Source organism: Tenrec ecaudatus, chromosome 1, assembly GCF_050624435.1.
Source record: "Tenrec ecaudatus isolate mTenEca1 chromosome 1, mTenEca1.hap1, whole genome shotgun sequence".
Lineage (NCBI taxonomy): Eukaryota > Metazoa > Chordata > Mammalia > Afrosoricida > Tenrecidae > Tenrec > Tenrec ecaudatus.
This window is the reverse complement of record NC_134530.1, coordinates 73,374,497-73,446,585: the sequence shown is the minus strand read 5'-3', so window position 1 is coordinate 73,446,585 and position 72,089 is coordinate 73,374,497. Positions and strand designations below refer to the sequence as shown.

The 72,089-nt window shown below is 45.5% G+C and overlaps 1 protein-coding gene and 1 pseudogene across 1 annotated transcript; both read right to left on the bottom strand.

The window, feature by feature from the left end:
- Window positions 1–41,282: 41,282 nt before the first annotated feature.
- Window positions 41,283–41,788, bottom strand: LOC142435426 (thioredoxin, mitochondrial pseudogene; annotated as a pseudogene).
- Window positions 41,789–47,838: 6,050 nt separating this feature from the next.
- On the bottom strand, window positions 47,839–67,137 carry SLC5A9 (solute carrier family 5 member 9). Its single transcript, XM_075539736.1, has 14 exons — window positions 66,976–67,137; window positions 65,061–65,132; window positions 64,082–64,186; window positions 63,577–63,741; window positions 62,787–62,892; window positions 61,780–61,860; window positions 61,254–61,459; window positions 60,919–61,054; window positions 60,317–60,424; window positions 58,204–58,354; window positions 56,368–56,536; window positions 55,085–55,300; window positions 51,507–51,657; window positions 47,839–48,047 (listed from the first exon to the last, which is right to left on the bottom strand). The coding sequence occupies exons 1-14, from the start codon at window positions 67,135–67,137 to the stop codon at window positions 47,839–47,841; spliced, it is 2,037 nt and encodes a 678-aa protein (XP_075395851.1).
- Between the last annotated feature and the right edge of the window lie 4,952 nt (window positions 67,138–72,089).

Below are 72,089 nucleotides of genomic sequence, written 5' to 3'. Positions count from 1 at the left end.
ACCTTGATTTTAATATTTATAAAATAGAAAACAAGAATTGCAGCCTTCAATAAGAATTACAATTCAGTGCAATAAAAAATCCTCACAACTGGAGCAGTATGAAGCATAATAAACAGAGAAATGATGGAAGTGCTCAAGTTCGTGTTGCTTGGATCCACAAGAAATCCTGGAAGCAGATTAAATAACAGATTGCATTGTGTCAATCTGCTGCACAAGGCCTCTGTAAAGTGCTGAACAGCAAGGCTGCTACTTTGAAGACTGAAGTGCTCCAGATCTGCCATGGTATTTTCAATCACCTCCTTACGTGTGAGAGTTGGACATTGAATAAGATGCCTGAAGAAGAATCAATGCATTTGAATTAGAATGCTAGCAAAGAATATTGAAAGCATGACTGACAGACAAATCTGTTGGCAGAATTACAGCCAGAACTTTCCTTAGAAGCAAGTATGGTGAGACTTCAACTCCTACTGTGGACATGTCAGGAGACAGTGGTCCCTGGAGAAGGACAGCATGTTTGGTAAAGTAGAGGAGCAGAGAAAGAGCAGGGCCCTCGTCAAGAGTAGTGGACACAGTAGCCGCAACAATGGGCTTCAGCCCAGGAACAATTATGAAGGTGGCTCATGACTGGTGGTGTTCTGTACCATTGTGAAGAATATCAGATGAGTTACTGTAAAAATTATGTGGGTGAAAAGATACCAAGTAACCAACTTTGTGTCTGTCCAATAGTAGGTGTCTGAAACAATATAATAACTTTCCTGTTTTCAGTTTTGCCATTTTATGCATAACTCCAGCCACAACATCGCCATTTACTTTTTTCTGTTAAAATTCTGTTAACCCTGCATACTTTGTATATTTGGATAGAGGAGCTCTGTGTAAATTTTACAAGTGAAATTAAACAACACATTATTTCAGTTACTGAGATTGATGACTACTTAAACTTAAAGTACTCATTAGTTGAGATATAATTTTTTTAAATAAAAGTAAATTCCGTTTTGGGACTTGCATTCTCTAAAAGCTTCCATTTTAGGAAGTTAATTTCTTTTTTAAATTTTGATCTTAGAACCGTTACACTTTGTAAATCAGCTACATTCTTTTAATATGGTGGGTGTTCGAGAGAAAATAGATTAAATCACCCTAATTCAACAGAAGTACCCATTGATAATTTCAACCAAGTGGACCTTTTTATAACTTTTAAGAATGTTTAATGACTATGACTTACCTTTTTTAGAAAATTATGATGTTTCTCAATATCCACAGAATTATTTATGGCCCAGGAAAATAGTCCAGTAGTTACATACTGAACTCTGAAGTCACAGTGCGAGAGTCAAATCATAACTGAACTGCTTCATAACTGCTGCCTTGGGCATTTTGCTTCATCTCTTCGTGCCTCAGTTTTCTCATCTGGAAATGAGTATTTCCAATCTCAAGAGTGATTTTAGTGGAGTAAGTTAGCAAATGAATATAAAGTGTTTAAAGCAATGCCAAATATATAGGTCCTCTCAAAATTCACTGCCATCGAATAGATTCCAACTCACAATGACCCTGTAAGACGGGCCAGACCTGCCCCTGTGGGCTCCCAAGACGGTACCTCTTCATAGGAATAAAAAGTCTCATCTTTCTCCTGAGGAGCAGCTGGTATTTTCAAACTGCTGACCTCAGGGTTAATAGCCCAACTCATAATCAACTCTACCACCAGGACTCTCTTTTTTTCTCACTGTGCAACCCACTTAAGGCAATGGTTCGGGGTGACAGTTTGCTTTTGCATGGGACACTGTGAGAGGCCCAGGGGACCACCAGAACTCTTAATAAGTGCATGGATAAGAACTCTATAAATTGTTGTTATTATTATTATATAAAACTATATAAAACTAATAAGACTAATATGACTTTTTTCTGAAACAGTCACTTTATATCATTCCTGTTTTAATGGAAACACATACATATGATATATTGTTAAATAAATTTTGGTAAACAGGACTATCATTCTGTTCAGCAAAAACTTATTAAAAATATTTGGCATTTTCCTAGAGGCTAGGGGTAATGTGCTGTGTGATTCTTCTTTGGGGCCCGGGAGTACGTCACATATGCTATATTCTACAACCACTGCATGCAGAAAGTGTTGGCATAAAAATGACATAATTTGGAGGGCTTTTTGTTGATAATTTTGAACAAAAGCAGTTAAACTTATTTCAGTTTCTTTGGAACCCCAGGAGAGGATTCCAAAGATGCCAACTTTTGAATTAGGAACTAGTTTCAAGTGTTTATGTTGGCAAAACAGGAGAAAAAATGTTTCACATAAGTAAATATTAGTAAACATTGGTTAAAGCCTTGGGCAGAAATGATACTGAATTTGATAAGAAATTATACTGTTTGTTGCAAAGTTCAAGCAGGTATTTCCTTATTTCCCTCCACAATGATTTTAAGAATGAAGTAGGGCTAAGGTGGCAATCTTCAGTTTCTCAAATGAAAAAGCTCTCAAGGCCTTCCCTTGCAGGTGATGCAATGGGAGTATAAGAGGCTGAACTGTGGACTTACACCCAGATATTAGTATTTTCTGATAAATGACCTATAGAATATATCCCTATTTTATTTTCCTTAAGCCTTGGAACGTAATATTTGATTTTAAGAGGTTATACTTCTCAGTGATTGCTGCACTTCTATAGTTGAGGATTATTATTTTCCACTATTCAAAATGGTATTTGTGAATAGCTCTGACTTCTACTTTTCTGACTGACTACTCTGTCCTATTGGCCAACTAACTACTTAGTGAAACATCTCCGATGCATTAAACCCACCCACTGCCAAACCCATGATTGACTTTCCTAAACGAAATCTTTCTGGGGCAGACAGTCTCCTCTTTCTGAGGAGTTGATAGTGGGGTTGAATTGCCAGACTTACTGTTGGCAGCCCAACCCCTAATTCTCAGAGTAACTGGGCTCCTTGCTAGGGGGAGAAAAAATGAAATCTTTCAACTTGTAATTTATTGGCAGCTCTACTAGGAAGATTCAGTATTGATGGGTTGTAAGTGATTGAACCAACCCAGTGACCTCATTACCACAAAATGTTGCAAATTATCATACTTTAGAAAGAACTTATGCTTAGGTATAGGAATCAGAACTAGAATATCCAATAGATATGTAGAATATGTAAACGGAGCTCAGGTGGCATAGTGGTTATGCATTGGGCTGCTACCTGCAAAGTCAGCAGTTTGAAACCATGAACTCCTCTGAGTGAGAAAGATGAGGCTTTGAACGTCCATAAAGAGTTACAGTCTCTGAATCCCACAGGGGAAGCTCTGCCCAGTCCTGTAGAGTCACTGGGAGCTGGAGCCATTTAATGGCTGCGAGTGAGCAGAATAATTTGATTATATAGCATGCAGGCTTAAAACTCGCTTTTCTTTGCATGCCTCTCTATAGAATTTAAATTTAATCCTTTTACCAAAACAGCATCCGAGTGCTTAAAACAATGTCATTTCATGTTCACTATGTCATTAAGAAGCTATATTCTGACATCTCAAAGTTAAGGCCAAGTGTAAGGGTTTTGTAGAAATACTTGACAAGACCACAGTAAGAGATTCCACAATAGAATTGATCTTTGTGTAAGAGTTATGAGTGAAATTAGTTCAAAATCTGGAAAATGCTAAAGTCTCTTCTCTGAAAACCACGAATACAGAGGAGGGATATCAGCTCTGTATGAAGGATGAGTTGGGTTAAACTAGGTAGCATAGGCAGGAGGATAGAGGTTTAAGAAGGGAAACAAGAAGCAGTAGTATAAAGATAGGGAAATAAGGGCTAGTGCGGCGTGTGTGGGGGCTGCAACTTTATCCTTTTCCTCAAGCATGGGGCTCATGGAGGGGAGCTCACCAGTGAGCACTGACAAAGTTAATCTGACTTCTAAATGAAATGAGACCTTCAGGAAGCCTAAGAAGAAAAGCTACTCCTGCGTTCACTTTGATTCACTTTAAAGACTTAAAATCTCAGCTGAACTTTAAAATTCCGTGCACTGTTTTGAGAACCAGGCATTTAAACATGAGTATTCCTTGGCTTTAAGATACTTTGAAACACTAAACTACATACAAGATATTTTCCAGCTTAAATTCATGCTGTTTAAATGCACTGGAAAGAGCTTTAACTAACTGTTGGATTTTTTTATGGGAAAAGTGACACAAAAGCATAGCCATGGACCTTGTGTACACAGTGTCATGGTTGCATTTTCACCCACTAGTTGCCTGTATTTTTCGTGTAGGGAAGTTATCACTCTGATTGCCCCTTTCCAGTGAAAGTTAGGGAATTTTGTTTTCTTAGCTAAAATACTTGACACATCTTAGCTAAATACCTAAATCTTAGCTAAAACACTTCACACATCTTATACACTGTAAAAATGAAGCTACATAGGTACAGATGGGATATGTGACTGCAGAGCAGATGCTTTCTTGTAGGGGAGTCATCCATGGTGATGTGAGTTCTGTAAAGCTGTGGGAGTTGAGTCTTCTGGGCCTTCATTTGATGATGGGGCACAATTCAAGGTAAAGAGAAACAGCTGGAAGAAAAACCTAATGATTGGGCCTTGGCATATGGGAAGTATGAATTTAGGAAAACTAGAAGTGACCAAAAATGAAGTGGAATACATGAAGATCGATATCCTGGGCATTAGTGAGCTGAAATGAATTCATTAATGATTTTGAATCAGAAAGTCATGATTTACTATGTCAGAACAACACAATCAATAGGAATGGTGTGGCATTCTTTGTCAGGATCTTATTAAATCCACCATGAAGTACAATGCTATCTGTGATCAGATTATATCTATCTACTTTTAAGGAAACCTATCAATAAAATTATTATTCAACTTTATGCAACAACCACAAAGCTAATGATAAAGAAATTGAAGAATTCCACAAACAACTTCAGTTGGAAATTGATCAAACATGGAATCAAGATGCATTTGTAGTTATTGGTGATTGGAATACAAAAGTTGGAAACAGGAAGGAAATGTAGTTGGAAAATATAGACATTTTGATAGAAATGAAGCTGGAGATTGTGTGATAGAGTTTTGTAAAACCAATGACTTGTTCATAGCAAATACATTTTTCACAACACAAATGGTAAATATACACATGGTCTTCCCCAGATGGAATACCCAGAAATCAAAGTGACTACATCTGTACAACAGAGAAGCTCAATATCAGCAACTAAAACCAGACCAGGGGTTAACTGTGGAACAGACCATCAATTGCTCATATGTAAGTTCAGGATAAAGTTGAAGAAAATGAAAACAAATCCACAGGAATCAAAATACCACCTGAGTCTATCCCACCTGAATTTTAAGACCATCTCAACAGCAGATTTGAGCATTGGACACTAACGAGAGCAGACCTGATGAGCCTTGGGAGGACATCAGAATCATCACTCATTAAGAAAGCAAAAGGTCATAAGAGTAGCTAAAGCAAATGGAAGAAACGAAGTCAAGGACTTGGATAGAAAGTTTCAAAGGGCAGCTCAAGAAGACAAAGACAAATACTAAAATGAAATGTGTAAGGACTTAATTAGAAAACCAAAAGAGAAAAATACACTCAGCATAGCTGGAACTGAAAGAACTGAAGAAAAATTCAAGCCTCTAATTGCAAGTTTGAAAGATTGCACAGGCAAAATACTAATTGACACAAGAAGCATCATAAGATGGAAAGATACACGGTTATGTTATGAGAAAGAACTAGTCAATAGTCCATCCAGGTGGTAGGATATGAGCAAAATCAAATGATGCCAAGGGAAGACGTTCAAGCAATAATGAGTGCAGTAGCCAAAAATGAGATTCCAGGAATTGAGGGAATGCCCACTGAAAGGTTTCAGAGAGCTGCAGTAGCTCAGGAAGCACTCACTCCTCTATGCCAGGAAGTTTGGAAGACAGCTACCTGGCCAACTGACTGGAAGAGATCTATATTTGTGTCCATTACAAAGAAAAGTGACTCAATAGAATGTTCAAAATATACAATTATGACTGATTGGGAAGATGGCCGACAGGGACACCGGCATACTCTGAGAGCTCCTCCAAACAAAGCGGGATTGGCGACCAGGTAGCTGAATAGTAAGAGTCTGGTGAGTGAAATATCCCCCTGGGACAGCACCCCAGTCCCACCCCACGTATTTGTCCTGAGCAGGGGTCTAGGTGAAAGAGGACCGGACTAGTGGGACATCTCTGGCCACTAAGCTGCCGTGAGCTCACTGGCGACCGGCCTAGGCTCCATCCCCAAACCGGACACCAGCCCAGAGCCGCTTGCCTGCCCTGCCTAGACAGGCACAGCAGGTCACGCTCCCCTACTCCAGAGGCACACTCCCCACTCGCGGATCCCCACTGGGAGAGAAACTTTCCTCTCCCGCGGTTCCCCTCTCCCCGCAGGGCAGCCATCTGCCCTCGGGCCCACGTCCCTCCCTCCATTCATCCAAGCTCAGGGGAGCGGACCCGCGGGTTGTCTGGCGACCCCCACGGGGGACCATCCACCCGCACCGCTGCCGCAGACCTCTCCACCTGCCCTCCGTGCGCCGGCCGCCCGCCCCCGCCAGCCCCCGGCAGCCTAGCGCCAGCTCCACTCCTGGCGGGGACCCTGCGCTGAGCACTTCCCGCCAACAGGAGCCATAGCCCAACCCGCGCCTGTCCCGGACCCTGAGCTTCCGCGGAGCGCCGCGCCCCGCGCTGCTGAGTCTGCCCACCAAGGGTCCCTCCCTGCGCAAGGCACAAGAGTAGGTGCCCTCCCCAGGGTGCTGCGGGGACCCCGGCGGCGGCGACTCTGAGCCTGAGCGGAGGAAGGGCGCCATTGCCCCCTGCGGTTTCGCGCCAAGCCACTACGGTCCGCGGGGTTCTGAGCTCAGAGCAGGGCGGAGAGCGAACACCATTGTTCCCTGCAGTGTCGCGCAGCTGTCTGCGCAACTGTCCGAGGGGCCTCCCCGCGCCCGCTCACAGCCCAGGCAGATCAAACATTCCACCTGCAGTGGAGCCTGGGTCTCGGCTTTGCAGTCCCTGAGGAGTCGTCAGTGAGCTCCAGCCAGCTCTCACCACCTGGGGCCCTGTTGGGTCCCCAGTGCCAGCCCTAAGCCTGCCGCAGCCCGCCCCAGCCACCCCAGGAGACGGCACAGTGGCCTGAGCCTCCACACAATAAGGTTACTCCTGTCTCCCAGAAGCATGGGGCCTATTAAAGGATCAAGGAAAAATCAACAGACCACATCACTCCCAACAAAAAAATCAGAGAAACAAGGCACTTTAACAGACCTAACGTCACTCATAGAAGAAACAGATATAGATCAGCCACAAAAGGAAATCTTCAGAACTCTGCTTGCAGTAATACAGGAGCTAAGAGAAGCAAACCAAAATAAGGATGCAACGATAGAAGGGATGAAATGCACAATAGAGGGGATGAAGTCCACAATAGAGGGGATGAATACTATCCACCAAAAGGAACTGCAGAAACTAACAGAGGAGGTAGCAGAGGCCACACAAAAGGTCACAGAAGCTATATCTAGGCTTGAGGAGGCTGAGAACCGTATCAGTGAACTCGAGGATGCTCAAACCAAACGAAGCAAGCGAGAAAAACAATCAGATAGGAAAATTAAAGAAACAGAAGACAGCCTGAGATCAATGACAGATGCTATGAAGAGGAATAATATTCGAATAATCGGTCTACCGGAACACAACATAACACACAAATCGACCGCCAAGATAGCAAAGGAATTCCTGGAAGAAAATTTCCCCAACCTAACAAAGGAGAATCCGACTCTCATACAGGAAGCAGAGAGGACGCCGGCTAAGCTAAACACCAAGAAGAACACGCCAAGACATATAATTGTAAAATTATCCAACTTAGAGGAAAAAGAGAAAATTCTACGAGCATCAAGAGAAAGGAAGACAGTCACATACAAAGGAGCTCAGGTAAGAATATCATCAGACTTATCAGCAGAAACCATGAAGAGGAGGAGAGAATGGAGTAACATCTTCCAAAAACTGAAAGATAAAAATGCCTCCCCCAGAATCCTATACCCTGCCAAGTTATCCATTAAGATAGAGGGTAAGATAAGGGTCTTCCAGGACAAGGAAGAACTCAAAAAATATACTGCAAGTCACCCGACCCTGCAGAACATACTGGCTGACTCACTATGGCCAGAAGACCAAGCTCCAACTAGAACCACCAGGAGACCACCATATAGCCCATCTCCATCTAGAAGCCAACATGCCAGCAACACGTACCAGGACAACACGGTCTCAGATGGAAAAGAGGACAGGATAGAAACCCTCCACTCAAACGCAGTACACTGATATGAAGGAAGATAGGCAAAGACCCAAAACACAAAACAGAATATGGCAACCATGAAGCCAGAGATTGTAATAATCACTCTGAATACAAATGGGCTCAATTCATATGTTAAAAGAAAGAGGCTGGAGGATTGGATTAGAAAACATAACCCATCAATCTGCTGCCTGCAAGAGACACACCTTAAGCAAGCAGACAAGCATATGCTGAGAATAAAGGGCTGGCAGAAAGTTTACCAAGCAAATGGTAACTCCAAGAAGGCAGGAGTGGCTATCTTAATCTCCGACAAAATGGATCTGAAGATCCAAAACATAAAAAGAGACAAAGAGGGACATTACATAATGCTCAAAGGCTCAGTAAACCAGGAAGCACTAAGCATACTGAATATTTACGTACCTAATAATGGTGCGGCAAATTTCGTCAAACAAACTATTAAAAAAATGACAGAAGAAATCACGGAAACAACAATAATAGTGGGGGACTTCAACAATCCACTATCAGAGAAAGACAGGTCACAGGGAAAGAAGCTCAGCAAAGAGGCCAGAGAGCTAAACAATGTAATTAGGCAACAGGGCCTGATAGACATCTATAGAGCCTTTCATCCAAAAGCAAAAGGTTTCACATTCTTCTCCAATCCACACGGATCTTTCTCAAGAATAGATCACATGCTGGGGCACAAAGCCAGCCTGAGTAAATTCAAACACATAGATATTATCCAGACGTCTTTCTCAGACCACCATGCCATAAAGCTGGAGATTAATAGGAGGGCACCCAGAAAAGCAAGGGCCACCAATTGGAGAATAAACAACGATCTCCTGCGACATGAATGGGTTAAGGTCCAGATCAGAGAGGATATCAGGAAATTTCTAGAAACTAATGAGAATGAGCATACAACATATCAAAACTTATGGGACATTGCAAAGGCAGTTATCAGAGGTAGCTTGATATCACTGAATGCATACATGAAAAAAGAAGAAAGGCGTATGACAGATATGTTAACACAAAACCTCCAACAACTAGAACAGAGTCAACAGAACTGCCCCTCCAATAGCAAGAGAAAAGAAATAATAAAAATCAGGGCGGAGTTAAACCAGTGGGAAGACAAAAGAACAATGCAAAGGATTAACGCAACTAGAAGCTGGTTTTATGAACGAATTAATAAAATTGACACTCCCCTGGCAAAGCTTACCAAAGATAGAAAGGAGCAATCATCAATAGCCAGGATGAGGGATGAATCGGGGGCAATAACAACAGACCCCAATGAGATAAAAAGGATAATCACAAAGTACTATGAAGGTTTGGATTCTAATGAATTCACAAACCTGGAAGACACGGATAAATATTTAGAAAAACAATCTATCCCTAGATTATCTGAGACAGAGATCAAGAACCTCAACAAACCCATAGCGAAGGAAGAAATAGAGAGTGTCATCAAAAACCTACCAAGGAAAAAGGCCCCAGGGCCAGATGGCTACACAGCAGAATTTTACCAAAAATTCAGGGAAGAGGTGACACCGATCCTCCACAAAGTATTCCATAACATAGAAAAGAACGGCAAGTTCCCAAACTCATTTTACGAAGCCAGCATTACTTTGATACCCAAACAGGGAAAAGACCCCACAGGTGTAGCGAATTATAGACCAATATCTCTAATGAACATAGATGCAAAAATCCTTAACAAAATATTGGCCAATAGAATACAAAGGAACATCAAACATATCATTCACCACGACCAAGTAGGATTCATCCCAGCGATGCAGGGATGGTTTAACACCCGAAAATCCATCAATATCATACACCACATCGAGAAGAAAAAGGATAAAAACCATATGATAATATCCATAGATGCAGAAAAAGCATTTGACAACATCCAGCACCCATTCCTAATCAAAACACTCATGAAGATAGGATTGGAAGGTAAGTTCCTCAAGCTCATACAAGCTATCTATGAAAGACCAACAGCCAACAACATAGTCAAAGGAGAAAAGACAAGAACAATACCACTGAAAAAGGGTACAAGGCAAGGATGCCCCCTGTCCCCTCTTCTATTCAATATCGTTTTGGAGGTTCTGGCTAACAACATAAGACAGCGGAAGGACATCAAAGGGATCCAGTAGGGAGAGGAGGAGGTGAAACTATCGTTATTTGCAGATGACATGATCCTATACATTGAAGACCCCCAAAACTCCACAGTTGGAATACTTACAGCAATAGAGGAATACGGAAGAGTAGCAGGATACAAGATCAATAAACAGAAGTCGGTAGGGTTTCTATACACATCGGACAGGGCCATGGAAGAGGCGATTAAGAGGGAAGTACCCTTCACAGTAGCCAAGAACAAACTGAAATACCTAGGAATATACTTTACAAAAAATACTAAAGACCTTTATAAGCATAATTATAAAACCCTATTACAGAAAACCAAAAGTGACCTTCACAAATGGATGAAGCTCCCCTGCTCATGGTTAGGTAGGCTGAACATAGTAAAGATGACAGTTCTTCCTAAAGCACTCTACAAGTTCAATGCTATACCAATCCAATTACCATCAACCTTCTTCAAAGAATTGGAAAAACTGACCACCAACTTCATATGGAGAGGGAAGAAACCCAGAATTAGCAGAGAACTCCTCAAGAAGAAGGACACAATTGGAGGACTCGCCCTACCTGATTTTAATGCCTACTACACAGCTACAGTGGTCAAAACAGCATGGTACTGGCACAATGATAGACACTCAGACCAGTGGAAAAGAATAGAAAGCCCAGGAGTAAAATCATCAGCATATAGACAACTGATCTTCGACAAGGGTCCCAAAAACGTCAAGTGGGAAGCAGATGCCCTCTTTAATAAGTGGTGCTGGAAACAATGGATATCCACATGTAGAAAGTTGAAACAAGACGTCTACCTCACCCCATGCACAAGAATGCACTCAAGGTGGATCACAGATCTAGAAGTCAAACCCCAAACCATCAGGACCATTAAGGAGGGAATCGGGACTAATCTCAGAGCACTGGCCCAGGGAGCACATAGGCTCACTGCAACAGGGAAGGGGACACACACAGGTGATCTGGAAATTGACAAATGGGATCTAATAAGAATAAAACACCTGTGCACCTCGAAAGACTTTGCCAAGAGGGTGACAAGGCAACCCACAGACTGGGAGAAGGTTTTTAGTAATGACACGTCAGACAAAGGGCTCATTACTAAAATCTACAACACCATCATGACCTGCAAAAAGAGGAAAACAGTTAACCCCCTAAGGAAGTGGGCAAAAGAAATGAGAAGAACTTTCACTAGAGAGGAGATCAATATGGCCAATAAATATATGAGAAAGTGCTCGAAGTCCCTTGCCATAAGAGAAATGCAAATCAAAACAACCATGAGATACCACCTAACACCCCTGAGGCTAGCCCAGATCAATAAATCAGAGAGCAACAAGTGTTGGAGGGGCTGTGGTGAAGTAGGAACCCTCCTCCACTGCTGGTGGTCGTGCAGATTTGTACAGACACTGTGGAAAGCAATCTGGCGATACCTAAAGAAAATGGAAATTGATCTACCTTACGACCCAGCCATCCCTCTACTGGGCATATACCCGGTTGAAGCAGCAAATAAAACACGACCAGTCATATGCGCTCCAATGTTTATTGCGGCACAATTCACAATAGCAAAGACTTGGAAACAGCCTAAGTTTCCATCGATAGACGAGTGGATTAGCAAACTTTGGCACATACACACAATAGAGTATTATGCAGCACTGAAAAGCACCGATGAGCACATGAAACACGTTATTTCATGGGAAGAGCTGGAAGGAATTATGTTAAGCGAGGTAAGCCAGACCCAAAGGGACAGGTACAACATGAGTCCCCTGAGGTAAGTACAATCAGCATGACAGAAATGGGGCATTAATCCACCCAAGGGGAGGGTATGGTTTATATCTCCACAGGGAAAGTGGGACCAGACTTCAACCCAGTGTCGCAAGGTGTGAATGCAATATCCCGGCGTGGAGGAGGGAACCGGTGGAGAGGTCTGGGAGGCAGGCCCCAGCACCATAAATTAAGTGGATTCCTGCCCCTCCCCCGAAAAGAATTTGTTCCAAAGGACGACATTGATTCTGCAGCTATGGGAGATGGACATATTTGATCAGAGCACACGGGAGCAGATGAAGGGGCAGGAGGAGAGAGTGGAGCACAGCCTGGCCCACCAGGCCGTGATGATGATGTTCCTGAGTAGAACAGCCAGTCCACAGAGAGAACAACATGGCTGGCCCTACTATGAGACATGATGCCCCTCAGTGACTAAGGGCAATAGAGGGGACAGCACCGGAGCCACAGTGTGGGAATTGCACCTGACCTGATCCCACCACACCGAGGCAAAGCACTGGGGGAGTGCAGCGGAACAGCAAGGGAATGGAGTGGCAAGGTCCCCAGGGAATGCTGAAAGTGGACTTTGGGGCCAGGGCGTGGTGCCCCAACAGACTGGACTGGAAAACGCTCCTAAGGGCCAGCAAACGATCCCTGAACTAACTACAAGCTTTTCTCTTGTGAACTGTTTTGTTCTGTTCTTTTTCAGTGGTTTGTTTTGGTTGTTTTGTTGTCTGGTTGTATACTGTTGCTTTGTGTTCCTCTGTCTAGTTTTCGTGCATGTTAGTGACTCCACAGGTCTGTCTGAATAGGACAGGCTGGATGAACTATCTGGATGAAAAACAACGGAACCGACAGTTCCGGGGGGACTTGGGGTAGGGGGGTGGGGGTGGGGTTAAGGAAGTGGTGTTAACAAACCCAGGGACAAGGGAAAAACATGGGACCACAAATGGTAGAGAAGGGGGAGTGGCAGGCCTGGTGGGAAATGATCAAGGGTAAGGTTGCTTAGAGAAGAGGTATACTCTAGCCCAGGTGGCAATGAAGCATGGTAGTAGGGCAGGAGGAAGGTCAAGGGAGATGGAGGAAAGAGCTAGGAGTCAAAGGGCATTCATGGAGGTCTAGACAAAGACATGTACATGCAAATATATATAGGAGGATGGGGAAATAGATCTATGTGTCTATATTTATAGGTCAATTATTAAGGTGGCGGAAGGACCTTGGGCCTCTACTCAAACACTCCTTCAATGCATGAATACCTTCTTTTATTAAAATGGAACTCTATGATGCTCACTCTCCCGACACAACGGCTGGAGCCAAAGTGGGTGAACAAGTAAATGTGGTGAAGAAAGCTGATGGTGCCCGGCTATCAAAAGAGATAGTGACTGGGGTCTTAAAGGCTTGAAGATAAACAAGCGGCCATCTAGCTCAGAAGCAACAAAGTCCACATGGAAGAACACACCAGCCTGTGTGATCGAGTGGTCCCAAAGGGATCAGTTACCAGGCATCAAAGAACAAAAAATCATATCATTGACTGCACACCTCCATGATAGGATCGCTGAAGACAAATGGGTGCATAAGCAAATGTGGCGAAGAAAGCTGATGGTGCCCGGCTATCAAAAGAGATAGTGTCTGGGGTCTTAAAGGCTTGAAGGTGAACAAGTGGCCATCTAGCTCAGAAGCAAATAAGCCCACATGGAAGAAGCACACTGGCCAGTGCGATCACGAGGTGCCCAAGGCACCAGATATAAGGCATCATGCAAAAAAAAAAAAGATATAAGTGTGTGTATGTATGTGTATATATGTGTATATGTATATATGTATGTGTATATATGTATATATATATCATATTAAATAAAGGGGGAAGTGCAGAGTGGAGACCCAAGGCCCAAGTGTCGGCCAATGGAGATCCCCTCATAGAGGGGTTTAGGAGAGGAGATGCGTTAATTAGTGTGTGAGGTAGTATCGATGAAGAACACAGCTTTCTCCCAGATCCTGGATGCTTCCTCCCCCCAACTACCATGATCCGAATTCTACCTTGCAGGGCTGGATAGGACAGAGGCTGTACACTGGTACATATGAGGGTTGGAGGTACAGGGAATCCAGGGTGGATGATACCTTCAGGACCAAGGGTGTGAGGGACGATGCTGGGAGAGTGGAGGGTGAGTGGGTTGGAAAGGGGGAACTGATTACAAGGATCCACATGTGACCTCTTCCCTGGGAGAGGGACAGCAGAGAAGGGGGGAAGGGAGACTCCGGATCGGGCAAGATATGACAAAATAACGAGGTATAAATTACCAAGGGCATATGAGGGAGGGGGGAATGGGGAGGGAGGGGGGAAAAAAAAGAGGACCTGATGCAAGGGGCTTAAGTGGAGAGCAAATTCCTTGAGAATGATTGGGGCAGGGAATGTATGGATGTGCTTTATACAATTGATGTATGTCTATGTATGGATTGTGGTAAGAGTTGTTTGAGTCCCTAATAAAATGTAAAAGAAGAAAGGAGAAAAAAGTGATTAGGGCAAAGACTGTACAGATGTGCTTTATACAATTGATGTATGTATATGTATGAACTGTGAAAAGAATTGTATCAACCCCAATAAATTGTTAAAATAAAAAAAGAGTTGTATGAGCCCCTAATAAAATGTTTTTAATTAAAAAAAATATATATATATACAATTATATCATTGATATGGCACAAGTAAAATTTTACTTACAATCATCTAGCAATGGTTACAGCAACACATTGATGGGAAACGGTCAGAAGCTGAGGCAGGATTCAAGAGAGGACACAGGACAAGGTATATCATTGCTATATGTCAGATGAATCTTGGCTCAAAGCAGAAAATACCAGAAAGCTGTTTATTTGTATTTCATTGACTTTGCAAAGACATTTGATTGTGTGGGCCATAATAAACTGTGGAAAACCTTGAGAATGGGAATTCTGGAACACTCCATTGTATTCATTCAGAACTTGTACATGATTCAGAGACAGTTGTGCAAGCAGAATAAGGGAATACAGCATGGTTTAAAATCAAGAAAGATGTGTGTCATGGTTACATGCTATTACCATACTTATTCAGTCTGTATGCTGAGAAAATCAGAAAAGCTGGGTTATAACAGAGATCTGAGGGGCCAACCCCAATGCTAACTATGTGACCAGTTCCTCCCGCCACCCCCGAAGAATTCACTTCAGAGGACACTGAAGCTACAGCTCAGGGAGAGGGACATGTCTGACCAGAGCACACGAGCAAATGAAGGGGTGAAGAGACAGTGGAGCACATCCTGGCTCACCAAGCCCTGAGGACAATATTCCCGCTCAGAGCAGCCAATCCACAGAGAGGACCATATGACTGGCCCCACTATGAGACATCATGTGTCTGACCCAAAGCACTACAGGGAACAACTCTGGAGACACAATGCGGGAATTGTGTCCAATCTGACCCCGCCACATTGAGGTGAAACACTAAAGGCAGGCAACAGAACAGCAAGGGGAACAGAGCAATGAAGTCCCAGGGGAATACCATAAATAGACCTTGGGTCCAGAAGGTAGCACCCCATTAGACTTGACCAGAAAACACTCCTAAAAGTCAACAAACAGACCTTGAATTATTTATAGTCTGTTCTTTTTGTGTGTGTCAGTTTTGTTGTTGTTATTGTTGTGTTTGTTGCTTTGTTTTGCTCTGTCTTCTTTTTAGGCATATTATTATCGATGCAGGTCTATCTAGATAACATAGACAGAATAAACAATCTGGAGAAGAAAAAACAAGCCCAACTGTTCTGGGAGGTCATGGGAGAGGGGAAGGCAGGGAAAAGGAAGTAGGTATTAACAAACCCAGGAACAAAGGAACAAAAAAATAGATGGTGAGGAGGGTGTAGGGGGTCTGGTAGGGCTTGATTGAGGACAATGTAACCTAGAGGAATTACTGAAACAAAAATGAAAGCTAAGCATGATAGTGACAAAAGAGGAAAGTAAAAGGAAATAGAGGAAAGAACTAAGGCAAAGGGCATTTATAGAGGTCTAAATACAGGCATGTACATATGTAAAGTTTATATATGATGATGGGGAAACATCTATGTACATATATTTATAGCTTTAGTATTAAGATAGCAGATAGATATTGGGCCTCTACTCAAGTACTCCCTCAACACAAGAACACTTTGTTCTATTAACCTGACATTCCATGATGCTCACCATCCAACACAATTGCTGAAGACAAAGTGGGTGCATAAGCAAATGTGAAGAAAGCTGATGGTGCCCAGCTATCAAAAGATGTAGCATTTGGGGTCTTAAAGGCTTGAAGGTAAACAAGTGGCCATCTAGTTGAGGAGCAACAAAACCCATATGGAAGAAGCACACCAGCCTGTGTGATCATGAGGAGTCGATGGGATCAGGCATCAAAGACCCAGAACAAAAAAAAAATCATATCATTGTGAATGAGTGGGAGTGCGGAGTGCAGACCCAAAGCCCATCTGTCGGCAACTGACATCCCCTTACAGAAGGGTCGTGGGGGCAAGATGAGCCAGTTAGGGTGCAAAGTAGCACCGATGAAACATACAACTTTCCTCTGTTTTTTTAATGTTTCTCCCCCCCCCCCCCAATATCATGACCTCAATTCTAACTTAAAAATCTGGCTGGACCGGAAGATGTACACAAGTACAGATACGAGTTGGAAACGGAATCCATGACAGATAAAAGCTTCCAATATTGAGAGTAGCCATACCAGGAGGGGAAGGTGGGAGAGATAGGGGGAACCTATACCTATCACAATGATCTATATATAACCCCTCCTAGGTGGATGGACAACAGAAAAGTGGGTGAAAGGAGACATCGGTCAGTGTAAGACATGAAAAAAAATAAAATTATCAAAAGTTCATGAGGGAGGGAGGCTGGGGAAGGGAGGGGGAAAATGAGATGCTGAAAGTAGAAGAGGTTTTGAAAATAATGATGGCAACAAGTGTACAAATGTGCTTGACATTTGAATAGATATATGGATTTCAATAAGAGTTGTAAGAGCCCCCAATAAAATGATTTTAAAAACAAAAAGTAAAGCTGGCTTATATGAAGAAGAATGTGGCATCAAGATTGGAAAATGGCTTATTAACAACCTGTAGTAAACAGATGACACAACCTTGTTTTCTGAAAGTGAGAAGGAATTGAAACACTTTATCAATGAAGAGTAAGGATGGTACCCTTCAGTACATGCTACACCTCAATAGAAGGAAGACCAAAATCCTCAGAACTGGACCAATAGGTAACATCAGAACCAATAGGTAACATTAAAATCCTCAGAACTGGACCAATAGGATAAACTGGACCAATATGTATCATCATGATAAATGAAATTGGGAAGGATTTTTGCCTTTCTTAAATCCATAATCAATGTTCATGGAAGTAGTCAAGAGATCAAAATACGTGTTGTATTAGGTAAATCTGTTACACAAGACCTCAGGGTATTTAAGAGCAAGGATGTTTTGGAACTAAGGTGCACCTGACCCAAGCCATCATAGTCTCTATTGCAACATATGAATATGAAAGTTGGACATGGAATAAAGAAGACTGTAGAACTGATATATTTGAATTGTGGTGCTGGAGAAGAATATTGAAAATGCCATGGACTGCTAAAAAGAGAAACCTATTTATATTGGAAGAGGCACGGATGGTAAGACTTTATCTTATCATACTTTGGACATGCTGTCAGGATAGACCTGTCCCTGGAGAAGGATACTGTGTGTGGTGGAGGGGAGGCAGGCGGCAAAAAAGAGAAAGGCCCTCAATTAGATGGATTGACACAGTGGCTACATCATGGACTCAGGCAAAGGAATAATTGTGAGGATGGTGCACGACCATGCAATGTTTCATTTGCATAAGATCACTATGGGTTGGAGCCAACTTGATGGCATCTAACAATAACAACATAGCTCAATTATGAAAGTTTGATAATAAAAATTTCTAATTTTGCAATTTGATAATGCTTGTTAAAGATTTCATCTTTAATTGTACTTTTTCAAGTGCTAATTTATGAATTTTAAAAATTTATGTGAGGGAAGGAGGCAAGATGGCAACCAAGTAACACACACCAGAGGGACTCTGCAGAAATCAACATAGGAGAAGGACTGAGAGGGATACTCCCCTCTTCCAAGACACAGGAATAGCATCATAAAGATACATATATGCAGGTGCACTGGGTCTAGAAGAGCTGTAGGCTTTTGGTGTATCACTGCAGCACCCAGTTTTGGGCATTGTGTGAGCCCCACCGGTCCCGGCAAGCTAGGGGCTTTATTTTAAACCCTCAACTGCTGTGGCCAGCTAAGGGCTATCTTTTAACCCTGCCACAGCCACGGATGATTAGGGACTATTTTTTTCCCCTTTCCCACCAAAGTTGCAACTTGCTCAGGGCTTTTTTTTCCCTGCCTGCCACAGTGGCAGATGACTCAAGACTGCTGCTGCTTTTTTTCCCTCTTTTTTTCCCTTAACCCTGCCACTGTCATGGCCAGTTCTGGGCCAACTTGGGCTTTGTTTTAATCCTACCACAGCTGCCCTCCAAAGCACTTCCACAAGCACCCCTGGCCCCCTCTGCAGTGCTTCCACCATTGTGGGTAACCACACCCACCCTCTGCAGGTCTCCCCACTGCCAGGGTGCACCCACTGCCATGGGTGCCCCCACAACAACCCTGCCCATGCTCTGTATCACTCCAAACCACTGCAGGCACTTCTGGACAGCACCACCCTTGCTGCCAAAACTTCCCTGTCCACATTGCCAACCAAATAGGTAATCCCAGCTGTCTAGGAAGAGTGTAAATCCCTAGTGAAATAGAGAAGCAGCCCGATCCCCCAGCACTGTTGGCTACAGGCAGTCTTCAGAAGCATTCCTACTAGCCTCACAGAAAGATAACTCAAAAGAACCTGAGTCTGGGAAAATGGTGCCTATCTCCACCAAAACAATACACAGAGTAACCTGCAGCAACCTGTGCAAGAAAGCCAGACAAACAAAATGCAGTATTAGAGGAAGCCCTCAACCTAATCCCACTCATAGAAAAAGCAGACATTGATTTGCCTCTGAATGAAATATTTAGGATGCCCACTAGTGTCATACAGGAAATGAGGGAATAAATACAGAAAAAGGATGAACGATAGAGAAGATAAAACCACACATCAAAGGAAAATACAAAAGTTAAGGGATTACTTAACAGTAGCAAACAAATAAAGACCTCAACAACAGACTAGAAAAAGTGGCAAACCATACCAGTAGTATCGATGATAACCAGGCAGATTTCAGCAAATGAGAAAAACAAGATAAAGACGTTGAAGAAAACTTGTAAACCATGCCTGATGCTATGAAGAGGAACAATATTTGAATAATTGGAGTACCAAAGGAAGACACAACAAAGAAGTCAACTGCAAAAATTGTGAGGGAATTCCTGGAAGAAAACTTCCCCAACTTAATGAATGAAAATCAGGCAACCATTCAGGAAGCCAAGAGGATACCAGCTAGACTGAACTTCAGAAAGAACTCACCAAGGAATATAAGAGTTAAGTTATCCAAATTTGAGGAAAAGGAGAAAAATCCTAAGAGCAACTAGGGAAATAAAGACAGTCACCAAAGAGGTACTCAGATAAGAATATGTTCAGACCTATCAGCAGATACCAGGCAGAAGAGCGAGTGGAGTAACATATTCCAAAAGTTGAAAGAGTATGATGCCAAGCCAAGAATCCTCTACCCCACCAAACTATCAAGATAGATGGGGAAGTAAGAGTCTTCTCAGACAAAGAAAAACTCAAAGAATTTGTTAAAAGAAACCCAGTGCTACAAGAAATTCTTGTCAACTCACTGTGGTCAGAGCAGCAACATTCACCAAGTACAAATAGGAGATCATCACATAGAGAAACTCCACTTAGAAGTCAACAAACCAAATAAATCTCAAGATAACATTGACTCGATGGTGAAAAGAAGGCAAGAATGAACCCCCTTCCACTTCCTACAAACAGAACCCCCTGATAAGGGGGGAGGTAGGAAAACATCCAACACAAAATGTGTGAAATGGCATCAAAGAATCCGCAGATAGAAGTAATAATGCTAAAAGTCAATGATCTACATTCACCCATTTAAAAACAAAGACTAGCAGTCTGGCTTAGAAAGCTAATCTGTTGTCTGCACAAGACACACATCAAACGTGCACACAAAAATACACTGATGATTAAAGGCTGGAGAAAAATATACCAAGCAAGGCAAATTTTAAAACATATGGATTGCAATCCTAATTTCTGACAAAATTGATCTCAAGGTGCAAGTCATAACTAGAGATAAGGATGGGCATTATATAATGCTTAATGGATCAGTAGACCAAGAGCCAGTGAGCATATGAAATATATACACACCCAATGAGTGAGTCACAAAATTTGTCACCCAAATTGTTAAAGAGATGAAAAATGAAATCACAGGCTTAACAATCATAATACATGACTTTAACACACTGCTCTCAGAGAAAGAAAGATCACTGAGTCAGAAGCTCAATAAGGAGGCTACAGAACTAGATGCTACAATTAGGCAACTTGAGCTAATAGACATTTTTAGAGCTCTCCACTCAAAGCAAAAAAATCATATCCTTTTCAAGTGCACATGATTCATTTAAAAATAGACCACATGTTGGGAAACAAGTAAAGTCTGAGTAAATGCAAAAACACAGAGTTCACTCAGAATTCCCTCTTGAACAACTATGCGATAAATCTGGAAATAAACAAAAGGACAATAAAAATAAGGCAAAATTGGAGATGAGTATCTCTTTAAAAGTAGGAAATTTTTAGAAACCAATGAGAAGGAGAATACAATGTACCAAAACCTTTGGGACATAGCAAAAGCAGTTATCAGAGGATGTTTGATAGCAATAAATGCACGCATGAAAATGAAGAAATACTCATGATTGATAAACTGTCACAAAACTTCCAGCAATTAGAGCAGAGGCAACAGAATAACCCTACTAAAAGCAAAGGAAAAGAAATAATCGAAATCAGAGCAGAGATAAACAAGTGGGGAATTTTTTTTCACTGATGTATATTTATTTTTTTAACATTTTATTAGGGACTCATACAACTCTTATCGCATTCCACACATACATCAATTGTATAAAGCACATCTGCACATTCTTTGCCCTAATCATTTTCAAAGCATTTGCTCTCCACTTAAGCCCTTTGCATCAAGTCCTCTTTTTCCCCTCCCTCCCCGTTCCCCCTCCCTCATGAGCCCTTGATAATTTATAGATTGTTATTTTGTCATATCTTGCCTTGTCCGGCGTCTCCCTTCACCCCCTTTTCTGTTGTCAGTCCCCCAGGAGGTCACATGTAGATCCTTCTAATCGGTTCCCTCTTTCCAACCCACTCACCCTCTACCTTCCCAGTATCGCCCCTCACACCCCTGGTCCTGAAGGTATCATCCACCCTGGATTCCCTGTGCCTCCAGCTCCTATCTGCACCAGTGTACAACCTCTGCTCTATCTAGACTTTCAAGGTAGAATTCGGATCATGGTAGTGGGGAGGGGGGAACATTTAGGAACTGGAGGAAAGCTGTATTCGTCGGTGCTACATCGCACCCTGACTGACTCATCTCCTCCTCTAGACCCCTCTATGAGGGGATCTCCAGTGGCCGACAAGTGGGCTTTGGGTCTCCACTCTTCACTTTCCCCTTCATTCACTATAGTAAGATTTTTTTTGGATTATGCCTTATACCTGATCCCTTCGACACCTTGTGATCGCACAGGCTGGTGTGCTTCTTCCATGTGGGCTTTGTTGCTTCTGAGCTATGTGGCCACTTGTTTACCTTCAAGCCTTTAAGACCCTAGACACTATCTCTTTTGGTAGCCGGGCACCATCAGCTTTCTTCGCCACATTTGCTTATGCACCCGTTTGTCCTCAGCGATCATGTCATGGAGGTGTGCACCCAATGATATGATTTTTTATTCTTTGATGCCTGATAACTGATCCCTTTGGAACCATGTGATCACACAGGCTGGTGTGTTCTTTCATGAGGTAGATGGTCACTTGTTTATCTTCAAGCCTTCAAGACCCCAGATGCTATATCTTTTGATATCCGGGCACCATCAGCTTTCTTCACCACATTTACTTGTTCACCTGCTTTGGCTTCAGCAGTTGTGTCGGGAGGGTGAACATCATAGAATGCCAATTTAATAGAAGAAAGTATTCATGCATTTAGGGAGTGCTTGAGTAGAGGCCCAAGGTCCTTCCGCCACCTTAATACTAAACCTATAAATATGTGCACATAGATCTATTTCCCCATCTATATATATATATATATATATATATGCATGTACATGTCTTTGTCTAGACCTCTATAAATGCCCTTTGCCTCCTAGCTCTTTCCTCTATTTCCCTTCACTTTCCTCCTGCCTCACTATCATGCTCAGTCCCCACCTGGGTTACAGCCATACCTCTTTGTTATGTTACCTTACCCTTGATCATTCCCTACCAGGCCTGCCACTCCCACCTCACCACCAATTTGGATCCCATGTTTTTCCCTTGTCCCTGGATTTGTTAACACCACTTCCTTAACCCCCACTTCCCCCTTTCCCAAGTCCCCCTGGAACTGTCGGTCTCATTGTTTTTCCTCCAGATAGTTCATCCAGCCTATCTTATTTTGGCAGACCTGTGGAGATAATAACATGCACAAAAACAAGACAGAGAAAAACAAAGCAACAGTATACAACAAAACAGCAACAAACCACTGACAAAGAACAAAACAAAACACATCAAGAAAGAAAAGCTTGTAGTTAGTTCAAGGATCGTTTGTTGGCCTTTAGGAGTGTTTTTCAGTCCAGTCTGTTGGGGTACCTCGCCCTGGCCCCAAAGTCCACTTTCAGCATTCCCTGGGAACCTTGCCACTCCATTCCCTTGCTGTTCCACTGCACTCCCCCAGTGCTTTGCCTCAGTGTGGTGGGATTAGGTCAGGTGCAATTCCCACACTGTGTCTCTGGTGCTGTCCCTGTAGCACCATGGGTCAGTGAGGGGCATCATGTCTCATAGTGGGGCCAGCCTTGTTGTCCTCTCTGTGGACTTTTAAAATGCAAAATAAAAAAATCAATGCAATGAAAAAGCTGGTTCTTTGAAAGGATAAATATAACCGACAGACCATTGGCAAATCTAACTAAAGAAGAAAGGAGCAAACATCTAATAGCCAGGATGAGGGATGAAACGGGAAATTACAATGGACCCTAATGAAATTAAAAGACTAATTACACAATGCTATGAATATCTGTACTCTACTGAGTTCAACAACTTAGAAGACATGGACAAATACATGGAAAAACAATCCCTCCCTAAAGTACCCCAGATAAATATCTAGAACCTCAGAAATAGATAAGATTATCAAGTGATTACCAACTTTAAAAAATCCGGGCCCGATGGCTTTACAGAATTCTACCAAGATTTCAGGGAAGAGCTGACATCAATTCTACACAAATTCTTCCAGCAAATAGAAAAGAATGTCAAATTCCTAAACTCATTCTATGACGCTAGTATAACACTGATACCTGAAGTGGGCAAGTATCCCACAAGAATAGAGAACTATGGACCGATATCGCTAGTGAACAGCGATGCAAAAATCCTCAACAAAATTTTGGCCAATATTATATAAAATGAATCATTCATCATTACCAAGTTAAATCATTTAACATCTGAAATTCCATCAACATTATCCATCACATTGACAAAAAAAGAATAAAAACCACGTGAGAATGTCAGTAGACACAGAAAAAACATTTGACAACATCCAACACTCATTCCAATTAAGATACTCAAAAAGAGAGGAATGGAAGAAAAATTGCTCAATATAATACAAACTAAATGTGAAAAACCAACAGCCAGCATTATAGTCAATGGAGAAAAGATGAACATAATCCCACTGAAAAGGGATCAAACAAGGATGACCCTTGTCCCCACTTTATTCAATATTGTACTGGAGGTCCTAAGTAACAACATAAAGAAAAGGAAGGACATTAAAGGTATTAGTCTGAGGAAAGAACAGGTGAAACTATCATTATTTGCAGATGCCATGATTCTATATATGGAAAACCTCAAAAGCTCTACAATAGGAGTGCTGGAAGTGATTAAGGAGTATGGTCCAGGCAAGGATACAAGATCAACAAGCAGAAGTCAATTTGATTGCTATATAAAGTGGATAAGATCATGGAAGAGGACATCAATAGCCAAGCACAAATTTATATAGCTTGGGATATACCTTACCAAAAAAACCACAAACATTCCTGGGATGAGGACCAGGTAGTATGGCAGGGACCAGACTAAATACAGGGATACATATGGTAGTCAACTAAAAAGGAGGTAGGGAAAGTGGAAAAATAAATAATAAAATAATAATAAAAAAGAAATGGGTAGTGGGGGCACAAGGAACTAATCCACCCAAGGGGAAGGTATTGTTTATATCTCCACAGGGAAAGAGGGACCAGACTTCAACCCAGTGTGCCAAGATGAGAATGCAATATGCCGGTGTGGAGTAGGAAACCAGTGGAGTGGTCTGAGCGGCCACCCCAAATACCAACTACATGGACACTTGTCCCTCCCCCCAGAAGAATTTATTTCAGAGGATGGCATTGAATCTGCAGCTCTGGGATAGGGATCCGATATCTGATCGGAACACATGGGAGCAGATGAAGGGGGAGGAAGAGAGAGTGGAGCACACTCTGGCCCACCAACCCTTCAGGACGATGTTCCCGCTCAGAGCAGCCAGTTCACAGAGAAGACCACATGGCCGGCCCCACTATGAGATACAATGTCCCTCACTGACCCATAATCCTACAGGGGACAACACTGGAGACATACTAGGGAAATTGTGCCCGATCTGATCCTACCACACCGAAGCAAAACACTAAGGGTGTGCAACAAAATAGTAAGGGAAAGAAGCATCGAGATCCCGAGGGAATGTCGAAGGTGGACTTGGGGACAGGGCTTGGTGCTCCAACAGACTGGACTGCAAAACACTCCTAAAGGCCAACAAACAGTCGAACTAGCTTTTCTTTCTTGTTGCATTTTTTTTGTTGTTGTTAGAGTTTTGTTGTTGTTATTTTGTTGTATTTTGTTACTTGGTTTGTTCTGTCTTGTTTTTGTACATGTTATTATCTCCAAAGGTCTGTCTAAATAAGATAGGCTGGATGAACAATCTGGAGGAGAAAACAATGGGCCCAACATTTCTGGGGTGACATGGAAGAGGTGGAAGTGGGGGGAAAGGTAGTGGTGTTAACAAACCCAGGGACAAGGGAACAACAAGTGATCCAAATCAGTGGTGAGGAGGGTATAGGAGGCCTGTAAGGTGTGATCAAGGGTAATGTAACCAAGAGGAATTACTGAAACCCAAATGAGGACTGAGCAAGATAGTGGGACAAGAGGAAAGTCAAAGGAAATAGAGGAAAGAGCTAGGAGGCAAAGGGAATTTATAGAGGTTTAAATAAAGTTATGTACATATGTAAATATATTTATATATGAGGATTGAGAAATAGCTCTATGTGCATATATTTATAGGTTTAATATTAAGGTAGCAGATGGACATTGGGCCTCCACTGAAGTACTCCCTCATTGCAAGAATACTTTGTTCTATTAAATTGGCATTCTATGATGCTCACCTTCCCAACACAATAGCTGAAGACAAAGCGGGTGCATAAGCAAATGTGATGAAGAAAGCTGATGGTTCCTCACTATCAAAAGATATAGCATCTGGGGTCTTAAAGACTTGAAGGTAAGCTAGTGGCCATCTAGCTCAGAAGCAACAAAGCCCACATGGAAGAAGCACACCAGCCTGCTTGATCACGAGGTTCTGAAGGGATCAGTTATCAGGCATCAAAGAACAAAAAATCATATCACTGTGTGCTCACTTCCCCGATACGATCGCTGAAGTCAAATGGGTGCCTAATCAAATGTGACAAGAAAGCTGATGGTGCCTGGCTATGAACAGATACAGCATCTGGGGTCTTAAAGGCTTGAAGGTAAACAAGTGGCCACCTAGCTCAGAAGCAACAAAGTCCATGGGGAAGAAGCACACCATCCTGTTTGATCATAAGGTGTTGAAGGTATCAGATATCAGGCATCATCAGAACAAAAATATATCATTGTGAAGTGGGGGAAGTGCAGAGTAGAGACCCAAAGCCAATTTGTAGGCCACTGGACACCCCCTTACAGAAGGGTCTCGGGGAGCAGACGAGCCAGTCAGGGTGCGATGTAGCCATGATGAAACATACAACTTTCCTCTAGTTCCTAAATGCTTCCTCCCCACCCACTATCATGATCCCAATTCCACCTTACAAATCTGACTAGGCCAGAAGATGTACATTGGTACAGATAGGAACTGGCAGCAGGGAATTCAGGATGGAGGATCCCTTCAGGACCAGTGGTGTGAGTGGCGATACTAGGAGAGTGGAGGGAGGGTAGGTTGGAAAGGGGAAATGGATTATAAAGATATACATATAACCTTCTCCCTGGGGGATGGACAACATAAAAATGGGTGAAGGGAGATGTTGGACAGAGTAAGATATGACAAAATAATAATTTGTAAATTATAAAGGGTTCCTGAGGGAAGGAGGGGGAAAATGAGGAGTTGATGCCAGGGGCTTAGGTGGAGAACAAATGTTTTGAGAATGATAAGGGCAATAAATGTACAAATGTGCTTTACACAATTGATGTGTGTATGGCTTGTGATAAGAGTCGTATGAGCCCCTAATAAAATGATATTTTTAAACCCCCAAAGATTTGTATGAGGAAAACTACAGAAGACTGTTATAACAAACCAAAAGTGACCTATACAAATGGAAGAAATTCCCAGGTTCATGGGTTGGAAGACTCGGTATAATAAAGATTCAGATAGCATTGGGTCTGAGAGACAGCTTTCTCACCTCTCCCATGTCCTTAAGGACTACAGAAGAAGGAGGGAAGGATAAAAAGACAATGACACTGGGGAACAGGACACTAATCCACCGGGGTGGGTGGATATTATTTATGTCTTCACAAGGAAGGGAGAGGGACCAGACCTAAAACTGGTGAGCCAAGCCTAATGACAACATACCTGCATGGAGCAGCACATTAACAGAGAGGACTATAGGGCTGGTCCCAAACCGAGCTGTGTTGACACTCCCTCCCCCACCCCCAGAAGAACATGCTACAGAGAACATCCCTGAAGATACAGACTGGGGATAGTGGCCAATCTGTCCTGTGCAAACGAGAGCAGACTAAGAGGGTCTTTCTAGACAGTGGACCTCAAGCTGGCACACCAAGCCTCGAGGGCAACACCCTTACACAAAGAAGCCAATGCACAGAGAGGACCGTAAGGTCGGCCCCAGCATGAGACACAATGTTCCTTCACTGGCCCACAACATTACAATGGACAATACTGGAGAAATAGTAACAGAAGTGTGTCTGGTCTGATTCTCACCACAGTGGGGTGTCTCACAAAGGGAGCATAACAGATCAGCAAAGGGAGCAGTCTCTAAGTGTCCGAGGAATCCCGAAAATGGATTTCTGACTCGGGGGGGCGGGGGCAGTACTGGCCACCTCACCTCTGACTTGGTTGGGGAATATTCATAAAGGTCAGCAGCTAGACCTGGAACTATTTGTAGACTGTTTTTAGTGTGTGTGTGCGGGCGCGCGCGTGCCTGCACACGTGTGATATGTCTATCTGTGTAAGGTGGATAAAATAAATAACTGAGGAGAAAACAATGGGAGAAATGGTTTGGAGAGGGTGGCTTGGGAGAGAAGGAGGCAGTGAAAGGGAGTGGTGAGCTAACAAATTCAGAGTCAGGGGAACAACAAGGGTTCTAAAATTGACAGGAGGGTGTAGATTGCTTGGTGGTGTCTGAGAAATTGTAGTGTAGCTGAGAGGAATTAAGAGTTGAATGAAGTGTGTACATAATAGTGGGAGAGTAAGAAAGTAAAAGGAAATAGAGGAAAGAACTAGGAGGTAAAAGCTATATAGAGAGGTATAAATACAGACATGTATATACATAAATATATTAATATGCAAAGATACGGCCATTGTTCTATGAATATATATTTATATGTTAAAGTACTAAGGTAGCAGATGGACCTCGGGCATCCACTTAAGTCTTCTCTCAACACAAGAACATTTCGTTCTAATAACGTGGCATTGTCGCCTTCCCTACATGATCGCTGAAGACAAAATGGATGCATAAGCAGATATGGTGAAGAAGGCTGATGGTGCCTGGCTATTAAAAGATATAGCATCTGGGGTCTTAAAGGCTCTATGTTAAACAAGTGGCTATCTAGCAGGGAAGCAATAAAGTCCACATGGAAGAAGCACACTAGCCAGTGTGATCACGAGGTGTTGACAGGATCAGGTGTCAGGATCAAAAATAAACAATTATATCAATGTGAAGGAGAGGGGTCAGAGTGGAGACCCAAAGCCCATTTGTTGATAATAATTGCACATTCCCTCACAGAAGGGCCACACAGTGGTGACCAGTCATCCAAGGTGCAACATAGCACTGATGAAACACACAACATTCTTCTAGTTCCTTAATCAGCATCATGCTCCCCCCCACTATCATGGCCCTAGTTCTACCTCACAAATTCTGTTAGACCGGCATATGTACATTAGCACAGATAAGAGCTTTCAACACACAAAATCCAGGATAGACAAACCCCTCAGAATCAGTAATGGGAGCAATGATTCTATGAGGGTTTGGGAAGGACGAGAGGAGAGGGGCGGGGAGGGAACTGATAGCAATGATGGATGCATAATTACCCCCCTTGAGGGAGACAAATAACAGAACCGTGGATGAAAGGATACATTGGACACGGTAAGACACGAAGCAATAATTAGAATAATATATAATTGATTAAGGGTTCACGAGAATAGTGGCGTAAGGGAGGGAGAATATAAAGAGGAGCTGATATCAAGTAGAAACAATGTTTCAGAAATGACGGCAGCATCTGTCCAGGTTCACTTGATATAATTGATTTATGGATTCTTATTATATGTGTAAGAGTCCCCAATAAAATGATTTTTTAAATTACATGGCTTACAAATTGGGAGAGTCAAAGAAGTACTCAGATGAGAGTAAGTATCTTGAGCCAGCTTGCTATTTCACACATTTCATTGCACTGTCCTTATTTTTACAGTTATGAGTTTTTAAATATTTTTGGACCAGTTATTTCAATGTTAATAAATATTTAGTCGTGTTTCTAAAATCATGCATATTTGTATTTCTTCATGGCTCTCTATCATTGCATCGATGTCCTATTGAGCACTTTGACCATTCTTCTTCTGTTGGGTTTTTACTACTTGTGTGTCTATTGTCTACTTGAACTCAGCGAAGCGAAGGTAAGTTACATGACTTACTGAGGCAGTGTACATGCAGAAAATGTGTGACAGAAGATCAGTTGCTCTTCCCTCCTTGTTTGTTTGTACCAGAACCCTTTATTGTTTACATATATTTTTGCCTCTGTGCCATTTTCAGAAGCTTTATTTGTCTCACTTTTTTTTTTGGTTTGGATAATGCTTAAATATAAAACCCATCTGTGAAGCATATTGTATGTTCACATTGAAGGCTAAAATCCCATTTTTAATTAAAACTTTATTCGGCACTCATGGTTCACTTTGTCCTTTTTTATTATGAAACACTTCAGCCTGCTCGCTAAAACACACATGTCTTGCACATTTCAAGATGTTCCTTTGCTCATGCACAACTAGCTCTTTAGGCTGTCAGCTCACGGCCATATGCTCCGGCTGCTCATTTTGCTTTCCTTCCTGGCATTTGTGTAGGCAACATCTTGTATGCAATGCAAGTTCGTTTTCTTCCCTTCCCTTTTATAAAACCTGTCAGAAGGTAAAATAGCAATCTGGAAACATTGAATAATACTCTGGGATGTTATAGAAGATAATAAAGCATGCAGCCTTAAATTCTTAAGGCGTATAAGATTTGAAGAGAAAATGTGTGAGGCCTGAAGTCTTTCCAGGTGTGAGTGATTATAATTGATACTGCCTGTGCTATATAGTAATAGCACACATTACATAGATTATAAGTAATTCGTACTGATTATTTAACCAAGTGTGAAGTTGTGGGGGAGGAGAGACATAAACATCAGATAATCTCATGTACTTTAACCCATTTCAAAAACACACCACAGTGACTTCCTTTCATTTGAAAATTTTTGCAGCATTGTCCACACCACCCAACTGGATTTTGAGATAGATTATGCTGTGTCACAAGCTAGGCTCTAATCAGTGATGAGATAATTGAAAAGGAAGTCACGTGGAACTTGAATCCGAATTGGGAAAGGTAGAGATTCCTGGATGGTGTTATCAAGTTTCCTTTGTCGTAAAAGGAAATTAAAAGTCATGACGAGCTCCACATTCTCCAGGATATAAAGGCCAAAAACAGTAAAGCGCATTCTTTCGACCTTAGCAAGTGACTTTCAAGTATTTGAACTTGCCGAGGAGTTGAGTTAAATTTGCATTTTATTATTTGTTCTGAATGTATGGGATAGCTCCTAACCTTCTTAAACAGACGTTACTAAATATAGTTCAGTGGCTTCTGCGTGATCCTGGCTGACCAATGTGAACACCAGATGTATTGGCTGGTGTTACTGGGGGCTATTGAGTTGGAGTAAAGACATTTGTTCTTGCTGGGTCTACCTCCATACTTTCTGTTTCATTCCGTTTCTAGCACTTACACTACGTGTCTTTGATGTTTCGTTTTATTCTCCAGTTTGATACTTAGGATAAAGCGTAAGGCTGAAGATCAGGTTATCTATTTGATATAATACAGGAATGAAAACACTGATGCTACATCATCGACTTCAGCGACTATGGGTAATTTTGGTTTGCTTCTGGTTTCATCTAAGGAACCTGTGTGCCGCTGAGCTAGTAACAGTGGTGCAGGTGGCACAACCGCTCATCTGTGGCTAGGAGCCCAACTGCACCGCCACAGCCTGATCGCTGGGTCCAAACAGATAGAGAAATAGGCAAATATGGTCTAGCATTTAGGTTAACATTTAGCAGTAAACAAGGGTTCTAATTTAATGAAATGAAATCTCATCCTGTGGTTACCTTATTGCTATGACATTTTATTTCTTGCCTGTTGTAAGAGAATAGTATAAATGTAGTGTCTGGACTACACTTGTGTTCCTTTATATGCTGATCTGCTGCATCATACACTTCCAGATTGATTAGAGTGTATTTTCAACTATCGTATCTGCACACTCTGTGATTCCTGTACAGACATGTATTTAGAGTTTTTCCTTTCTGAAACTGATATATTTTATCAATCAGAACACAAATGGAAGAACTAGAATATAGCACTTTGTGTGTTCTATGCAGCCTTAGACAGTTTCCATGCATACTATCTGAATTACCTTACATGCTCATATAATCGCTAAGAGCGCCCTACATTAAGACATGTAGAAATGCTACGTGTACGACTCTAGTAGGTCACAAGTTTGTTCTTTCCAAGAACTTCTGTGAAGCGTTTTGTGACGAGAACAGTTCAAGGTACTAAGAAAATGGGATTCAGAGACGAATAAGACCTTCTCCCTGCTATTGAAGCATGTAGAAGTCTGACACCACCCTAAGGAAAAAGACGAAAATGGATGTGCGCTCAGTCCAGTATGCGGGGTAATACACATAAGCAATCTCCATTGTAAGCGCTAAAGGCTAAGGGTAAAGTGAAACAAGAGCATGAACGGGGTGGGATAAGGGGCACAATGAGGAAACAATCCCTTTCTCGGTTGAAGGACTAAGAGAAGCAGGACCCAACCTAACATCATGAATTCACAGTTGCAGCCATTCAACACCTCTGGGTGCTGCTCCTACCCTCGGAAAGACAGGAAATATCCTGGTGTTTACAAAGTGCTCTGTAGACAAAGAGGACACATGATTATGTAATTCTAATGGTGGTGGGGGGGAGGGATTGATAAAGGTCCAGGGAAATTTTTATTTGTGCTGCTGTTGGTTGCCATTAAGCTGGCTCTGACTTGTGGCAACTTTGTGTCTAACCTCACAGGACATTGCCCGGCTCTGTGCCACCTTTGTGTTGGTTGGTATGTTTGGGAACATTGGCTAAAACAGCCGTGGTGCTGAGGCATCCCCTTGAGGCTTCTTCTTGTTTCCACTGACCCTCTACCCAGCACGATGTCATGCTGTAGCAATTTGTCTCTCCTAATGACGTATCCAAAGCACCACAGCTTTAGTCACTCCCTCCTCACTGCTCGGGAACTTCTAAAGTTGTGTTAGTTTAAGATGGGTGGTTCTTTGGGTGTATATTAAATACTCTTTGCTGACATCAAGATTCAAAGGCATCACTTTTTCTTCTGTCTTTCTGCTTCATTGCCATATGACACCACTGAAAAGGCCATGAGTTGGGTCAGGTAAACTTTAATTACCTGACCTTGAAGAAGACATTAGATTGCAGTCGTCGGAGATGAGCAGAGACATACTGTAGTCAAAGGTGCAGGTTAAACAAAGAAGGAATCGTAAGGATGACACCGTCTATCCTACCACATCATTGTACTCTCATGGCTTATAGTGTGTACTAAGGGCCATGGCTGTGGTTTACATTCTGTTAGTATCAGTTAGTAACAACTGTGTGACTTTGAGAAAGTTGCATGGTGGAAGAAAAGAAGACTGCCTCTCCACAGGCTGCCATGTTGTACCACCGTGGGAGCACCACTGACACTGGACCCAGAGGCCTTACTTATCCAAGAGGGATTGAGCGCTAAACAAGATAATGCTCATTAAACAAAACAATGGCTGTCACATAATAAATGCTCACCCCATCTCATTGTTAGTGCCATCAGTTTGACCTCCAGCTCATCAGAACCCCATATGCCACAGAAATACTTCTCAACCTTGCACCATCCCCATGATCAGCTGCAATTGGACATATCACAATCCATGCGCTTTTCGCCGGCAGATTTTGGGAAGCAGATGGTCAAGCCTTTCTTCCTGCTCCTTAATCTGGATACTCCACGGAAACCTGTTCAGCAGTTTGCACGCCCCCACTGATACACAAGTGGTGGCTACACCTGAGCTGTAATGGTAAAGCATTTGGTAATCACAGGTCAACTGTTTAAACCCACCAGCAGCTCTGTGAGAGGGAAGATCTGGTGCTCCGCTCCTGTGAAGATGAAAACCGAATGCTGTTGAGCCAATTTCAACTCATAGCAACCCTATAATAGGACAGCAGAAATGCCCCCATAGGGCTCCTAAAACGGTAACACCTAACAGAAGCAGACTGCCAGGCCACGTCACTTCCCCCAAGAAGCAGCTGGTGTGCTGAGCTGCTGATCTTTCCATGAGTGGTCGAGTGTTTAACCAGCACCGGTGGAAATCCTGTGGGGAAATTCTAGTCAGTCCTACAGAGTTAGTATGTGTAGAATCGACTCCACAGCACACAACGACAATCCTCATAAGCAGTCTCCAATCGTGAAGTTTGAGCAGAACACAAGATATGCTTACATTATTAGGCTTCAAAGGTGTTGTAAAAGAAGTATACCAAGATAAAATCCAAACGAACCAAAGTAAAATAGATTTGAATAATTCTAAGAGGTTTTGAATGAATAGCTCTGTTCTTCCAACCTTGGCTCATTTATTGGAGCAATTGCACAGGGACGCAGATTTACTTATTGCTAGTTTTAAAAATCTGTTTCCACTAAGTACTTTTTATTACCCTGATGGCTAAAGTAGTTTGTTCCTTTTTCTTCTTCTTTCCTACCCTTTAAATCCCAAAGCAAGGCTATTTAACATGGACTCGGTGATTAGAGCATCAGACTCGGAATGAGACAGCCATGCATTGGGCTGCGGATTGAGAAACAAGGCTAGGAAATAATAAAGATTATTCCCTGCCGGCAATGCCAGCAAGCACTCCAAGATTGCAAGAGCGACAATAAAACACAGGAGGCTTAATGGTTTTGCTACGAGCATCTTTGAGGCAGCTGGAAGGGAATTATTAGCCTTAAGCGTGGTTCTTCCTTGTTTGCTTTAAAAAAAAATTTGTCCAACTGGATAAATTGAAGCCTGTTATCACTCTGTCTTGTAACAGAAAATAGCCATTAGCCACTCATCAGGACATGTGGAGGACACAGAGTTTAGTGGATGGGTTAGGTTTTGTTTACAGAAATTTAGTCCACATAATGTCTGAGTACATTGCTGAGGGTATTTATTAGACCCAGTGCACAGCTTGGACTCAGGGGCTAAGACTGGAGAGTAGGATGCAGGGCTTTAGCAGGCATGCCCATACATCTGTATCAGTGGGAAGGAAGAGAAGAAGCAAGATTGTGCAAAGTTGAGCTTTAGCGCGTGTCCAGTGGCATCATTGGCCAATGTCACGGGGGCCCTGAAGTCAAAAGGCCAGCCAGACTTGTTTCCTGATGGCTGAATGGTCAGATGTTGATGCTCATCCGTCAATGGATATGGGCAGCCTTGGGCCTCAGACAACACAGGTAGTCCCTTGAAGGCTGCCTGCCAACAGAACTTTTGGGTACTTAGGGCAGCGTATTCTCATTTAAATGCAGATCCAGGCGGCACATTCCTCGATACCGACCACGATCCATTACACGTGACCCAAACTATTTCCCAGAAGTGTGACTGGACAAAGAGAATGTTCACTCTCTCCTTCTCCCAGTTTCACCCACACCATCAGATCTCAATGACCCACTCTACCCTAGAAAGCTCTCACACCACTGCTCAGTACCATCATTCCCAACCCCAAAACATAGATCTAATACCAGGTGTATGCTGCAGAAAGTATTTTATCAAGCAGGAAGGGCTAAGAAGTCTTAAAACTCTTTAACGTTAGTGTGTTCAAATCTGAATTTTTTTCCCTTTCAAGACCAAATCTATTTTATGCCTCTCACTGAATTGAATATGAGCCTAGGAATTATCTTAATTCTCACTTGCTCCATAGTCAATTAAGTTTTATAGATTTTACATTAGCCATACCTTCTAAATTTAGTCCTTCCCTCATTCCTTTGTGCTATGGTTTTAACTTAGGCCAGACTTCCAAGAAGATAAATTTTTGGTAACTGTATTAGCTACTTCTAAAAATCAATATATTATCTTGGTAACAAATGATACAGAATATCTTGTAATGAAAATCAAGTTCTCCCCCTTTGCAACACTTGTAGATACCCACAGACAACCTGTGAATTGCCTAATCAAGTGTTCTTGTGGACCATAGTTCCTTAACTCTGTCTATTATGGAAATACCTTTTATCTTGACTTATCATCTCAGGGAAGATCAAGCTATACTCTGAGAGATGAAAATTTTACATTTTCTAGCTTTCTTTCTCCGTCCCAACCCTGCCCAATGCTTGATACTTCTATTATTCTTAGTTACTTTATTGATTACCTTTATAATTTTTCAGTGATAATCTTAAACCCAATTTATTTCCCCATCTACTTTCAACAATCTCCTTTGAAAGAAGACAGACACTGGGACTCCTAGCCTGGCCTCAGTCCCTTCCTATCCCATCTTTTACTTACATGTTTATGCTGTTAGAGTTAAAATTTGCATTTAAAAAACCAGTATTCCCTTGTTCTGTTCCATCACCTGCCTTTTGTTTTATGCACAGGTTCTATGTGAGCACAATGACGTGTTCTGGAATTGCCACTCTTCACAATGTATCTAGTTTGTCATTACCCATAGATAATCAATAAAGCACAGGTAAACAACTTTTCGATCTTCTCTGCTTTCAGCCAAGATCCATCTAATATTAGCAATGATATCCCTCTTTCAATATCCTTTCCTGAACGCAGCTTGACTCTCTGGCAGCTCCTGTTGATGTACTTTTGCAATCATTCTTAATTATCTGAAGCAAAGTTTCACTTGCATGTGTCATGAAGGATGTAATCTGATCATTTCCACATTCCGTTGGGTCATCTGTTCTTGGAACAGGCACAAACATGAATCTGTTTCAATCAATTATCCAGAGCTTTCAATCCGTTAGCTGTCTTCCAAATTGCTTGTCATTAACAATTGACTGTCCTAGTACAGCATTAGTTTGTTAAAATATTTTATTTGTATTCTGTCAGTTCTTGGAGGCTTGTTTTTCACCAGTGGCCTCAATGAAGCTTGGACCTCCTTCTTCAATACCATCTTTTCTTGACCATTTACTACCTCTTAAAACGGTGGAATGGCAACATTAAAAAAAATTTTGACACAGTGTCCATATGTTCCTACCATTTTGTTTTCATTCAACATTTCCCCCATAGAATCCTTCAATGTTTCAATTCAAGACTTGTGCAAGAACAAATTTCAGGGTCTCTTCTCATGTCTATTTTTTATTTTTATTTTTCCTGTTGTTTAATGACCTGTAGCTTTGTTCATGGGTGGTGTTTTGATGCCATCCCGCACTCCTCTGATCTTTGGTCCGTAGTGTCCAATGTGGCAAATCTATTTTTTTTTGGTGTTCTCTAAATTCAGATGGTACACACTCAAGGTCTTATTTTAACTCTTACAGACTTGTAATTTTCTTCAGATTCAAACTGAACTCAAATATTAGTCATTGATTGTCCCACAGTCAGCTCTTGACCTTGTTTGGATAATGATGTTAGCTTCACTATCAACTCTTTCCACAAATGTAGTTGACTTGATTCTTGCGTTTTCTACCTGATGAGGTATGTTGTTAAAAAGGTATTTGCAAGGACAAGCCATTCACTTTGCAAAAGTCTACCATGTGCTGTTAAGCTTAGTTTCTACAACCAAGAGTATTTTTTCTAACTACTGATCTTTCCTCTGTGGTTCCAATATTTACATTCTATTAACCAGTAATTCAATGCATTTGGTTGCATGTTTGACCAATTTCAGACTGAAGAAGTTGGCAGAATTCTTTAGTTTTTTTCTGTTTTGCTTTGTTTTTTACTATTGGCTTTAGTGGTTGGTGCAGTAATTTGAATAATAGTTGTATTAAGTAGTCTTTCTTGTGGGTGTATGGATACAATCCTATGACATACAGCATTGCACTTCCAGATATATCTTTTTGACATTTCCTCTTCAATTTTCCATCCCCACTCTAGTAAACCATATTCTCGTCCATTTTGAAATGCCGAATACCAATCAATTTAAGCTCATTAATGCCATGGATATTGATTTTTATGCATTCCATTTAATTTTTGATGACTTTCCATTTCCCTAGATTCGTAGATTGTCCATGGCCTGCTTATGAATGGATGTTTCCAGCTGTTTCATTTTGAATCTTGCCCATCTCAGCAAATGAAGGCCCCCAAAGCTTTACTTCATCCATATACCATTAAGATTGACTCGACTTTGAAGAGGTAGCTCTTCCCCAGTCTTATGTTGAGGCCCTTCCAACCTGAGGAGCTCATCTTCTGGAGCTTTATCAGACAATGTCCCATGGCTATTAAGAAGGTTTTCAGTGGGTAACTTTTGAGAAACAGTCTCTCTTTCTGAAAACAAAACAAAAATCTTAAACCACTGCCATCGCATCAATTTTCACTCAGAAGGATCCTATCGGGTGGAACTGCCCCTGTGGGCGTCTGAGACTGGAAACTTTAAAAACTTCAGCTCTTTGCAGGAGTAGAAAGCTTTGTCTTTCTCCCACACCCCTTTCTTTCTTCTTAATTTGGAAGCTTGTCTGAGACTTGTCCAACACGAGCGACCCTATTGGTGTTTGAAATACTGAGGAAAGAGCTGTCAATATCAGGGATAAGTGCTGGAGGCTATGCTGTGGCACATGCTTTATCGAGGGCCAATAAGGGCCCCCTTCACCTAGTTCTCCAGACGGACCTTCTGTACACTTCCAGGTACCCTGTGCTCCACCCACACTGAGTATTGCATTCTACCGCAACCGTGCTCCACCTGCGCTTTTACCTCCTGGTCTTCCTCTGTGGTATTTCTTCTGCCTAGAATGTCATCTGTTCCGTTTCTCCGCCCAGACATCTCTAGTCGCCCTTCAAAATACAAGTGAAATATCTTACTTTCTTAGAAATCGTTTCCAACTTCATTGGGTATGTTTTGTGTGTGTGCTTTTCTGTGGTTTCCCAGAGCATGTTTCCTGCTTCTACTTTCAGACCTTATTGAAGCAATGGCTCACTTGTCTTTCAAGATATAGACAGGCATACACACACATATGCACGATATATATAATATATATATATATATATATATATATATATATATATATATATATATATATATATATATATATATATATTAGACTGACCTCAGTTTGAATGATACATTGCTATAACATCTACTCCACATTTACAAAGGGTGTTGCAGGCATGAGTAGTGCGAGGCAGGAGGGTCTGAATGTGGAATCAGGATCTTAGTTCGAAGGCCTTGACACAGCACTTCGCCTCTCTGGGTTGGTGTCTTTGTTTGTGAATGATCTGAGACAGGAGGATGGTATTAAGAAGCAAATGAAATCACTGATGGATGGTGCTCTTTAAATTAGAGAATAATTGTGAGGATTTTTAAATGATCATTTTTATTAGTCTGCGTGCATTTCTTATCCCAGATAAATTTGCACGTCTACAGGGAACCTCCAACGTTGGGGATTATTCCTTTGAGAATAACTCAGAAATAGTGGGGGTATAATTTTGAAGTAAGCGATCCATTTGAGCTATTTTCACGTCTTTCTGTTTGTATACCAAGCCCACTGCTACAGAATCAGTTTAAGCACAGTAACCCTATGTATGGTTTCCAAGCTATAAATCTTTATGGGAGCAGAAAGCTTACCTGTTGGCTCTCAGAAGCGTTCGTGGATTTGAACTGCTGACCTAGGGTCAGCAGTTTATTGCTTACGCGACAGAGTCACCACACCTCCTTTTTGTTTGCCTCTATATTAAAAACAAACAGACTCACTACCATCGACTTGATGGTGACTCACTCACATAGGACAGGACTAGAACTGCCTCTGAGACTGGAGCACGTTACGGAGCAGAGAGCCCTGTGGAGCAGCTGGTGGTTTCAAGGTGTTGACCTTGAGGTTAGAAGCGCAGTGCATAGTCACTATGCACCAAGACCAGTGGTTGGAAATTGCATGGAGGCAGAGCTTAGCCTGCAAAAGGAAGAGCTTTCTAATGGCTGGTGATAATGATCGGTCAGAAGGTAGTCAGTTCCCTGTCAGTGGAGGTATGCAAGCAGAGTCTCAGTAATCTATCTGTCAGGGTGGCTATTCAGAGAAATTCTGAGTTGGAGTGAGGTGAAAAAGAGAGCGGGACTAGCTAAATTCTGATATTCCTTCTCATCTGGACAGAAATAATTCTAAAATTTACATACTGACCATACCAAGAGGTGGACCGAGGATTTCGCATGACACGGATGAAGGTGCTTTGTTTTCCTTCTCGAAGTGAAAGTCGTGTATTTTATAGAAAATCTCAGTAAAAAGTCTGACATTTCTACCTCCCAAATCTAGGCTAGAGCTGAGATTTTATTTTGAAAAATGAAAGTCAACTATACCTCAATTTAAGTCTCTAGGATTTATATTTATATATAACTTCAAAGTTCTCCCAACTTTTCACGCCGGAGAAAATAAATTAATCTGACTCACGGCTAAAAATCTAGAGACACTAGTTTTAGGTTAATGGAAAATAGCCACTACCTTTGCTTGGGCTTCTAGCAGGTTCCCTGTTAACTGACGTGACTCTCACATGCAGAGACACAGTTATGAGTCTCACATACTAAACTGAGTGCATTTGTGGTGCAAGCTCAATTGCAAATCACTTATAAAAACCACATTTCTTTATGATATTTTTAAGAGCACTATTTATTTTTAAACATTCTCCTTTCACGGTTCAAAGCTACTTCTTAATATCATAATGACTCATGGCCAACTGATTTCACGTCCTGGAAAACTACTTTTAAGTGTTTTTCTGTTTGTGCTAATTCCACTCAACTGTGAGGCAGGTGACCCTTTCTTGCCCTGTAAATCCACCATGACCACCCACCCACCTACCTCCCCTTTGACTCACAGAGGCAAATGTGAAGTCAAATCAGCAGCCAACAGTGCCAGTGTTAGAAGAACCTGTAGACTTTGCAGGTCTGAGCTAAAAACAAGTGTATTAACCCCTACCTTGTATTTTTTCCCCTAGCCCCACGAGAGTGGGCTGGGTTGGGGTGGAGCTGACAACTTGCAAGGAGAGTGTCTGATGTTATCCTACAACTGAGCCATCCCTAGAGGATTAAACAGTGGCTATGCATTGTGGCTGACCACAAGGTCAGTAGTTCTAAACCATCAGCTGCTCTATGGGAGAAAAATGAGACTTTTAAAAGAGTTACCGTCTCAGAAACCCACAGGAGTACTTCTACCCTATCCTGTAGTGTGGCTAGGGGTTAAAATCGACTCGATGGCAGTTTCTTGTTGGTGGTGGTGGTTTTGTGTTTTGTCGTTGTTGTTGTTTTTGGTAAAGGCTTAAGGACTTGACAGAAATAGATAGTAGATATCAGGACAGATAATATCCCTTCCATTTACAGGTTAGCAAGTAGAGAACTAGCGATTAACCTGAGAGCAAGGTAGAGAGGTAAAAGGGTTGGAACAAGACCACCGATGGAAAAGTTAAGGCCAGGAAGCTGATGCTCCATGCTGGAGACTGGGGCAAGTGAGGCATGAATGTTGGGTGCTACCTTTTGACACGTCTCCAGCAAGTGTTGTGAGCCCAGCCCTCAGTTTGGAGGAGCACTGGATACAGAGACGGAAATTCTGCCTTCTAGGACAGGAGGCTTACAAGAGAGGGACCTAGTGATTCTCTTTGTACTTGAGCTTCTCAGTTCCTTCTTCATAGCCCAGGTCAGTTGACACCTTCTCCAGGAAGCCTTCTCTCACCCCAGATATTCTCTTGCTTGCTATTTTCTCAGCTGCTGCTATTTCTTTCTCTTTTTTTGGCGGGCAGCTGTGGGCAGTGCAAGCCCTCCTTTTATTGCTCTGATTGGTTCACAGTTGAGCTGCCTGCTCAGAGAAGCAGGAGGGCAGGGGGTGCTGGGACCTTGCAGACTGGAGCCTGAGATTCCCATCCTGCCAGGGCTTGCTCTCCATCCCTGGGCCTGGGAGGGTGTGTGTGTTGATTGGGCGGAGTCAGAGTGGGGACCAGAGTCTGTCTTCACAGAAGGGACCATCAGCTTCTTTAGGACAGACCTGCTTGTCAGCCAGTCCATTTCTTCAGGAAGGCCTGCAGCTGGTCCGGGTCCTTGATGCCCATGAATTTGTCCAGCACATCACTGTTCTTCATGGCTGGTACGGTGGGCACATCAGACACCTCATTTTCAATGGCGAGGTCTGTGTGGTCATCGAGGTCCACCCTGGCCATCAGGACCTTCTGGTGATGCTTGGCCACCGCCTTCTCCAGCCTCCGACCCAGGATCTTGCAGGGGCCGCACCACCGAGCGTGGAAATCCACCACCACGGGGGTTTCACTGTTGACGACTCGGTCTTGGAAATCAGGCCCATCCTGGACATTAGAGGAGGTGATGCAGGTTCTGGAGGCGTGGATCGTCTGGGTGGGGCTGCTGCTGCTGCTGCTGCCAGTCCACCAGGAGGGCCCTGTGGGATTCTGAAGGGCCCCGGAGGTGAGGGGAGCCCACCAACCCTGAGGGGGTTTCCTAGGGATGATGAGGCCAGGAACCTCCTCAGGAGAAGTCGCTGCACCATCTCCCGGCAAAGTGAGCAGAAGAATGCACAGGCCAGCCCTCCCCGCCCCGCCTGCTGCTATTTCTTATACATGTTTTTGTTTGACTTATTTCCCACTTGTATTGCAATTCCTTATTTTTTTAAAAAAATAATTTTGGGGGACTCTTACAGCTCTTATAACATTCCCATACATCAATTATATCAAACATGTTTGTACATATTTGCCACGTCATTTCCAAAACATTTTCTACTTGAGCCCTTGGTATAAGTGCCTCTTTTTTGTCCCCCCTCTTCCACCCTCATGACTCCTTAATCAATTATATATTGTTATTATTATTTCATATCTTACACTGTTCATTGTCTCCCTTCACCCACATTTCTCCTATTCATTCCCTTTGAGGAGGGGTATATAGCCAAACTTGTGTTGGTTTTGCCCTTTATCCCCCCACTTTTTTTTTAAACATATCTTCCATATCTGGTAAGGACAGAGACTTGGGTTTGTCCATCTCTGTCTCCAATACCAGCCTGAGTTCTTCTCTTGAACGGAAACACTGAACTCGGCAAACACTGACTTGTTTAACTGGAATCTGAATAATAAGAAGGAGATGTCAACAAGAGAATTTAGAGGCAGAAAAACAAACAACCCTGCTTCTATTGACATAAGCCTATATCCCCAAGGCGCTCTGGTGGAACTGGGTAGGCATTAGGTTGCTAATCACAAGGCCAGTGATTCAAAACCACAAGCTGCTCTGCAGGAGAAGGATGAGGCTGTATGTTCCTCTGAAAAAAGTACAGTCTCAGAAATCCTGTATCGGTGACGGTGACATGGGGTCGTAGTTTGATTTTTGGAAGGTTATGCTCAGAGACCCTGGGTACCAGGGACAGTTAAGCAATGGGCTATTAACAGAAAGGTGAGCGGTTGGAATCCACCTAGAGGAACTTCAGAAGCGAGTACCAGTGGCCTGCTTCTGGGAGGCTGCAGTCTTGGAAACCTAGCAGGAGTGTTACTCTGACACAGTGGGGCCGTCGTGAGTCAGAATCCACTCGAGGACAACGACTTCGGTTAGGTTGACTCAGCTTTCATTTGACGTGACTGGCTCCTCTGAAAAGGTACTGCTGCTGGCCATACCTGCTCCTAGAGGCTGTGGGGATTTAGTGAGATCTCATCCCTAGCAGGGATTTATAACTCTGATGCCTATACAGATATTGTCCTAGATAGTTCGCTTGATTATGTGTAGGAGCTAGGAAGTCACTCATTCATTGGATATTTACTGAACACTTACTAAATCCCATAGTTCTGAGCAATGAACACAGATACAATTTCTACCCTCAAAGAGCACCAGTGTATGGCAAAAAATTAAATATGAAAATAATTATCACACTAGCATACAACTTGTTATGCTGGAGAGAACGACAAGGACCTTGTGGTCAGGGAAGACACACATCCAAGATGGGGGCGGGGGTGTCAGGGAAACCAATGGGGCTCTTCCTGAGAGGAGCAGAAGATGGCTGAGTGCAGAGGGCAGAGATTAAGGATGGGCTGAGGGTCTCAGGCACGGTGAGTAGCATGACAAGAGAGTGGCATGGGTTCAGTTGTGTACCCCTGAAATATGTGTTGGGATCCTAACCCCAGTCCCTGTTTGGACACGGGGCGGGGGGTTCTTTTGTTTGGGGGTGGTTCTGTTGGGGAATTGGCTCATCAGGGTGGGGCCGAGGGAATAGCGCCAGGGTAACGCCATTGCACTGATTTGGGGGGGTGAAGTCGGGTGTGTTGGCGTGGATTGGCGACGTTGGCGTCGGGGAGGCTCCCTGAACAAGGATTTCCGTCCCCAAGGGCAGCCGCCTTCTGCAGCAGGCTGGGTGCGCGGTGTGCCTGGGACTCTCTGGCGTTCAGCTCCCGGCGTTTGAGTGGGAAGCGGGCGTCAGGGACGGTGGTGGCCAGCTTCCTGGCCGGAGTCTCGGGCTGGTGCTGGGTCGCAGCTTAGTGCCCCATCTGCAGGTGTTTGGGGCTCTATGTGCTCTTCGCACGCGGTGCCACAGGGATAGATAGCATCCTGCAGGGCGTGGTCCCTCCTTTGAGATCCAACCCTGGGCTGCTCTGTGCCAGGGAAGATGGCCCCATCTCCGGGCCTTCACCCCAGGAGTCACAGAGCACCGGGGCCAGAGGGTTCTGTTTACACTAATTATCTCAGTTCTAGTTGGGTTGGTTTTAAATCTAATCACTTCTGAGTTACAAAGAGCAGATAAGGCTCGCGCACACACACACGCACGCCAGGGAAGACTCACAATGAATGGAGACAGATGCTTCTTCAAGGATTTCTGGACTAGGAAGAACTCCCCTATGGTAGATATATAATCCTTTGTCAACTTGAGGATTGAGTGTAGGGGTGGAGTCTAACTTGTCAATCAGATCACAGCCAATGAGGCCTCTGTGTGGACATGGCTTCTCCTAAGAATTCTGGGAAATCCAATACTTCCTCCTTGGAGGTGGGAGACTCTCTGTTCACACCCTGGGAGACATAGCAGCTGATAAGACACAGGGACCCACCCTGATGCAGCCATGCAGAGACCGCTGCCAGCGCTGAGATGTTTCCAATGCCACTGGATCCAAAGACGTTCTACCCACTGGCCTGTGATCTTCTACATTCGGCGTCATTGCATGTGTTTCATGAGTCTAAGGAGGACTTTTTGGATTGGTGTCGGACATTTGGGCAAATTTCAGACTTATGGACTTGATCTGGGCTGGGCTGGGCTGTTTCCTCAATGTTCAATTGCTCTTGTATATAAATTTCTTTCTTAGACACATATGTGTGTCCATGGAGTTGTTTCTCTCATCTGCCCAGACTCACACACACCCTGATTTCTGTATCTGTCTCGTGAATTGTGAACAAATACATTTCTGTTCTTTAAAGCCACCTCCTTGTGCTCTTTCTGTTTGTAGCAGCATTGGGTGACGAAGAGAGACGGTGTGGCAAGAAGGCCTTTTCTGATTCCTCGATAGAATTCATCTGGCCTCTTCTTGCTCTGACCGCAGGGTGCGCTAGCTTCAAAGCAACAGGACCACGGAGATGTCTATTGTGGATTGACTTGTTTGTCCGCTGCCCCCGCCACCCCCCCACACACACTAAATATATATTTCAAAGTCCTGGCCCCCTGTATCAGTGAATGTAGTTCATTTGAACATGAGATTTTCCTTTTGATATTGAGATCATTCAAGATTAGGGCGGGTCCCTATTCCTTCGGAGATCTTTTAAAGAAAGATCAGAGTGGACCCAAGAAATAGACATGGGGCGAAAGAGCCTCATTGTGAAGACCATCTATAAGCAAGGGGCTGACCACGGAGGGCTGCCAATCACCAGGAAGTAGCCTGGACTCTGAAGAGAACTTTCAGCCCCCAGAACTGTCAGAAAACAAACTTCTGTTTTCAAAGCCAACTATTTCTGGCATTTAGGCAAGTAAGACAGCGTGTGTCCATCTTGCTGCTTCTAATAATGCAAAACCAAACCAAACGCACTGTCAATTCAGACACAGAGAAACCCTATGACCCTATAGGACAGGTTGGAAATGCCCCTGTGGGTTTCCAAGGCTCTACATCTTGATGGGAGTAGAAAGCCTCATCTTTCTCCCATGGAGTAGCTGGTGGTTTTGAACTGCTAACCTTGGGTTTAGTGACCCAATGTGTAAACCATATGCCACCAGCACTCCTAACGCGCTTTAGTAGTATTATAAGTTCCATTGCCATTAAGTCAACTTTAACTCATAGTTACCTGCCCCATGTATTACAGAGTAGAACTGCCCCATAGGATCGGATAAGCATTAGACTGCTAAACCTTAAGCTTGGAAGATCACACCCACAGCTGCTTCTTAAAAGAAAGATGAGACAATGTGCTCTCATAAAAATTTAAAGCCTCAGAAACCCTACGTAGGGACGGTATTGGTTGGAATCAACTCGATGGCAGTAGGTTTGTTTGGTTTCAGGGAATCTTTATGGAAGCAAACCATCAGGCCTTTCTTCCACTGTACCCATGGGTGACCATATAATCAACCTCTGGATTAGCAGGTAAGCACAAACTGTTTGTGCCACCCAGGGATCTCAATGGTCATTTATGAGCAAGCACCAATGGGCCTGCTGCACTGAAAGCATTAGTCAAAAACAAGGCCCCAGAAATGGATGGGAGACCAATTGAAATGTTGCAACAAGCTGAGAAAGCACTGGAAGCACTTACTCATCTATGCCAAGAAATTTGGAAGACGGTGGCGTGGCTGTGAATATTTTGGGGGAAATCTGTGGGGGAAAGGAGAATTAACAGTATGAGTCCATGGGAAAAATAGGGAGAGAAAAGCCACATGAGATAAGATATCTACCTGATACCATCAAGTCAGTTCTGATTTATAGCAATCTTGGATAGGGCTTCTGAGGCTGACCATCTCTGTGAGAGCCTTGTGAGATACAGTGAGGTTAAGATCAATGGCAACAGAGATTTACTTGGAGGCACCAGCAGCTAGCAGACGTTCCTAAAATCAGATGTATCTAAAGCTCAGAGAACTTTGATTTTATTGGTATCTAATTAAAATTGGTGATGAGTGTCAAATGATGATCGGTGCAGCCCTAAGAGGGTCGATGGCAGAGGGGCCGCCTCACAGGGAAAAAGAAGAGCCATTCTTGCTTGGTGGCTTCGACAATGGGAGGTTGGTATGCTTTCCGTCTAGATATCTGATACCAGTTGTTCAAGCTCCCACTTGAAGAGAGTCCAGAATTCCTGCCAGCAGGCGATTCTCCAAGTCATCACCACTTGACCCAATTACACAGAGTGTAGTGTATATTAGAACACTGAATTTATTAACTCGGTCAACATTTATTGAACATGTTCCTTTCTGGATTCAAGTCACTAGGGCGACTTGGCCCTGCGGAGTGCTCAGTCTACAAGGGAAGATAGATATTGTGGTGTCAGGTGATCGGTGCTATGATAGAAACAGGCCCAGGAATTATGGGAAGAGGGGTGGGACCTTGAATAATCCTAGGAATCGGGGCAGGATTTGTGGAGGAGGAATAATTCAGTAGAGTGTTTTGCAGAGTGGCTGTCTGCAAAAGGAGGCGGGGGAGGGGGGCTCCTAGGTTGTCGCTGTGCCCCACTGTCTTCATCCCTCTTGTTTTCAACAAGCCATGTTTTAAAACCTGGCCATTTACTTCCTCAAGGTTCTGTAGACTTTATTGAGGCAGGATCTGAGTAGTCAAGGAGAGTCCCTTATCCAAGAGCTCCCCTATGTCATCGGTCACCATGCTTAAATTCCACCTGGGCCCCTCACTCCTTTGGGCCTGCCAGTCATCACCGTGGAGCTATAATAGAAATATAACACCCTCCCGGGTCGATTCAGGACCCCTGCTGGTGGTGGTGCTGTGGGAGAGGCATTGGGCAAATCAAGATGGCAGTTCAAATCTGGTAGCCCTTCCTCAGGACAACGAAAAAATGAGGTGTCTGCCCCTGTGAAGATTTACATACTGGATCCCTTATGTAGAGTCACTAAGAGTCAGAATCAAGTTGATTGCAGCGATTTGGGTAGATTGATGCTTTAAATAGATTACTTGTAATTGATAGCTGCCTTAAATTAGAGTGATAAGAAAACTAAAGGAGAGAGAGCAGAAGAGGGTATGACTGAGCAAAAACATACGAGGATTTTTGCAATTTCTTAGGACTTTTTTGTATACTTGACATTTCTAACTTCAAGTGTGCACACATGATAACAGCTACATGGTAAACTTAACAAGAAGGTGTTTTAAAGGTACATTGAGAACATTTGGATGAAAACAACTAGAGTCAGGAGACGCAATGTGAACTCTTACTGTGTGACGCTGAACAAACCCATGCTCTCAGGCCTCTGTTTCTCCACTTTGTCAAGGCTGTCGAGGGTGGAGGTGGAACTAGGTGCTCTTCAGGGGCTTTTGCCTCCTCAGCCCTAAAGATTCTAGTTTGCAAAGCAAGATGGGAGAAGGGTCTTGTCTCGCTTGCTGAGTGGGCTTGCACCGTGTGTAAACTGTCTGGGCAGACACGAGGGCAAGCCAGACTCTGGTGTCATGCAAAGTAGCCCCAGAGGAAGACATTGATGGTTAGCAAGAGGACAGCGTTGATATTGCAGACGCTCCTCCAGAGTGGTTCCTCCGTGATGCTGGTCAGCTTCAGCTCCAGAGCAGCCTTCTCTGCCTGGCTGAGAGCCTGCTCCGGGGTCCCAGAGAGGCCACAGAACCAATTCCAGAGTAACTTCCTCCAGGACTTGCGGGGAACTGGGGGGATAAAAGCAAGGGGAGAGGGGTTTAGAACGGGAGAAACTAAGAGGGCATGGAAACAGGGATCTGGCGAGAGACTAGGGAAGGGTGAGAGCCAACGCTAAGGGGTGAGAGGGGATGTCCAGAAGGAAGAAGAGGTACACAGACAACTTGATCTTTTCCCCAAAGTACCGTCTGCATGATGAGTTGGGTCTCTAGACTGAGCTCTGACTGCAGAAGTGGTCTGAGGTTGGCTCTTGGCCATAGCATCCAGTCCTCTAACAAAGGCATATCGTTGTTACCAGGGGAGATGGTGCACTAAGCAATGAAGATGATCGCAGGAAACCTTGAAGTGGATTCGGATTCATAGACACCCTATGTGTGCCAGAGTCAAACTCTGCTCCATAAGTTTTTCAGTGCCTGACTAGTTGCAAGTAAATCACTCTATCTTTCTTCTGGGGAACTTCTGGGTGATTCAAACCACAAATGTTTCAGTTAGCAGTCAAGTTCATTCATGGTTTGTTGTCTATTACTCATGGTCTCCAGAAAGCATCACCCCCACCCCCCAGGAAGAAGGAAGTGCTTGAACAAACAGTCTACCATACCCACTGATGCAAAAGACGTTGGCCTGGAAGCCTGCATGCCAGGCTTTGCCCTCAGCTGAATGTTGAAGTCATGTGCAAACCTCTCAGCTTCTCTAAGCCCCTCTGTCTCCAGAGATCCGCGCCATAAACCCTGGTTGGTTTTGAGCACACCTAGGAATGGGGATTTGTCAGGAAGGACTGTGAAAAGTCACCTTGCGAGCGCAGTGGGACGAGAGCTCTGTGTGGACAAGGGAGGCTGTGTAGTGCGGCCACAGGTGCTCCCTGGAGCAGAGGAAGCCCTCACGTTCAAGCTCAAAGCACTGTGGTGATGAAATACCAAGTTTTAAAGACTAAAGAAAGGAAGTAGGATTGAAGTGTCTTTCTGGAATTCGCAGCTAATACATTTAAAATCAAGTTCACATAAGGAAGCTTTGTAACACATTGGGAATGTGTTAATGGTTGGGACTTGGTTATCAAAAGTTCAATGCAGCCTCAGGGTGTCAGAGAGACAAAGACTCTGAATAGCACGGAATCTGGCTCCGTGGTTATAAAGACGAGAAGAAGAAAAAAGGACTCAGAGAAATGAAGGGATTTACTTGAAGTCACATAGCCAATAAGCCTTAGAGCCGCACTAAGAACAATCATAAGAATTCCCCATCTTGTTCGTGCAAGATGTTATAATTTTACAAGTTGGTCCAAATGGCCTCTATTTTGCTTCTTTGCATAATCCTCTGAGCCAGATGAGGAATGAGACTTTATGTGTAAAGCCCAAAGAGCTTAAGCCACTGAAATAGTTACTGAGGGCAAGATCTCAATAAATCCACCTATTGTGAATACACAGGAATCATATAAACTATATCTGTGGAAGAGATAACAGAGAAGCTCAATACCATCAACCAAAACAAGGCCAAGGCGCACTGTAGAACAGACCATTCATTTCCCCTAGATACAGTGACTGCATCATGCCAACCTTAGGCCCGAGACATGTGTCCCTTTGAACTTCAATTCCCAAGTCATACATGCTGGGGTTGGGTATAGCCCAGCTGGCATCCTGGTGAGCTAAAACTAAGATAACTTTCCCCAAATTCTCCTTCCCTCAGCTGTTTATCGGGTCAAGGACAACACTCAATATTAAGTTTGGGAAATATTTTGTTGCCTGGAATAACTTCTTTAGGGGCTAAGGTTTGCTTATTTTATAGTTTAGTTGGTATGAAGGTTTGATAATCTTAAAATTTAGTGGGGTTACTAAATGATTGGTGCACCAGGGGCCTGGAGATAGAGAGAAGACACTCTCTGAGGTCCTGAGGGAACTATAGCACGAGGGTCTAGGTGTTGGGTTGTTAATTGTAGGTCAGAGGTTCAAACCCACCAGCCAATTCCTAGAGAAAGATGAAGCTGTCTGCTCCTGTAAGAACTTCCAGACTTGGAAATCCTGCATAATCTTTATCCCTATTATTTGGAATTGACTTGATTACAGCGGTTTGAGGGTAGGGGGTGGAAACTACTGCCTAATCCAAGGGGAGAGAGTAGCTTCCAAAGACACCCGGATTTTATCATGTCCCACTGAGGAAAGAAATACATTTAGCATTTAAATGTCATTGACTTTTTAACTCACAATGGCTAAACAAATTGATTTTAGGCTTTAACTTACAAACAGATTTAACTCTTTTGAACCTTAATTTTCCTTGGGAATTTAATAATTTGGGTAATTTCCATAATGCTATTATTGCTTACAATTATAAGAGCTTCATATTGCCACTTCTCTCACTGCAGGAAGGTTACAGCTGTGTGTGTCTAAAACCATTATGTCATATAATCACTTGAACCTTAGGTACTGACTGACCTTGGAGCAATTAATGTCCTATTCTGACTCATTTAAGAGCATCCAGGAGACAAAATCTGCATGAAGACAAAATATAGCAACTGTATCGAGGAAAATGGTGGTGGCTTTAGCGGACCCTCTCTCAGGAGGTTGGACAGAACTGTCTGCTTTTGAAGGAAGAGTCATGCCTCTGTGTGATGAGGAGCGGAATTGTTAGACCTAATAGTAAATAACATAATGTGCCGGTGGGAGGAGTTGTTAGAAGAGATGTTGTTTTGGGGTTCCCCACCCCCAGGTCTGATGTTACCTTCATGTGGGATGACCTCCGTTATTTTATGACTCTTTGCTCTTTCTTGCCCTTTTGCTCATTCAACCTAAGGGAGGTAAAGGGACTTCCCAGTTGGCAGATTTGAGTAAGTTAAATGAGGCATGCTTAGCCAGTTCCTTCCTCCTCCTCCTCTTCCACCTCTTCCTCCTCCTCCTCCTCTCGTCCTCCTTCTCCTCCTCATCTTCCTCCTCCTCCTCCTCTCGTCCTCCTCCTCCTCCTCTGCAGTATAATGCTTGCTAACAGAGGGGGAATAGTCTACCCTTGTTCAGATCTGCTGGTGACCGGGTGATACCTCTGTCTAAGGCTTGGGTTCAGTGTTCAGAAGTACATCTCCCCATGGATAAGGAAAAAAAAAAAACCTTTCAGCTACATTTTATTAAAAATAGGAGCTCTGATGGCATAGCAGGTACCCATTGAGAAACCAACCACAAGGTCAGCAGTTTGAAACTACCAGCAGAATGGTGAGGCTTTCTACTCCTATAAAGAGTCAACGGTCTTGGAGACCCTTTGGGGCATTTTACTCTGTCCTCTAGGGAGGGTCTCTATGAGTTGGAATCGATTCACGGGGAGTGAGTCTGGTCATCATTAATGTGGGCAATATGTTGATGCTCATCTACCATATTTATCTGCCTTAGTTCTCCATGAGTCGAAGAGTCATGCGAGAGGGGCCCGAGGACACAGGGTCTGTCTTCATCACTCCCTGGGGATTGATGTTCACTGTTCCCAAGCATGCCCTCACCTACCTGCAGGCTGCTTCTGGTCCTGGCTCGAGTTTGCCAGCACTTCACTGTCAGCAGGGCCTGCCCCAGAGGGCATCTCTCGCGTGCTCTCATGGGTCTCCTTCACCAGCTCGGAGGGGGGGTGGTTTCGCGTCCACCAGGTCAGGCGAGCCAGCTGGAGGGAAAGACGGCAGTGGTGAGTCAGCTGCCCTTGGATAGAAGCCTTGTTGAGAAAGGGGGCCTTCTTGATGGGAAGCCACCAGAACATTAGGCAATAGATCGATGTCTGGGAGTGAGGAGACCTCACTGACTCTTTGGGAGAAAATCAGCTCTCACTGAGCAGCCCCTACACCAGGCTTGTGCTGAGCACTGACACGCAGACTCAAGTCGGGCGTGACCCTGATGTCATGGATATGACAGACAGACTGACATGGGAGAAGACAGGCAGGACAGACAGGCAGAAACCCAAGAGTAAGGGGTTTGGAAGGCTAGAGTGAGAATTTGATACTTTTATTATTTTTCAAACCTGCAGGCCATCGAGACTGCAGACTGTAGGCAAAGAGACGGGACCACAGACTCAAGGATTCAGGAAGATGCCTCTGCATTAATTATATGGCTGTCGCCCACGTGAAGCCGGAAATACTGCAGGCTTCAAGAGATGGACAGGGGAAAAGCTGGAGTTTTAAGAAAGCTACACCCGAGCTAAACCCATCCTTGTTGAGTTAATTTCTAGTCATGGCTATCCTATAGGATAGAGTAGAACTTCTGAGGCTTCCAACCTTTATGGAAGCAGAGCGGCTGGGGAGTTTGAACCACCAAGATTTAGGTAAGTAGCTTGATGTTCAACCACTGCTCTCCCAGGCTCCTATAAGGAATGGCACCACTAGCAAACACATTGTTATTCATTCCGAATCGAAGGAGGTCACGTTTACAGGACATGGTGACTGGATGCTCCAGGGGAGGGAGAACCCACACTCAGGCTTCTGCTTTGGACCACAGGGTGGATCAGTGGCCCTGCTCATAGGATTAGAAAACACAGGCAAGGCCTAGGTCATAGTCTGAATGGGATAAGATAGAAAGAGGAGGACTGTGCATGCATGTGTGCATGTGCATATGTGACCATGTGCGCAAACACACACACACACACAGAGAGACTGTGATGATCGATGAGTGCAGAGAGTCTCTAAGACTTCCAAGTGGCAATGTGCAGGTGAGAAGAAATGAGCCTTGTGCTATGTGTGACAGTGACCTTCTCCCTTCTCATTTGTTGGTGGCTCAGGAGAGAAGAAAGCAGCACATTCTCTGGCTGACATCCGTGGTGTTGGAGTCAACTGTTGTATCCTTTTCCAACAAGGCTGCTTTCCTGGCCAAGCAGCTCCTCATGTGACATATCTGAACCAGCATCTCCCGGCATCTTCCCAAGTTCTTCCAGAGACGCACTGCAGCCCCTCCGGAGCCCTTTCCACTGCGGGTCCAGCTGTGTCTGACACAGACATGCTTCTCTGCTCGGCCATCAGAGCTCAAGCTGCTTCTTTGCCTAGAAGTATTTCTGTAAAAAAAACCGACCTTTCTATTTACATTGTGTGGCACTGGCAGCATATGGGATGTTTACATCACCAGGCGGCATGGATATTTAAAGTTTACATACTGAGAGAGAGAGCTTGGCTAGAGATAGGGAACTGCGTGGCATCCTTGGACGGAGGGTTGCTGCAGGCATGTAGGTAGGTAAGGGAGCCTCGGGACAGTGTCGCATGGGAAGAGTTATAAACCATAGATGGGTTTCCAGGGAGCTATAATATATAAGGGGCAGAGAGAAACGTCCTTACAGAAGCATGATAAGACAGAAAGGGGTTTGAGAGGGATACAAATCATGTCAGTGAAGAGGGAGGGGTCTTCAAAATCATTTAAGATAGAGAGGTAATCACTAATGATGTCAACAAGAAGTTGCCAGTGATCTTGATGAGAGCAATTGCAGGGGGTTGGTGGGGAAAACAGGCAAGCTGGCTGCCGTAGATGGGGAAGTAAGAAAGAGGTGGGATGGGGAAGTAAGACTGTGGACCATTCCTTTCCAATGAAAATGGGAGAGGGTGGCAGTAGCCAGAGCAGCTCAGGATTCAGGGAGCAAGTCTTAAACTGGGAAAGACGTTCGCGTGGGGAATGATGAAGCCGACCAGGGAGACCTGGAGCTTGTGCGGCTAGGAGCGCCCATGGATGGAGGGGATCGCTGGAGAAGTCAGCCTCTCCTGGCGTGCCTGGGAATTGGGTAGGTTTGCTCTACTTGGTCATAGCAATGAAACAAAGAACAAAGAGTCATTTTATAAATTATGAGGTACCGTACAGGTAAGGGGCATTATTAATTATCTCCACCTAGTTTTTTTGTTTTTTAAGAAGAAGGGAAGAAATTTATTGGAGCCCATTCGGGAAACCCGAGAGGGGCCCAGCATATCCCACTATGTAGGCATGCCCAGCAAAGGGTCACCCCATTCACTGTACCCCCATGTCCCAGAGGGACTCCCCTTGAGCCAAGCCCCAAAGCCCCAGGACTGGCTGGGGGTGGGGACATTCCACCTAGTGTTTTAGGGACCAAGTTTTTGCTTAAAAGTGTGGGTGTCACTCTGACCATGAACCAGTGACGGGAATGGCCTTGTTGTCATGCAGAAGGTGTTGGGAAATGGATTGTTGCGGATGCAGTTATTTTAAAAATTAGCCCCCTATCATTTGAGCTCCCTTACGATCCATTTAAATTTGTTTTAGTGTTTAACATTTTCTGTTTGATTTTCCATTGAGGTTTGTATCTGTTTGACTTTGTTATTGTTGTTAGTTTAAATGATTCTTTTTTCTGTAAGTGGAACCCAGGACAGGTACATCTACAGAGACAGGAATCAGATGAATGGCTCCTTGGGGTGTGGTGCATACGGGGAGCTAAGAGGAATGAGTACAGGGATGAAGAAAATGTTGGAGGCCTGATTGCGGTGATAGTTGTACTGTTCTTCGTGATGTGATTGAGCGGTTAAGTTGTGTGATATGTGAGTTATATGCCATTAGCAAGTGTCTTCAGAAGTGTGGGTGTCAATGTCCAACAAGTGGGAAATCCGTCAGGAGGGAGTGGGGAGGTTTTTATAGTGAGTTCTTAACCTGGTAGACTTTCTGACTGTTTCATATACTTGCTTTTTCACCACTTAGCAAATCCCCACTCGCTCCTCAAGGTTCAACAGAAAGGGCCCCTGTTGGTAAAGCCTTCCCCGACTCTGCGCTCCGATGAGAACATCGTCTCTGCGCTTGTCCCTCCCTGCCAGCCTGGCTCCTCTGTGGTTTTCATCTTGGTACAGCCGTCACGTGCGCTTACGCCCGAGTCTGCCTGTGGCAGGGAGCACTCATCTTTTCAGGCCGGGCACGTGGTAGGTGTTCACTTAGTGATTTGAACGGGATGAATTGGGGACTTAATAGGCCCGTGAGGCGCCCCGTGCCCTCACCCGAGACCTTTGTGCGACAACACGGAGGACAGGTCAATGGCATGGCCATCCGCAGTGCGATTGCCGGCACTGGAAGGCCCCGCAGGGGTTTGGGGGGGGGGGGGGCTTCAGTGTGAACTTGCCACTTGCCTTTTCCTCCGGAATGGGCGTGGTACAGAGGCTGGTGGTGACAATGACGATGGCCGTGAGCCCACACAGGAGGAGTGCAAAGTAGAGGTAGTGGAAGTCCTTGAGCACAGCCGGCCTCTTGTCCACCTCCCCGCAAGCTGGAGCTGGGTAGGAGAACTCCAGGATCATGCGCAGGAGCCCCACGGCCAGGCCGAACATCAGGCCCCAGAAAGCTCCCTACGGAGAGAAGGCGGGGTGAACACCAGCGGGCCAGTTTAGGAAGCCAATCTACTCTGCCCACAAAGAACTGTCCCACGGGCTTAGCACAGGACACATCTGCCGGAGTGAGCTCCACATAAGGACTGGGACTTCGTGTGGGCAGGGCTCCCGTGCCACGCAGACTAGGATTTGAATCCTGCCTCCATTCTGTAATACCTCCGAGTCAGTTACTCAGCCTCATCGACTCGGAGTCTTAATGTTCAGCTAGAATGAAATCAGATTTTGTAATAAGCAGATAACCCCACAATCTTCCTTCCAAACTTTGAGTTTGGATAAACCAGAAATTACAGCAGAGATCTCCCTTTTGTTGTTTCTCAACACATTTTTACTGCCACTTGCCTACCTGCTTTCCTCATCTGTTCATCTATTTGTCTGTCTTCCAAGAGAGTCCATCAGCCTATTTGCCAATCTGTCTATCCAAAGCCTGGTACCTCCCTCAGGTTTCTTCTTTACAGTACCTTTTGTCCCTAATGTATACATGTTGCTAGTTTACAAGACTCAGATGACTTCTATTTCTAAAATTTGAGATGCTGATTCTGATTCCAAAAATTCTGAAATAAGCAGAAGCATCTAGAATCCCACTGGGTCCTGCGTGCACCACGGATATCAGCAAGATTGGAGTTGTTGTTCGGTGTTGGCAGCTTGATTTTCGACTCACAGGGACCACATATGACAGAGTAGAACTGCTTCATGGGGTTTCCTTGGCTGCAACTTTTACAGGAACAGATTGCTACGTCTTTTCTGGCAGAACTTCTGTGAGGGTTTGAGCTACCAACCTTTTGGTTATTAGCCAAGTGCTTGGCCATTGTAAACCATTGCATCCCCCAAATCTCCAAAATAGGTGGGATCAATGTTCAATGTTTGTTGAGTAAGTTAACCCTCCAGCACAGGTGCCAAGTTTGGGGGAGCTGGAAGCTTAGAGGAGGCAGGCAGTTTTCTTAAGGCCACACAGACCATGTTATTGACACAGTAGGCCCCCCAACCCGAGATGATGCTGGGAGAGATGAGTGTGATGCTGCACTCACAGGTTCTGTGACTCTCTTGCAGAAAATGGCCAGTAGGAAGAGGGCAGTGATGGGTGGGGCCAGGTAGCTGGTGATAGACTGGATGTAGTCAAAGAGCTGCCCGCTGTTGGCGGATTGGATGATGGGGACCCAGAGGACGCTGATGACGACCAGGACCACCACAAACACTCTGCCGGGGAGGGGACAAGACTGTGAGGAGCACTTAGGTGGACACGAATGGGGTAGGCTATGGTGATATATAGGAAGGCGGGAAGAGGGGAACTGCAGTCACTGAATCAGAGTCGGTTAGGATGCTGGCATCCCAAGGGCTAAGATTCCAGAAATTCTGACTGTCAAAATCCTAGAATATCAGAGTCCAATAAACCTTGACTTCTAACAGCTCAACATTTACCCCCTTTTAATTTTGAGCCTTCTAGGTCATGTAATCTACCTTCCTCAACTGTTTCTGGTTCTTGTCTCCTTTCCAAAACCCTCTGTGTGGTTTTATAGGTATGTGAACAAAATGAAAAACTCTTTGACTCTATGATTGGTGCAATCATACATGTGGGCGATAGATGGCACCCAAGCCCCAGGAGTGGGTGAAACTCACTACCACTGAGTTAGTACTGGCTCTTAGTGAGCCTATAGGACAGGGTAGCATGCCCCTTTGGGTTTCTGAGGTTTTAGCTCTTCATGGGAGTAGAAAGTCCCGTCTTTCTCCCAATGGGCAAGCCCCAGCAGTTAGTGTGCCCAGAATCAAAGGACACTCCTCATGCTGGTGATCACCTCGTCTCCACTTCTCTCTGCCCGTGCTAGTCTTCCTGAAGAAGAGCAGCAGATACTCGTGGTCTCGCTGCTTGCTGCTCATCTTCCCCACCCCACCCCCCAGGAACAAGCACTCCCCAGTCAGCTTCAATGGTTCCCATGGCCACGCTCTGCATGGGGCCTGGAACATACAGGTGAGGAGGCAGAATGGATTCATCAAGCAGTTATGAGTAGAAGGCATCCTTTGTAGAGAACCGTCAGTACAAAGCCATATCAAGAACAAGATATTCAAGCCCAACAATCTACCTAGTATGGGGGAGCGGGAGCAGGAGGGTAACAGTTCACCGAACCAAAGGGCCCTTTCATTCACCTTATGTCAGTTGCAAACCCCTTATTCCATAGAGAAAAGCATTAGCCACCAAGGTGTCTCTGAAAGAATGGACCAGATCGCCACGATGAACAAGTTGATGACAATCTTCCTGTGGCCAGTCCCCATCCATGCAGATATCTCACTGCACAAGGGGCTTCACGGCATTCATGGAATTAGAATGAATGATTTCCCACCCCCAGCCCCCGCCCATGAACCTATTGACGCTCCCCATGCCACATGTGCTTTGTCCTTCCTCATTGGGATCTGAGCACCCTGAGGACAGAGCCACCCGGCTGGTCTCCAGCACCAGAAGATGACGCTGAAAAGTGCCCCGGGTGAGTGTGGTGGACGACATCAATTGCATGTCGGTTATTGTGAGACCACAGCTTGAACTGATGCAAAGGACCTAGGGAAAGAGCTGCTTGCTGACCTTCTTCCCCCGGTACGACACACCTCTCATTTCTGAAATGCTTTCTCTTTCCTGCTGCCGACCACTCCAAGAGGAAGCTACACAGGCCAGAAAGAGCTTTCTCTCGCTCATTTTCCTGGAAGTTAAGTCTGTTTCAGAATTTGGGACTTACCTCCGGTCACATGGATATGGCCCTGACAGGCAGTCCAGGGTCCAGACCGATCACTTCCTCTCCGGGGAAACCCAAGACAGGCAGAAGAAGAGATAAAGGGGAGAGGGGGGCTCTGCCTGCAGGAAGCAGGGGCCAGCGCACCTGCCGACCACCATCAGCTCCTGCTCAGTGGCCCTCTTTCGGAAGCGCTGCCAAATATCAATGGCAAACAGGGTGCTGCTGCTGTTGAAGATGGACGTGAGTGAACTCATGAGGGCGGCCATGATCACGGCGATCATCAGGCCCCGCAGACCTAGGGAGAGACAAAGTGTGTGTGGACAGCTGACTTCTTAAGGTGATTCTTCCATGGACCATGTGTTAGACAGGGACTTGGGCGTAGCAGTGAGATGAGAAAGGCATTGGATGATGTTCCCATCCAGGACAGGGAATCCAGGGCACCCACAGAATTAGAGGCAAGAGTCCTGGGTCCAGCCATGCTCAATCTGTCTTGTTTTAGAGTCTTGGCTAAGTCAACCACCCTCCTTGAACGTTGGCTTCCTCTATATCCCTTTAAGGTGTGTGAGACTGGGTTGTCTTTAAGGTTCTCTGCGCTTTGATACCCCATTCTGCTCTCAAGTTATAGACTCTCTAAGTTCGATGGTACCTGGGCCAGTGGTGGCCAGTAATAATTTCAATGCTCAGTATTTTCTCCATTGACATTGCGGAACAGGATAAAGTCCCAAGAATCCTGGGCTCGTTTTCCTGGCTCTACAATGGTCTCGGGCTGGGTTCTTTCTGGGCCTGTGTTTCCATCTGTGATAACAGAGGGCAGGGCCTACTGCTTACTATGGCTCTAATGACCAAGGTCCTAAAATGTGGCCGTTCACTTGCTTCTGGGGAAACAAGTTCCAGTCTTGCCCCAGCTCAGCGCTCCTGGGAGAGTCATCGGAGCCTGAACTTAAGGCTGTCATTTTCCTCTGGCGGGTTCAGTCCCTCTTCAGGCAATGACACCTTTCTAGTCCTCCACACCAGAGATTTCAAAGTTATTTAGTCCTTTCTCCCTCAACCTTGTTCCCTCTGTGGCATTCTAGTGGGGTGGCGGGTTATGCATCCGGCTCCAAACCTTGGAAGAAAGAAGAGGCTTTCTGCTTCCGTAAAAGGTGACAGCCTCAGAAAACCTCCAGGAGCAGGTCTAGTCTGCCCTCTGGGGTCTTTCTGAGTCAGCACAGACCGGAGCGCAGTGAGAGTTTGGATCCCCGATCCCTCCCCACCACCAGCATCCGTTTCCTCTGGGTTTGCTCTGCCCACAGGCCTTCTGCAGTCACCCGGCTCCTGGACCCCTTTCTCATCCGACCAAAGGTTAGGGTAACTCATTGACTTCCTTTCCTCAACCTGCCTTTCTCGCTGGATCCCCAATCCTAATCTTATTGTAAATCAGCTTCTAGTACCTGAGATCTCAAAGCCCTCTTGCATTCTTCTGTCAGTCTTATCTCTCCAAAGCCATCACGTATCAAGTCCTTTACAAATATCTTTTCAATTCCTTCCCCGATTCCCTAATGCCACTGACTTTGTCCAAGTCACTACTACTGCTCAGTCCGAGAATTCAAACACCTGCCTCCTTGATTATCTCCCTGGCCCCCCTCTCCGAGTTTCCTCCACGAGGAGTCCTCCAGGTAGCCCCCCTTTGAAATCACAAATCCAATCATGCATGCTCTGGCCTCACACCTCACACCTCACACCTCCCCTGTGGTCCTCAGAGTAAAAGCCGGGGGACAGCCTGGGAAGAGAAGCTTGTGTCTTTCAACTCTGTTTCCGAAGTCTATGTGGGGGTGCCCTCAGGTCAGACTTCAGATCCTTTCCCAGTCTGCGCCCTTGCACTTCCCTCTCCCCTCTGGCTTTGTCACGGGGCTCTATTCCAGTGCTGCTTTCCCCCATGGCATCACCACCTTGAGCACATGGTACCGTACTGTACTGTTTGTAAGCCTGTGGCTGCTGGGCACTGCATGAGACCTAAGAGCGAGGCCTGCCTTTTATCTCTGTGTCTTCGGTGGAGGACACAGAGAAGATATTGTGCAGACAATTGTGAACACTACTGGGCGGAGGCAGGGGGGTGGGGTGGGGGAGAGAAGCCTGTGAGTGCCTGTGTGTGCTACAGCCATGTGGAGGTGAATGTCTTTCTTCCCTGCCCGCATCCGTTCTTCGCCTCCTGTGCAGTGAGGATCGGAGGGGGATGGCGGCTGGGAGTAGAGCTGGGGGAAGGAGGATGAGAACTCACCAATGGGCATGAGAGCCATGACCAGCTTCGGGTAGGCAATGTTAGAGCATCCCACTCGGGCCCCACAGATTCTTTGGCAGATGTCAGGATCCACACAGCCAACCTCATCTGCAGAAGAAATTGGTTAGGGCTGTGTGACAGGGGGCCTGACGTGAACCTTTCTGGGTTGGTTCCTTTCTGGCTCTCTGGAGCTAGTGTTCATTGGTGACTCTGATGGGACAAGTGTCTGATCAGTCAAGGGGCAGATAGTGCGTAGGTATGACTACTCAGTTGTGTCTGGAACTGTGTCGCCTGTACTACTGCCCTGAGATGACCTATTGATTTGGGTTTTAGAGCTTCTGCCTTTGGAAAAGACAAATAACCTTGGACGCTGCCTGTGGTCTTTCCTATATGAAAAAGAAGCAAGATTTAAAGTGACATTCTGATCCAAATGTCTTCTATGACAATAGTTAAATTCATTCGGCCTGCAAAGTCCAGCATATTTATAATCATCTGTTCTTCAAAGCATCTCCTCCTCTAGCCCAGCTTTCCCAGGATCCTCTTCTCTGCAAGTCCTTTGTCAGCCCCACGCCCAGTGTCCAGAGTGGAAGACGAGTCCTTACCTGGGTACAGGGCCCTGCTGATCATGCCAGGCATGACAATGAAGAACATGGGGAGGATCTTCAGGTAGCCCCCCAGCACAGAGCCTCCTTTGGCATGAGACAGACTCTTGGCGGAGAGAGACCTCTGCACAATGACCTGAAAGGTTTGCAGCAGAAGCCCGCCCTTCAGCTCAGAGAGGGCTCGGCTCGGCCACAGGGACGCCCTGGCACAAATCATATATGGGCCCCTGCACCAGCCCAGAATGAGTCCCCACCCTCTGTGTGCCTGGGTGCCTTGATTTCTTACAGGAACCGACCCAATTTGGAGTGAGGTAGGCCAAGCCGGTGGCCATTACCTGGTCTGTGCACCAACACCAGGTGGCCAGCACCGTGAGCCCAAATATGAGACCCGGCCATGGGATGTCCCCGCTCACAGGATCCCGCAGCATGTGGAAAGCGTCCTGCCGAGGGAGGTGACAGGTGGTATTGGGGACTGTGACATTGGGGATAGCCTGCCTGTACCGCTGCTCCAGGCCTGGGTACCAGCCAACCTCCTGAAAGCCTGTGGAGAGAGACCACAGTGTGGGAAACCACACTGCACTCCAGCTGAGCCTGCCAAGCAGCCCAGTCCCCGGGGCCCATGCGAGGACCCCAGGGCTTAGAACTGGGGTGGGATATATGGTAGGGGAGCAAAGCAGGGCCTGCCAACCCTGAAATCCCTGGTATGATGTAGAGAGAGCCCTGGTCTTAGGGAGCCCCAGCCTATGGCGGCGGGGGTGGGGACATGGCCCTGCTGTGGGAGATTCTCGTGAAGCCGGGGGGGTGGGGGTGAGAGTCAAAGCCAAGTTAGAGAAGCAAGGGAGTCCTAGACATTTTCCTTACCCAGAAACATGAGCACCAGGGCTCCCCCGACCATGATCACCGTCTGCAGAGCATCTGTGTAGATGACAGCCATGAGGCCCCCTGGGGATCCAAAGACAAGGCTCATCAGTGAACACCCAGAGTGGGCTTCTCGCTGGACACCCCTCCTGTGCTTGACCATACTGGGGAGACGAGAAGACACATAGCCCTCTTAGGAGGTGCACTCTGGCCAGCTGCGATCCCAGTACCCGTGGCCCCCAGCTCTGACGGAATGCAGGCTGCTCACAGTTGACGGTTCTCAGGTCTTGTTCTTTCTCTCTGCAGCCTCTATGAGAGTCTCACTTTGGCTTTTGTGCACAGCATCCTAGTTCATCCCTTCGCCCGTGTCACCAGCTCGAAGAGGAACGCTCTCGTCTTTCTCCTCCCGCACGCATCTCAGTGCCCCCGCCTTTCAGGGCTGCTTTTAACCGTCAGTAAGTCTGCCCGAGTGCATCTCCCAGAGCGCCCAGCCTTGTGTACGGAGCTCTAGACTCTATGAGAGAAAGGGGGCCGTAGCTTCCTGGGGAACACCGTACAGTGAGTCTAATCCAGGGACTGAGAGCCCTCATCCCCCACTGCTCGCGGCTGCAGCTGATCTTTTCCTGCGTCTGCTAGGGCCTTCTCCTTCTTCGGTGCACTCTGCTCGCCTCTGTTTGTTCTCATGTCTGCCCTTTCAGTCTCTCCTCCCCTCGGAGACATCCTGCCCTCAGTCTTGCTCTCTGTTTTTATCTTCTTACATACTTCAACGCACACCCCGCTTTGCTCTGGTTCTTAAGCTGCCACCTCTCTCGAGATCTGTTTTCCCGGTCTCGCTGCTGGCCCGCTCTCTTCTGTACGTCTTTCTCCCTGCACCGCTGCTCCTTAATCCTACCGGGAATTCTGGCTCTACAAGGGGGCTTTGAAAGGTCCTTGCAAAATTGAATGTTCTCACACAGCTCCCTGGTGTTCCCCGGCACCTGCAGCACAGCAGGCCCTGCCCTTGGCCCTACCTGCGATGGTGTAGACGGCCGTCACCACCAGCAGGATCACCGTGGAGAGATACAGGTTCCAGCCCACTGCCATCTGGATGAACAGTGCTCCAGAGAAAATGTCCGTCTGCAAGAACCAGGACCCAGGAGTTCAGGTCACTCAAGAAGCTTGAAGTGGCCACCGTGGGCGTGCCAGCTCCTTGCTCAGCATCTCCAGTGCCCTCTGCCCTCACGGGGCCACGTGGAGGAGCTCGAGCTTGAACTTGCAGACAGTGAGCAACATGGAGATGTTAGAGCAAGTGCATACTACATGAAGATTCATCAATTGAGACGAATTTCATGTCGCAGCGCTGGAACGGAACAATACATGATGGACTATGGAGGGTGGAGAAGGGCTACAGTGAAAGACTGAGCAAGTGAAAGGGGAAGCAAAAGTGAAAGGTGAGTTGAAACCCAGACAGCATCTCACTGTGGACCCCCACTCAGCTGCCAGCTAGGCCCACAGCAGACCCAGTGCGGAAGGGGCGCTGGTGCCGATAACAGCAGGTTCTAGATCAGCCATATATTCAGATTTATTAAAGGAGCTGGAGGTTTATTAGAGGTGTTCAGGGCTGTTCTGAAGCCACACGGGGCTTTAAAGAGTTTTGCAGTCCTGCAGGCGGTAACCGAGCCCCCAGTTAGGCGGAGTGCATGCTGTGGCTGCCCTTGCACGATCGCCCACGCACGCATTGCAGCGTTCGCAACGTGATGGACCGGGGGGAGACCGGCATGGGTCAGAGAGTATGTGGCCACGTTGAAAGTGGGGACCCACCGATATCTTGGTGAAGATGTAGAGGATGAGAGACAGGACAGACATGTACACCTGGATCCTCTGGCCCCCGAATCGCTTCTTCAGGTACTGTGGCATTGTGACCACACCAGCTGCGATGTATACAGGGATGAAGATCCAGCCGAGGGCTAGAAGCAGCCAGGTTGCCTGGGAGAGTGGAGATAAGGAAATATCCAGCTCTTGGACGCAGAGAGAGGGGTATTTCCCCCTCTGGACCGTGCTGTGCTATGGGAGAGCCCTGAGCAGGGAGCAAAGGAGCAGGGGACCCAACCTCAGTCCTCTTGCTAGTAGGTGAGTGACCACTGATGCCCCTCTCCCTCCTCCAGACCTTGGCACCCTCTTCTGTAAAATGGGTTCTTAAGTCATCACTCAGCCTTTCCTAACACCTCTGAGTTTCCTTCCAGTGCTAAAGCCAGGGATGGAGGTAGGTCTATCAGACTCAGCCCCCCGCCCCCATCCTCAGCCAACCCCAGGTCAGCTTCCTTACATTCCACTCAAAACCACCCACAGCAAGGCCTCCAGCAGCCCCTGTCCCAGCCAGACCGATGAACAAGCCGCTGCCCACATTGCTGGACATCAGAGATGCTCCAATCTGTAAGGCAAGAGTGGAGTCCAGGGTCAGTGGTCAGGCATAAGGTAAATCCAGCTGGAGTCTGGACCACAGGCTTCCAGAGCTGGGAAAGAGGCAGAAGTTGCTGCATTTGGGCTCAGGGCATCTCAAGTCAATGTCAGGAGGGGAAAGAGGAACAGTGAGGGGGAGGGAAGGAATCAGCACTTCCTAAGTATTCATGTGTGCCAGCCACTCTGCTGGGCACTGCAGATGGAGTCAAGCATTTAATCTCCTCCCGTGCCCACAGGGGTCAGTACTAACTGTCCTGATTGACAGAGGTCAGAACTGACAAGAAGTCTCTAACTCCAGAGAAAGAAGGGACCTTATGGGCAGGAGAGTGCAGATAGGGACCTAAAGTCCTGAACCAACATAATTTCCCTTAGGACTGCTGTTTTTCTAAATTAAGCTTATGTAGCCATTATTTCAAGGAGCTATTTCCTAGTCCGTCTCTCCCAGGTTGAGCTGTCTGAGTTGAGGGGTTTCTCCAAGCTCCCACAAGGCTCTGCGCTTCTGTCTGGCTCAACCCTGATCATCTGCTTTTGAGTCTGTCTGTTCAACTTCACTGTGCGCTTACCCAAGACAGGGGCAGTCTAGAGTCATGTCTGTAGGCCCAGTGCCAGCACAGGGCCTACACTCGGGAAGCGAAGTGCCCAATGAATCCTTGTGCTGCAAGTACATGGTCAAGTCTACTCAGAGTGCAGCCTGAATCTGGACTGCAGAGAAGGAATCCAGAGTCAGGAAAATCAGGATGGGGCCATTGTCTGGAGAAAATGAGGCCAGGACTGTGGATGTGGGATGGAAAAGAACAAAGACGGGACCCTCCACAGGGAGAAAGGAGGGAGTCAAGTCAACTCACTGGCCACCAGCTCATGGATCTCCCAGCTAGGAAATAGCCTCCAACGGTTCCCCGGCTTGCACGGAAAGATGACTGGAATGGAAGAGATGAGGGATGAGGATTTCTTGCACTCCCCCCAAACTTGGTCATCCATCCAGATCCCCCACCCACAAGTAGAGGCAGCATAGGGCCTAATCAAGCTTGGCTCTCATCTGCCAGGGCTGGTGGGAAGAGTCCAGGAGGTAAAGGTTATAGAGAGACTTCGTACATAACCGAGTGCTGCCCCAGAGTGTGGGGTGTGATGTCTGTACAGTCTGCTCCTCTTACCCTTCCTGCCCCCCAACTCTTGTTTTCTAGTAAATGGCTTGGTATCTTCTTCTCAGGCACATTGTGGGGTATGGGGAGTCTGCCTTCTCTAATTACCGTTCCAGGAGGGCTCTCAGTCTGCGAGACAGGACCACAGAGGGGGCTAATTCTGACCACAGACCTTGGGGCACAGGTAATGTAAGACACTCTAATTTGGGGATCCCGTTGCTCTGGCCTAAGGCCTAAGGACATCACGTGTCTTCATTTATGCTCCTGACGTACCAGCAAGTGGTCAGTTACAGGCCTGTTTGGTGAATTGATCTGAAAAGCATTGAATGAAGAAAGAGTGGGTGGGGGGAGGAAGTTTTATGGGACACAGGAGTGATGGAGAGGAAGGGCAGACCAAGCAATTATTAAGAGCCTTAAAGCAAGAGGCCTCTGATTGGATCTGGGTGTCAAAGAAATACTTGAACCAGAGGAAGTTTCTCTTTCCTATGGGAAGATCATCAGGTGGCCCTGGCTCTCTGGCTCAGAGTGGCTTCCTGTGCAACACGAGGGAGCCCTGCTGGGGTGGGCAAGGTTGGTTACTAGGGAGTGAGAAGGGTCCAGGAGGACCCGGTGTTTATGAAGCTTTTCCTCAACTTGTGGTGCCACTTCTAAGGCTCTGGAAGTCTGGACGGGCAGAGTGGAGGCAACTTCATACACTCGTATGAGGAAGTTGAGCCTTGTCCAAAGTCTCAGAGGAGAAGGTGTTCTCATGGCTGGCTGCCAGCAAGGCATCAGGGATCATCTTTGCCCATTTCTTCCTCACCCCTGGGGCCCCAGGAGGCAGGCCTTACTCACCCCACTCTACAGATGGGGACAACGAGGCCCAGAGAGGGTTCCTGATTTTGCCATAAGGGACCGACTGGGCCTTGAATCATAACTGCAGAGTTTAAAGTTGCTGCCAGGCTGCAGCGATGATATCAGCCATTTATTTCCTGCCAACTGTGGTGCCAGGCACCCTGCCAGTTATGTCGATGCAACATGCCACCAAATGTACAACACAGTTCCTATTATTTTCATTGTTCTGAGGAGAAAGCACTGAGGCTCAGAAAGGCTTAGTGGATTCCCAAGGGCACAGAGCTGCCAATTGTCTACCCCTCTTCCCACTGCACCAACGTGCACAATGCGGAATGGAAGGGCCTTGGGATTTGCCTGACTCTTGGCCTTAGAAGCACATTAGCTCCGTCTCTTCCTAGGTGGTTTAGAAGCTGACAAATGGAGGGTTGAGCTAGGTCAGGTGGAGAACCATGGGATAGGGAAAGGGGAGCAGGTGCAGCCAAGATAGGCATTGTGTAGAGACAGAGAGCAGGAGACCAGGAGACGGGGACTCCAGGTCTGACCCTGTGTCTGGCTTGCTGTACCGCACCAGAAACGTTCCTCCCCTCTCTGGGTCTGAGCCTCCCACTGGATGAAAGGAGGGAGCTGGAGGGTGTGACTCCTGCAGATCCGTCCATTTCAGACCCTCTGCGGTTTTGAGATTTGTCGTTCTGTTCAGCCGACCCCTATTCCCAGCTCCATAATTGAGCCAAGGATGAGAGTGAGTGTCTGCCGTCCCTGCTAGGCCTCAACCTCTGAGGCTACTCACCCAGATGCCCACAGCGATGACGAAGACAAAGTAAATGACAAGGACCGTAATGTCATAGGCGTGCAGGCTGACCCCAGAGTCCGGTGTTGAGTGTGGCATTGTATCAGCCCTGTCCCTGTGCCCCGAAGCGCCAGGCTCCACTGCTGCCAGACCGAAGCTCATCTGTTCATCTCCGTCACCACCAGGCTGGACTTTGAGGTAGTCCTGGATTCATTCTTTTCCTGTAATGATTAAACAGCATCAAGCACTATTCGTCGCTGGGGAAACGCTGAGTTCCACTGGCACCTAAAGTCTCAGCCACTCCCCTTGCCCTAAGCACCGCCACCCCCACCTTTAAAAGGCTAATCCTGCCCCTGGCTGCCAAGCTCTCACACTCATACAGATTTACACACACACATATGTATCTGCAATACACACATGCATACATACCACCCCCCCACTCCCCCCACTCCCCACCCCTGACACCACTCAAGAGAACAGGCGGATCGTCAGGAAAGGAGCCAACTCCCAGCGCTGGGAAGGACTTCAGAAATCAAGGAGTTCTGCTCTTGCTTGTGCAGAGAGGAAACTGGGGCCCAGAGAAGACAGGGTCACACGGGAAGGAGCTGGGAGTTGACCTTCTTAATCGTGACTTTTCCTTACAGCCTTCTGGGAGGGAAATAAGGAGGAGAGAGCTCCGGAGGCTCCTCAAGGATGCTGGCCCCCACCATGTCACCGACCCTGACCTTGAATCCACTGGCGCCATTCTCCTTTTATTTAGAGTACAGAGAACGGGGACCCAGAGAGAAAGAACGAAGGTTCCCAGGAGCAGAGCGAGCATTCTGTGGCCCAAATGCACGTCTGCAGGTGCCTGGGCCAAGAGACCCTGGGAAGTGCAAATAGCAAAGCCCTCAATTACTCCCCAAAGGCTGGTGGTTCAAGTCCATGCAGAGGCCGCTTGGAAGGAAGAGCTGCAGCTCTGCTTTTGCAAGGACCGTCGAAAACGCCAAGGAACACAGCTCCACTGAAACACACAGGGGCTGCCACACGGGCTGGAAGGTGACTCTGTTTTTGTTGTTGTTCATTAACCTCTGGTGCCGTACTCACAAACGTATATCTGTTTTCAACTTACACACGTACACGTTTGAATGACAGTACGTATGTTCTTCACGTCGTGCCCCCTTCCTCACTCTCAGCGCGCATATTGCCACATCACTGTTCAGCTGGACGATGGACGCTCTTCCACTAAGGTTCTCACTGGTACCTGAGATGAGCTGTACTTGAATGGAGACCACGTGGACAATTCTTTACGCTTCAGCGATAGTTGTGGGAGGGTCCCCAGTCTCACTGGATCCAGGAAGTCTAATCTCCATGTGAATTTTAAATTATTTTACCTTTCTATCTTGACTGGCTTATTTTTAGCTGTTGTTTGCTTGCTTTGCTTTTGCTCCCTGGCTTAACCTTCTTTGCCTTGCGCTGTGTTGAAAGGGAGACCGCCTTTGCAAAAGGTACCCAGTCGAGATTCAGGTAGAAGCACTTCCCAGGAACACAGGAAGCCTTATTTCCAGTCCAAGCTGGACCTTTAATTAAATTACAGAGTGGCCTTAGGCAGGTAGTTCAATGCCTGGGCCTGGGTGTCCTCATCAGCATGTCCTGTGCCCTGCCTGCCTCACTGTGATATGAAGGGTGGGGTATACATTTACAGATCCTCTGAGGATACAAGAATGTGTGTGATCAGTCATGGCCAAATGGGATAGACTTCTACACAGGAGCACAGAGCAGTTAAACATCTATCTGTCCACCTGCTGGGGAGCTCAGAGGAAGAAGCAGCCAAGTCCAAGTGAGAGATTGGGAAGGGTTTATGGGTCACAGAGGGAGATCTGAGTCAGGCCTTAAAGTCTTCTACAATATAGAAGTATAACAGGATATGAAATATGTTTCCACTAAGCCACCAAGATACACCACACATAAAAGTAACAAACCGAAGATGCAGGTTGGCAAAGGTAATCTTAAAGACTGCATTTACAACTCTATATACTCTCTGACAGTGGTTCTCAACCTCCCTCATACCATGACCCTTTAATACAACTCCTGATGTGGTGGTGACCCCCAACCAGAACATTATTTTCATAACTGTAATTTTGCTACTGTTATGAATCGTAAGGTAAATATCTGATATGCAGGATGTATTTTCACTGTTACAAATTGAACATAATGAAAGCATAGTGATTAATCACAAAGCAATATATCATTATATATTGTGAAATACTTATTTCTAATTACAAATAAATGAAATTTTGTCTTGAAGCATGGTGTAGCATGGTTAGCAGTCTTAATATAATGATGGCAAACTACATTGTTACATTTTGCGGCAGTATGTGTAAAAAGCCAATGTCAATGCTAAGGTTGTGATAACTTCTTTCTCACCAGATCAGCCTATCTGCATGTGGGCGGACCCGCCTGGAGACGGATAGAGGAGCGGTGTCTCAGTTCCCAAGACCATCAGAAATATGTGTCTTCTCAGGGTCTTGGGCGACCCCTGTGAAAAGATCATTCGACACCCCCCCCCCAAAAGGTTCATGACCTACCTGTTGAGAACCGCTGCTCTATGAAGAGGCTACTACTGAATCTTGTGGGTCTTTGTTGCTGTCTTTACTGGGTCTTTCTAACAAAAAGAGCTTTGGTGAGGGTCCCCTTCAAATGGGGTAACTGTGGCTTGGGGTCTGTCTCCAGACTGAAATGTGTAGATGTTAAGAGCTTGTGGCTGACTCCTGCTTCAGCGGTGGGAGTGGGTGGGATGCTGGTTTGGGATTAACCTGTACCTTTGGGTTTGGGCAAAGAATGTGTGGTGGGGGTTTGGTTTTGTTTTTAATGTATGGACTCCTTAAATGTGTGGACTTGATGTGGGGCCCAGCCATGGAGAGTAGGATGGATCTTCTCCAGTCCTTTCCAGTAGGCTGTCTATAGAGGGTGACCGGGCTGCAAGTGACAGGGTTTGGCAGTCATCTGCTGGGAAACAAGACTAGATTGGCTAGTCCGTTAAGGATACAGTGTTTGAGTCAGGGCCAGTCAGAAGAGGCTCTCCATGTTCAACGACGCCAAATAACCCACCAGAGAACTGTAGGGGGAGTCGGCCTTCAGCCTTGTCTACACTCAGAGGACTAGGGCCCTTTAGGAGAGGCACAGTCAAGTTGGAACTCTCCTCCCCTCAGAATTTCAGCCCCTTGAGTCAGAAGCACAGGTTCTGAAGTGCGGAGGAGGTGAGCGAAAGCATAGGTGGCTGACACTGTCTCTTCTCCCGATAGGCAGGCCCACAGCCAGCCTTAACTGGGAAAGAGCCCGCAAGGGAAAGAATTACCTTTTGAGGGAGGGTTAAACTGTTGATGAGACATAACTTTGAACATCCTAACCCATGACAACTTGCTTAAATGAGACTGTCCCTTCACACCTAAAATCACACCCCAAATGTCTACGTTTTCACAGTAATTAGAAATCTCCTTGAACTGCCAGACTTTTAATCTATAGATAAGTGCATAACCAGCCCATTGAGCTGCTTAAGAACCAGCTAGTAAAGAAAATCGCTTTTAGGATTTTACTCTCCGCAAACCAAGATTCAAACCCACTGCCACTGAGTTGTTGCCGACTCAGAGTGAGACAGAGTTCTTCTAGGACAGAGTAGAACTGCCCACTGGGTTTCCCAGACTGTAACTCTTTATGGGAGTAGAAATCCCTGTCTTTCTCTCATGGAGAGGCTGGTGGTTTCAAACAGCTGCTCTTGAGGTTAGCAGCCCAATGTGTAACCAGGTCTCCTACGTCATGCTTATTCAATATGCCAATTGCTAGGACTTTAGTAAGTAGAATATCTCTACTTTCGGCACCTTCCCTTTGAAGACTTTAGACTGTGGCCTCACTGATGCACCTGGAAAACCATAGTTCTGCTCAGAATCCTGGGACCAGATAATCCTAACAGGCTCAAAGCCTTATCACAAGGAGTTTTGTTTCCAATCCCTCTACCTAGCCAACCCCTACTATCTCCCCATCTGCATGGTGCTCTGTGTCATTATACAACCTCACGGGAGCCCTTGAGGGGTGCAAATCATTCATGCTCTTGGCTGCCAACTGAAAGATTGGACGTTTAAGTCCCCCCAGATGCACCTTGAAAGAAAGGCTTGATGGCTGACATCCCCAAAGCCGCTCTTGAAAGCCCCGAGGAACACAGCTCTGCTCTGATGCACAGGCAGTCAGCACAAGCTGAAAGCCTTCTTACAGTGGGGTTGGCCTCCCTTGCTCCTCTCCTCCTCGGCCATTCTACTGGGCCCGCCGTGACCAAATACCCCTGTGTTCAAGCTCCTCGTCCACCAGCTAGCACAGGCACCACGCTACCCCAGGACCACCTGCTTCTTCTGCCACTGTGATTTCTCCTACATCCAGTGTCCGAGTCAGAATCCTCTTTCTGCTTGATTGCTGCTGGATTGTGCTACATGTGGACCCAGGTTACCCCTAACTATCAGGTGTCTGTGTGTACTGTTTCCTTCCCACAGTTCTTCTCTGACCCCGTCGCCCAGGGAACTCCATAGCTCCAGTGTGTTCCCCAGCTATCTCCCTCTGAACATAAGGGTCAGCTTCTATGTGTCTTCTAGATTTGGGCCTCTCAAAAGAAGGGCTGGCACAAACCCAGTGTTTAAGAACGGAGGCGGACAGTTTGAATAAACATAGTAGAGGAGACGGGATGGCATGTGGGTGGGGACAGCAGGGCAATGTTGGAATAGAAAGATACTCCTGGTTAATAGAACAATATGAGCAAGGAAGAGGAGTGTAAATAGGCATCATGTGTTCAGTGAGCAGCTTGTTCTGGTGTGACTGGCATCCAGGATCGAGGCCATCCTGTGCTGGCCCCCCGCCCCACAGGAAGGAGTGGGTGGTAAAATGTCATTTAAGAAAATATCTCAGGGGGAGGGCCTCATGGGGGGAGTGGATAAGGACAATGAAGCTGGCACACTCGTTTGGGTAGAGACAGGCACTCAGGGAGTGCAGAGGAGGTAGGTCTGGCTGTTCTTGAACTTGACTTGTATGCTGCTTCTCCTCCTACTGTGAGTCCTGCCATGGGCATGGTGCCAGAGTCCAGGATTCTCCAC

Coding starts and splice junctions, on each gene's coding strand:
- SLC5A9 (XM_075539736.1), bottom strand. CDS start 67,137: ATGAGCTTCGGTCTGGCAGCAGTGGAGCCTGGCGCTTCGGGGCACAGG. Junction 64,187..65,060: donor GATCCATGAGCTGGTGGCCA/GTGAGTTGACTT, acceptor CTTGCCTTACAG/ATTGGAGCATCTCTGATGTC. Junction 60,425..60,918: donor CAGCAGGGCCCTGTACCCAG/GTAAGGACTCGT, acceptor TTTCTTCTGCAG/ATGAGGTTGGCTGTGTGGAT.